Below are 72,089 nucleotides of genomic sequence, written 5' to 3'. Positions count from 1 at the left end.
CCCTAAACATCAATAAGTTCTGGCATTGCAAACAAGTCTGTCTTGTCTCTCAGATTTTGTTTCTTCATTTGGGTTGTCAGTTAAGACAGTGGGTGGATGATGATGCTATTTGAGGGGGCAGTTAAGGAGAAGAAGAAGATCTGAGTGGATAAAGGGGAAGATGCTATGTGCTGTTACTTGTACTGAGTTTGAGATGCTTGTAAAATAACAAGCAAGTCTTCTGAATTTACTGTATTTCTGTCTCTAAGTAACTATCCTGAGGGCCTTCGTGGTGTTATGCAGGTTCCCTTATAAATTTTCCAGCCAATTTCCTTTTCTGTAGTCTCTTCCTATCATTTATTTAAAAATGTTCAACAAATATTTGAGTGCTTACTGTGTCTCAGCTACTGTTCTAGGCTCTGGGGCTCATGGCCCTGTAAGACACTACTCTCAATAGGCTAACATTCAAGTGGAGAAATATCAAGAAGCAAATGCCTGCATAAAGCAATGGAGGAAACATCAGATGGTGTAAGTGCTCTGAAGAAAATTAGAATGATCTGACAGAGGGTGATTTGGGGTTATTTAAAAAAAGAAAAGAAAAATTTTTTAATTTATGTTTTTGTTTTGTTTTTTCCAACTCCACGCCTCTAAATTTATGTTTTTATTTCAGTATAGTTACATTACTTTCAGGTGTACAACATAGTGATTTGATATTTGTAGAGATTATACTCCATTTAAAGTTATTATAAAATATTGGTTCTGTTCCCTGTGCTGTATATTACATCCTTGTGTCTTATTTATTTTACACTTAGTAGTTTGTACCTCTTAACCTCCTTCCCCTATCTTGCCCCTCCCCCATCCCCCCACCCACTCCTCTCTGCACTGGTAAGCACTACTTTGTTGTATGTATCTGTGAGTCTGTTTCTGTTCTGTTATATTCATTTGCCTGTTTTATTTTCTAGATTCCACATATAAGTGAAAACATACAATATTTGTCTTTATCTGACTTACTTCACTAAGCAGGATACCCTCCAGATCCATCTATGTTGATGCAAATGGCAAAATTTCATTCTTTTTGTGGCTGAGTAATATTCCTCTGTGTGTGTGTGTGTGTGTGTGTGTGTGTGTGTGTACACCACATCTTCTTCATCCATTCTTCTGTTAATGGACACTTAGATTGCTTCCTTATCTTACCTATTATAAAAATGCTGCTATGAACATTGGGGTGCATGTATCTTTTCGCATTAGTGTTTTCATTTTCTTCACTTATATACCCATATGAACGATATGGTAGTTCTGTTTTTTTAAAAAAAACTTTTATATTTTATTTTTATTTATTTATTTATTGGCTGCACCGTGGGCCTTATGGGATCTCAGTTTCCCAACCAGGGATTGAACTTGGGCCACGGCAGTGAAAGCCCTGAATCCTAACCACTAAGCCACCAGGGAACTCTCTCTATTTTAATTATTTGAGGAACCTCCATACTGTTTTCCATAATGGTTGTATCAATTTACATTCTACCAACAGCATACAAGAGTTCCCTTTTCTCCACATCCTCGCCAACGTTTGTTCTTTTTGTTCTTTTTGATGATAGCCATTCTGACAGGTGTGAGGTGATATCTCATTATAGTTTTGATTTGCATTTCTCTGATGATTAGTGATGTTTAGCATCTTTCCATGTGCCTATTGGCCATCTGTATGTCTTTGGAAAATGTCTATTCAGGTCTTTTGTCCATTTTTTTTTTTTGTCCATTTTTTAATCAAGTTGTTTGTTTTTTTGATATTGAGTTTTATGGGCTATTTATATATTTTGAATATTAACCCCTTATCGGTCATATCATTTGCAAATATTTTATCCCATTTAGTAGAGTGCTGAAACTTAATTTTATTTTTATTTATTTTATTTTTTTTGCAGTACCCGGGCCTCTCACTGTTGTGGCCTTTCCCGTTGCGGAGCACAGGCTCCGGATGTGCAGGCTCAGCGGCCATGGCCCACGGGCCCAGCCGCTCCGCGGCATGTGGGATCTTCCCGGACCGGGGCATGAACCCGTGTCCCCTGCATCGGCAGGCGGACTCTCAACCACTGCGCCACCAAGGAAGCCCTACTTTTATTTTTAATTAATTATTTTTATTGAGATATGTTTGACATATAACTTTGCATAAATTAAAAAAAAATAAATTTAACTATAGTTGATTTACAATATTGTGTTAGTTTCAGGTGTACAGCTTCAGATTCTTTTCATTATAGGTTATTACAAGATACTGAATATAGTTCCCTGTGCTATACAGTAAATAACATTGTATAAATTTAAGGTATACTGCATGTTGAATTGATACATTTATATGTTGTAAGAGGATTGCCCTTGTAGGGATAATTAGCATCTACACATATTTATTACTTCTTTTTAGTGGTTGGAATAACTAAGATCTAATCTAGAAAGTTTGGTGATTATAATGCAATATCGTCATCTATGTTCCCTATACTGTGCATTAGATCTCTTTTACTACTCATTGCATCCCCCTTAAGCATCTGTCCTATTGCCCTTCACATTCCCTGATAACTACATTTAATACCAGAGATTTATCTTTAGATAGGAGATACTAGAATATGGTTTTATGTCGGTGTAAATAACCCAATAGAGAAAGATTTTTTTTTTAATTATTCCAGTAACCCAATTTTAAAAAAAAATATGTATTTAATTTTTGGCCACACCACGCAGCATGCAGGATCTTAGCTCCCTGACCAGGGATCGAACCCATGCCCCCTGACCCTTAGGAGCACGGAGTCTTAACCACTGGACCCCCAGGGAAGTCCCAAGAAGGATAACTGATAATGCAGAAGAGAAGAGGAAACTGCAAAGTCCTTGAGAAAGTGGGAGCAGTTGGTCTCTGGTAAAAGAGAATGATATAGATGCTTTTAGGCTGGTTACTGTGGTGACTGACAATGACGTAATAATAACCATGGTTGGCATTTACTGAGCACATACTATGAGCCAGGTACTGTTCAAATGCTTAATGCTTATTACTTTATTTAGTTCTCTCAACAAGTATGAGGCAAGCTGAGCGCAGAGAGTGGGGCAGGGAGGATTAGGGGGATAGGGAGAAGGTGCAAAAAGCCGTTTGGGACAATGGGAAGGGAAGAAATCAGGGTAGTTAGGTGGAACAGCTGAGCAGGAGTGAGGGTATATTTGAGATTCATGTCCATGACCTTAAAGTGTGACCCAAAAAAAAAAAAAGTGTGACCAGTTAGCACAGGTGTGTGCTTTTCTCCAGCAACATTCCCTTGCTCAGGGAAACAGAGACACACAGATACACACACACACACACACACACACACACACACACACACACTCACATAGCATAGGTTGGATAGATAGTTGGGCTACTCAAGGTGGGGCCATTGCTGGATCATTAACAAGAGCAGTCAGGAATTTAAGGCTGTTTGTGAGGGAGGGCTTAGAATCATGGAACCTAAGCTGGATCAGGGCAAAAATAGTGACTCAAGGAAAGTGATTGATCGATTCAGGATCAATGGATTCTTTTTTTTTTTTTTTTTTGTGGTACGCGGGCCTCTCACTGTTGTGGCCTCTCCCGTTGCGGAGCATAGGCTCCGGACACGCAGGCTTAGTGGCCATGGCTCACGGGCCCAGCCGCTCTGCGGCATGTGGGATCTTCCCGGACCGGGGCACGAAGCCGTGTCGCCTGCATCGGCAGGCGGACTCTCAACTACTGCGCCACCAGGGAAGCCCGGATCAACGGATTCGAAGTCCTGAATGAGTAAAACACTTGCTGGAGTCTGAGTGTGAGTATTAGGGTTGTGAGTTGGAAAGAGGAGTGGTCATAGATTTGGGTACTTAGTCGAGTTCCAGAGGTCCGCAGGTTATCAGTGACACAGAGGTCAAGGTTGATGCTGGTGGGTGGAGCATTGACTCCTGGGGGCACTGCCTGACTTCCCCTAGCTCCTGACACAGCCGAGTGACTCCTGATGTTCCTCTGCAACCCCTCAAAACCTTCACTCCTGTTCCTACCGCCTACAGGCCGTCTGTCCTATTCCTCATTGTGGAGACCCCACTGACCCACCAGGTCTGGCAAAGAACACAGAAACAGAAAAATGCACTATTTTAAAAAGATACTGTTCTCCACCTGCCTGGCTCGGCTCACATATTATTTCAGTCCTAAGTCCTTCTGGGAGTCTCCCATCCCTACCTGTTGTGACCTTTTCCTTCTGGAAACAAGGAAACCCTCTACTTTAGAATGATTTGCCCATGCCCCCAACCTGAGCACTTGTCTTTCATTAAACTGACTCATCTGGGCAAGTTGCCACTCAGTGATGATAAAGAAAGATGTGTGATTCAAAAGAGTGGCTTTTTTAGAGTAGCATTTCTTAAATTACAACCCTTTGCAACCTCTTTTCACATTTTTGCCCTCTGTGTGTATCCATCTATAATCTCTATTTACTTAATACCTTTATTAAAATGACTACTTTCCTTCCTTCCTTCTTTCCTTTCTTTCTTATTGAAGTATAGTTGATTTACAAAGTTGTGTTAATTTCTTCTGTACAGCAAAATGATTCAGTTATACATATGTATACACTCTCTTTATTATATTCTTTTCCATTACGGTTTATCACAGGATATTGAACATAGTTCCCTGTGCTATACAGTAGGACCTTGTTGTTTATCCATCCTATAAATAGTTTGGATCTGCTAATCCCAAACTCCCATTCCATCCCTCCCCCACCCGCCTCCCCCTTGGCAACCACTAGTCTGTTCTCTATGTCTGTGAGTCTCTCTCTGTTTTGTAGATAGGTTCATTTGTGTCTAAATGACTACTTTTTAAACTTGAAAAAATCTCATTTTTAAAAGAACGTTTGTATAAATAACATAAATAACGTGAATATGTTCATATATAAATATACACATATATGAAGCATCATTAACCTATTACCAAATATAATATTTTAAAAATATATGTATATAATGCTGATAGAACTGTGTTGATACACTAGTTCGATATAATAGGATGCCGAAGGCTCTGGGCCTGAGGTTGGCTCTCTGTCATAAGGACAGATTGACAAGAGCTAGAGAGACATTACAGCACACCAGCACCAACCTGAGACTTTCTCTCTGACGTAAATAGAAAGACTAAAATGGAATTGATCCAACAGAAATGTGTAGGAAAGTTCCCCGAAAGATGTATGCTAGAATGCTCAAAGCCTCTTTCCCCAGTTTCCAAAAACCCTGAAACTACTCAAATGTTCATCAAGAGGAGGATGAGTCAAATGTTGTACCTTCACAGCATAGGATACTACTCAGCCATGAGGATGAGCCACTCCGAGGCTGAAGGCAGCTGTAGGGACGAACCTCACGAACATTCACCTGGGTGTCCCCAGTGCCTAGAATGGGCCTGGCACATGGTAGGCTCTTAGCAGATATTTATTAAATGAATGGTCTCTTTATTCTCACACAACCTGAGATCAGAGGGACAGGTATCAGGATTTCTATTTACAGATGAGGACTCTGAGACGTAGAGAGGCCAAGTGATTTATTCAAGATCACACAGAGCACAGCTGCTGCATCAGGATTCCCTGCTAAGGCAGCCTGCTTGGTAAAATGTGTTAGCTCTCTAAACTTCCTCACTTACACAGCTGTTCCCTTAGTCTTTTAGCACAAATAACATATTTCAACTTCTTTTGCTGTTGTTAAATCATCTTCTGAGGCCTAATTTGGAGATGTTTATTTCCATTATGGGATATTTTGGACTGGGTTTTGAAAGGGAAAGGGACAGAAGACTGTGCTTTCAGAGAAAGGGGTTTAGGATAGGGGGGAAGCTTACTGGAGAGATTTATGTCGAGGAATTACAGCAAACTCTGTCATTCTGTCTGATAAGTGTGGCTAGAAACAGGAAAGGGAGAACAGGATATGGTGGTAGCACACGGGCTTAATGGAACATCAAGTGAACAGATGGGACTGAGCTGTCCTGGCAACTGTCAAAGGAAGAAGCTTGAGGAGCGATCCCTGCACAAAAGCAGGTGAACCAGGGCTGGAGACACGTGCTTCCTGTACGTTCAAAAAGGGCTCTTAGTGCAGTATCAAAAGCCCTCTCTTTAGAATCAATCCATATTTAGCTCAGAAGGAAGTAGGGGTCTGGGGGGCCGAGGGTGGATTAATTTATTGAGACTTGAATTTCACTTAAAGGTTTTTTTTTTTTTTTTTAATTTTAAATGAGCTTATTTATAAAACAGAAACGGACTCACAGACTTAGAAAACAAACTTATGGTTACCAAAGAGGAAAGGTGGAGGCAGGGGAGGGATAAATTAGGAGTTTGGGATTAACATACACACACAATATATAATAGATCAACAAGGACCTACTGTATAGCACAGGGAACTTTACTCAGTATTCTGTAATAACCTATATGGGAAGAGAAGCTGAAAAAGAATAGAAATATGTATATGTATAACTAAATCACTTTGTTGTCTACTTGAAACTAACACAACGTTATAGATCCACTATACTCCAATATAAAATAAAAATGAAAAAAAAGTCTGAAGTGACCAATTATATGTGTTTTAAACTCCAAGAATGCTTACTGGGGAAAGAATCTTTTTGAAGGATCAGAGGACCCCCAAGTGACAGGGATGAAATAAAAAACAATGTTTGAGGGTAAACAGAGACACATGAGCCCAAAATAGGAAAAGGCAAATTCTTGATGAATACTTCTTTAGGGATGAAAAAAATGTTATTTGACTCTTTCAAGTAAGACTTGTTGAAGAGTGACAAATTGTTTTCTGCAAATAAAAACAACTTTGAGCTTTGATGATATACTTATTTTGAAAGAATGACATTTGCAAAAAAAGCATGGGACAGATTCTGCCAGTGATCAGAGGGGGCACATTTATTAAAAGCTAATGGAGAAGCTGATCCTTCCGGAGATAAAAACTGAGTGAATGAGAACACAGATGATTTCTGCAGAGAATGTGAAAAATGTATTTGGAGTTTCCACTTTAGAAAGCATGGCATATTAGGTATTTGTCAAGGCTCCACTGTAGCAAAACAACCAGATGCTAGACTAATTACAAACTTGAATTGCATCCTTAAAGTGCAGTGCTGAGCTTGCTACATTATAAGGGAAATCCACAAGCCAGTTGTTCTTATATTGAAGTTTAAGTATGTGTAGTAGGGTGGAATAGAGTTGAGTAGTCAGAGGTGTGGCTTTGCCAATTATTAAGCTATCGTCTCTTAGCTTCACATCTACCTTCTATATTCCATGTTGTGTTGGCTGGGCTGGGACTCGGCAAACCCCGCTTCTTCTTAGCCAGATGGCTCTCCAGGTTCTTTCTGCCAATTTGGGGCACTAAGCACAGACTAGGAGGCTGAAGTTGGAGAAGGGACTTGCTTCTCCTTGTTTGGTCACTCTTGTTAGCCTCCCCCCAGCAACGGTTCTTCGCTCCAGCAGTGGCAGCTGATTGCAGACACAGTTGGCTCCAATTTCCCATTTTTCCCCCACTCTAGGACAAGCCACCCTGTCTCGCCAACCCGGCCACACGCCTCAGGGGTCTGCTCATCACCACTACTTGGTTTCTTCTTCAGTTTCCTACCAAACTCCATCTTCTCTTTCTGTTCCCCAAGCCAAGCAGTGATGGTGGTTGCTTTCTGAAGTTACTCTGTATCATGTCAGGATTACTCTTTTGGTCTTTAGTCCTCTAATAGCTACTGAAACCAATTGCCAATATTAAATTATTTATTAAAATAACTGATATAGTTTCTAATAGCTGACTGGACCATGATTGACACGGGTCTGAAATGATTTCCTATAACGTAGTAGGAAGAATATGGCTCTCAACAGGCCTTCAATCCAGCACTGAGAGCTGCTCCTGAGAAAGAAATAAGGTGACCTGGAGTTAAAAATTCTTGTAAATTTGCTAATGATTGGACCCTAGGCAAACAACGAATGGTGTTTGCTAGTGGGAGAGTTGATACTTAGGAAGTACTTTCAACAGGACGTACCTGGTCTGTCCAGGATTGCTTACAGCAACAATACAACAAAGAAAAAATCCCTTTGGAATCTATTGATGTATGGGGCTTGGCTCCTGGGAAAACATCACGCAGGCTGTGTAACCTTCTGAGTAGAGATGTTCAATGACTGAAAAGACTTTTTCCTATGTAAGTAGAGTAGCTGCAGGTATTTTTTTAGAGACTTCTTGTATTAATCTGGGCACATGTGCATCCTGATGAGAAAGGGCCAGGGAAGTAAATTGGCTACCCCGGATCTCCATGCTTCATGGCACCAAGCAACTACTTATATCCTTGAAATTATGAGTAAAGATTTGTGCTGGCTATGGTCTCTGATGAGTCTGATTTGACAGTTGGTCCTTTATGGTATTACAGAGGCCACTTCTCATAATGCTACTGGGGCTTCATCAAAATACAGCAGTAAACAAGCAAGAGGAAGATGGGGGATGCAGATCTTAGAGGCTCCCAAAGATGAGAGTGGTGAAGGGCATCCCCAGGATGGTGCGAGGAGACTCAGGATGAGATGGCGGCCAGCCCAGACTGGAGGCGTGTGACTCAAACGACTAATAGGCTGAAACCTGTTTACAGCCAGATCTTTCGGCCATGGAGCATCTTTTAAAATCTAGTGGTAACTTCGAGTTTGGCCTGAATTCTTTTTTTTTTTTTTTGGCCTGAATTCTTTAGTAGACTTGGCTTGCCTGGGTCATGCACTGATACACCTCTTGCTTTCTTCTCTATGCTCTAAATGTGAGAGGCAGCACATCAAAACTTAGAGATATCTGTTTGATCTTGAGTCTTAAGACACAACAAGATCTAATTCCAAAGTTAAATTTATATTCAATTGCATTACAATTAACGAAAAAGTACCATAAAGAAAGTGGAAAGATAAACCATCAATTGTGTGTGTGTGTGTGTGTGTGTGTGTTGTGTGTTTGTTTGGAGGAGTGGTATTTGCAACACATTTACATGAAGGTTTATTATCCAATATATAAAGATATATATATTTATATCTTTATATTAAATATATAAAGAATTCCTACTAGTCAATAAGAAAAACACAAAGAACCAAATGGTAAAATGACATGAACAGGCATATCACAAAAGAAGAAATAAGGATGGAAAATAAACACATGAAAACATATTCAACCTCCTTATAACCAATGCAAATAAAGACCACAATGAGATATTTTACATCCACTAGATAGGCAAAATCAAGAAGTCCTATATTACCAAATGTCCAGTGAGGTAAACACACTGCTGGTAGGAGTACAACATGGTGAAAGCATTTGGGAAGAAATTTGGTTATCTTATGAACCTGAAAATACTCTTACTCTAGGAATTAGCAGTTGTACACTGAAGCAGAAAGCTGAGTGTGTCTTGGCATGGGAAATGGGGATATATATTAATCCCTCAGCCTTTGAAGTGGTTGAGTGGTCCTCTGGTTCACAGGCTAATGGTCGCCTCAGGCAGCAACCAGCCTGCTCCTTCGGCTTCCCTTAATGTGCCTATAAATGTCATCTTCTATATGTATGATGATAAGTTTGGGAGGCTCTGCCCATAAAATATCCATAGAATATTCATAGAAGCATTGTTTCACCTGGAAACAACCTAAAGACCAGTAACAGGCAAATGAACAGCTTAGTATATTGTGATGTATTCTTTTAACGGAATACTATACAGCAGCAAAAATGTACTAACTGGAGGTATGCATGTTACCATAGCAGGTGTGCACATTACCATAGACGAATTTCAAAGCACAGTGTAGAAGAAAAAAGCAAGTCTCAAATGATCCTTAAAATATGATTCTATTTATGTAAAGTTCGAAAGTATTCAAAACTTAAAATATCGTTTAGGGACGTATATACATATACAGTAAAATGATAAACTTGTATTTAGAATGGTGGTAAACCTGGGGGCACGCAGGAAGCTTCCAAGGTGTGAGTATCGTTCTATGTTTCAATGTGTTGGGGGGCCCATAGCTGGTGTATTAAATAAAGAATGTACAGATTATAACCTGCTGAACAAGGAGGCACAAACCACCCTCAAGGGGTTGGCAGGTAGCTCTTCCGGTATCCGATCTCCCACTCTGGGGAAGTGAAGACCCCGGGGTCACTTTGATCAAATGTGCAGTTTCAGTACATTCATACAAAGGAAGTAAAGTCCCAAGATTTGTTGCTTACAGATCACAGATATGGAGGCGGGGTTGAGGGAAGTGCAGTGAGCTGGGGGAAGGGCAGTCCTCTGTCCCAGATCACAAAAGAGCAGGAGATGGAGAGTGGGGTACCAAGCACCTGTTACTTATAAGGTGTTTGGGGCAGAGGTCACTTATTTTTTGAGTACTCAACTCTAAGTGGTTATTTTAAAAGGTTCCCCAGGAAAAGCAAAGCGGGAACTTAGGGCAGGAATCCTCAACTCAGGTTCTTATGTAAATGTCCAGAATCTGGGTGGGAGCAGGGTTGTCAAATAGATGTTAAATTGTTGAGTTTGTGTGTGTGTATGTGGTGTGTGTTACGGGGAGGTGGTAGGGGTTCTAAGGTTTTGACAACCTTGGAAAATTCTGGGTTAAACAAAGTTAGCCAGATTTCTTAGAAATCCATGTGTGCTCGTGTGACTAATGAATTTCCAAGAAGGTCTGCAGTGTGAGGAAGCAGCCTTTGGAGCTATGTATGTGTTTTGTGTGGTTAGAGCTATGTAGATATTATCTGTGTGCTTCTCCTCCTGGAAGTTTCTGGAAGGTTGACTTGGCAGTGAGAATGGGGCCTGTCATTGCCAGCCTGCTCCTCAGCTTTCAAAATGCTCTATTCTTTAGGTCCTAACCTTGCTTCAAGCTCCATTTTATACTTAAACAAAGACTCTCTTGTCCACCAGGAGTTCATCCTTTGGCCGGCTTCTCTCAGGAAGGTAACTTTCTTCCCCGCTGCTGTGTCCTATGGTGCAGTCCCAGGGCAGCACAGCTGTCTGCTGCATGTGTTGTCACCCCTGGGACTGGGGCTCACACTTGTGTCCCTGGTGTTGGGCTAGGAGCTCAACAAATGTGCATCCCAGCGCAGCAGTTTCAGCAGGAAGACACTGGCTATACAACCATTTCCTTCCCCTGAGAAAAGTGTCTCACTCAGTGTATCAGGAAACACTTCCTGTGCTTGATTTAATTACACAAGGATAGCTAAGCAGTAATTTTAGGAAATGTAAGGTGCTCTCGCACTCAGGATGAACAGTAAATAAAAAACAGATGAAAATTAAATCATTGAGCTCGAATCATCCCCCCACCTCATCGCAAATCAGTTAGGTTTTCAGTTGTGGAGATGTTTGGGGATTCCTCCACTATATCATGGTCCTGCCGTGAGTGAGCCTGCTGTTGAGGTAGGAAGATCCATCCTCCCTCTGTTGGGGCTTTGCAGAAAGAACCTGGACCTGGGGTTAGAAGACAGGAGTTCAGTCCCAACTTGGCTCACTGTGAGATCACCAGACGGCCATTCCTAATGGCTGGCCTTGGCAAGCTGGAGTTAGTAGGTTCTAATCTTGAAGAAGTCTAGGTGATGAGGGGGGGAGTCCAGCAGCATCGCCCTGAAGAAAGAGGACTGAAGTAGGCAGGGAAGGACCAGCTTCAGCTGCAGAGGAACTGGCTGCATTACTTTCAGTCAGGGGACAGGCTGCCCCTTTGGGACGTCCCGCTGCATTGGCCCAGCCTTGTGTCAGCTCCACAGATGTGTGACTGTTCAGGTTGCCTACAGAGGAGCAACGAGGCATGGCAGTGGTCACTAAGCTGAGATGAGGGAAATGGAGAGTTTGAGGTGGTGTGAAAGTGTTTCCCAGTGGGATCTCGGGGGGAAGTTCCTGGCATTTTGGGCTGTGGAGTCAGGGGCTGTTCTGTGCATTGTAGGACACTCAGCATTCCCAACCTCCTCCCTTCTACTAAATATGGACCAGTGATGCCAAATCCTTGTAATGACCAAGAACTGCTCCTGTGTAGTTCCAGTGCCCCATGGGGTGGCAGCTCCTCCCTACACGGGTTTCAGAACCGCTGGAGGTTAAGTGACCCAGCTGAGTTCCCCACCAGACGATTCCTTATGCAGCTGCAATGTTTACTTCCAACTTTGTTAAGAGGCTGCATTTCCTCACCACTCAGCTACTCAGTCCCGTAAGGTCGTGCCTACGGAGGGCGTTACTAAACGGAATAAGACTGGTTTCACGTGGAGAATACATTCTCGGGTGAGCACTTCTGGTGAACCAATCTAGAACCATCTAGTGCGAAGATGGTTTGCCAAGGAGTTTGGAGCCTTGGAACCCAGTCTGGCTTCTTACCCTTAACTAACTTTGAGCTTTGGTTAAACTCAACCATATAAATGGAAATAAGGAGTTCTCACATTCCTTGTCTCCCAAACCCCTTCCAGATCTAACATTCAATTCTACCGAGAGAGAGGCCATCACCGACTCAAATTTGAATGTGAAAATGGAACAATATATCTAAGACCAATTATTTAGAGAGATGAAACAGTTTTCACAGGGAGAAATTTTAAAATAGGGGGAAAAAAATTCTTACCACTCAAGTTTTGGGAAACATTTTATAATTTATATATAAAATCTCAGTAAGAAACAATGTAAAATGACAGAAATATCCAACTTACATTAAGAGTTCAAAAAAAAAATCACACACACTGAATGTAAATTTTAATTATAAAACAAGAATATGAACAAAACATTTTAAAACAATAATTATTTGGCAACTCATCACATCATTGCTAGAGGCAAATTTGATCTTAAGAAAAGCTTAATCTTATGAAAAACTTAAGTTGGACAGTTTGCTCATATGAGAGTTAAAACATGTTTAAAAAAGAATCTGGCAATAAAGCCAGTTTCTATCTTGAAATAACTGTGTATAAAACAACATATAATCCTGAAGCTCGATAAACAGGAGTGACTTTAATCTTCAATGCATTTCTCTTCACTGAAAAAGACATTATGGAAAGAACATGGGGCAGCACAGAGAGGAATGGACACCGACACAGGGGTTTATGCTGCAGGTAACAGATGTAATTTTACTTGAACCGGAACCTCCTACGTCAGTGGGGCTGGTAGTAAAGTCAGAGATGCGAGTATAATCTAGAAACAAGTTACATTCTTAAAAAACAGAATCACAACTGTGAACAGAAAAGCAATGGAGACCCCTTCTTGAGCTAAACTACTTTACTCATACATGCGAGAAGAGTCTGTATTTCCTGCCAGATGAAATTCAGATAGTTACAGGGCAGGCAGAGTCCTAAAACATCTCTACTAATGACTGCATAGCATTTAAAATCCTTTTTTTTTATTAAAAAAAATAAAATAAAATAAACAGATATATAGTAAAGTTCACAGATAAGTTTTCTCTGTAAAATAAATAAAGTGTTCATTGATTAGCATCATACATACAGTAAAATACAACCTGTTTTTACATGTTTATATACTGTACACAGATTACCAATTGGCAGCCTGGTGTCTGATGGGCTGGAAGGGTTTGCGTGAGTGATGTGTCACATCGGGAAATCCCAATTTCAAATGTTAAAATATACAACTACTTTGTTTTGAGTTCAGGTACAAAGTAAACTTATTTTCCTTTATCTGAAATAAATGTACATAATACTTCTATGAACAATAGTTTATAAAGCTGTTTAAAACATAACAAGAAAAAGCTTGCACCTAGGAACTTGGAGCACATGCACGGCCTTCCCCTGGTTAAAAACGACAGCCTGTGGCCCTGAGGCTTGTCCCTCTTCTCTCTACCGTGTCCCCTTGTGGACCAGCCAGGGGTGGCCGCAGTCAGATTACCGCTTTGCCTTCTTCACCGGGGTCTCCTCCACCCTCTGCTGGCCTCTGGTGCGTGCCCCGGGAGGGCTGGCTTCTCTCTTGCGTTTGGTAGGAGGGGAGAGCTGTGCCTTTGATCTGCAGTAAACAAAAGTCAAGGCCGTGGTAAGACTTAGAAAGAGCTGCTTCAAATAATTTGGGAGTTCTTCAAAAATTGGAAGATTTTTGACATTGAGAGCCAAGAAGAGAAAACCTGGATAAGGTCCACACAGGACAAGGAGACTCTAGAAGAGCCTATGCTGACTGGTTACTTGCTGACAGCCTCACATCCTAACAGGGCACGGGTGGGGGAGTTTGGAAGCCTGTACTCTGCTTCCGGTTCTGTCCTACTCTGGGTGTGGACCTTGGTCAAGACCACTTTCTTCTCTAGGCCCTAGTTCTTCTATCTATACAATAAAGAAATCAACGGCCAGTCCCATGTTGAAACAACTGGTGAGAACACAGCGGGATGGCAGCCTCCATCTGAGCACGCGCACAACCGTGTCTCACAGGACGTTACCACAGAGGACAGCTGGCAGTGTTAGAAAAGGCATGGGAACCTGAGAAGAGTTTCCTACCCAGTCTCCCTGCCAGCAGCCTAGCCCTGCTCTCCATTCTGCCATTAGACTGATTTGTCGGAAACTTCAGTTAATCATGTCAATATCACCGTCTTATCTCTTCTCTAGGACCTCTGATACTTTCAGCACAAAGTCATCCAGAACGCAATACACAAAGTCCTTTACCATTTGCCCTCAACTGCTGCACCATTCTGGACTATAGTCCTGCCAAAGTAGCCCCATTCCCAAACACAAAGTGTTCTCTGACATGTTCATATTTTGGCATGTGATTTTTTTTGGAACAACGCCACACCTCCTATCTGGCAAACCTCATTTTGAAGCCCCAGTTCAAAAGCAACTCCTTCTGGGAAGCCTTCCTCATCACAGAGCAAGCTGCCCTTCGGAAACCCCACAGCACTTTCCGTTGTTAATTTATCCACTGGAGTTTTTCAAATTGCAGGCTAGAGCCATTATTTTAAAACAACGTATTAATAGAACACAACAGACCATTGATATCACTTCTATTCAGTTTGGCTCATGAAAATTTTGTTTCAGTGACAGCGACAATATTGCAGAATACATTCTTAACATGAGCTGCTTACTGTCAAAAAAGTTTGAAAGTCAGGTACACATACGTCCCTCCATTAGACAAGGTGTTTCTCCAGGGCAGCTGCTGAGGTTATTCCTTTTCCTCTCTCCAGTGCCTAGTACAAAGCCCGACATGTGTGAGCGAGCAGTAAATGTTATATCAGTGAAGACACTTGGAAAATAAAACTGCAGGAGATGGGACTCTACTGATGTGAAGACATGTTTTACTTATTGTTCCTTTGACAGCACAAGTAAATAAGCTCAAATCGAGTCAAATATTGTTGTATATGATGTAGTTTCAGCATGTTATCTATGCACGTGTTGAGAACAGCTAAAAACCAGTGGTTGTCAATATCCCATTTCAAACCATGACCAGGGAAAGCCATCAGCCACTAAGTGCGCAGCTATTTACCTAGGAGTGGGCGTGTGCCAGCACTGTGCTGGATGCCATACCGCAGAGAACAGAAGCTTTGCGCAGGGGCTTCCGTCTAGCTGTGTGAGCTTGGCTAGGTCACCTGACAGACCCTTTCTTTCCACTCAGAGGGTGGCCTATGACCAGCAGCACTGGCAGCACCTGGGAGCTTGTGAGAAATGCAGACCATCAGGTCCTGCCCCAGACCTACAGAATCAGAGTCTGCATCTCAGCAAGAGCCTCTGTGATTGGCCTGCACATTCATGTTTGAGAAATAATGAACCAGACCTTTCTAAGATTCTTCTCATATATAAAATAAGGATAAATACCACATTTTACTTAATGAGGATTAATGGGAGAATATATGTGAAAGGTGCCCGGCACTTCAGTTTGCTTCGCTTTCTATAACACGGGGATAACAATGCATACATACAAGTATGCTAGGAAGATCAAGTGTGATAAGAGACATCAAAACAGCTTTCATACAATGTGAAGTCTTTTATTTTTTGATGCTATAATGTACAGAAGGTAAGGCAAGTCCCTGACCTCAAGGAAGAAGCTTATGGACCAGATAGGAAAACAAAACTAACACACTTAAAGCAATGGTATATGCCACTGTCAACTGCACAGCCCCAATTAGAAGGGCAACAGGAAGGAGGCGAGGATGAGCTGAACAGGCAGGGCGGCATCCTGAAGGGGGTGGGTGTACAGGATGGAAGGACCTGGCTGACTGGGGGCTGGTGGTGAGGGCGCTCCTCAAGAAAGAGCCAGCACAAGCAGAGGCAGGGAGCAGGGGTCGGCACAACCTGTGGGAAGCGGGAAGATGAACCAGGCCAGGCTGAAGGTGTAAGCCAGCTCGTGGCTATGCCTCAAGGGCTCTCCTGTCACCTCATCGCCTCTCCAGTGCTCTGAGCAAAACAGAAATGACCCCGGGCTGTTACCTCCTGGACCCTGCTGCAATGCTTTTAACCAAGCATTCAGGTCTGTGACCACTTGGGGAGAAACAAGCCTTGTCTTTGGTTCTGGGGGGTAGGAGTTGGCAGGTAAGGCTCACACGTGTCAAGGATAAAGCCTGTGCAGGAGGGCCGTGAGGTGGGGCAGACTGGTGAGGCCACCGAGACTCCTTTTGGCAGCCCTTCCTACTCTGTTTGGAGTAGATTTCATTTGGAAAACAAATGATTCCCAAAGACAGTTATTTGGCAAGACAAGAATCTTAAACTTAGGGAGAAAGCATCACTGCACCCACCAAAACCAATCTCAGGGGTTTAAAAGTGACTTGAACGTCAGCAGGGACTTACCTTCCTAGTTGGGGAGATTTACTAACTTTTTCACTGGTAGATAATTCCTCTTTTGCTAATTTTTGGTGATTTCTAAGGGAAATTCTCTGGGCTGCCAAGTTTGGATGTTGCATGTGTAGATGGCTCGCTATGATGTTTTCTGAAACAGATTATAGAAACACTGGGCAAATGGCAGCACTGAACACTCCAGTCCCTGGGACTCCAGAAAGGACGAGGCTCCTCATGGGCAAGTCAGAGAATGGGGACTAAAAGTAGGAAAATGGCTGTTTTTCTGGACCACTGTTGGTAAGCAGGTCTTCATGTCACCTGAGACTAACTCTGCTTATATGACTCTAGCTTTGCTTTCACTGTGTGGGACAGTATATCGTGATTTAGAGAAAGATAAATCTGTGATAAACAGAAAATATATTGGCTGATGATATAAGATCCCAAAGTGCTCACCAGAGTAGAATAAGGGGCCAAGATCGATGAAAGTACAGTTCACAAAGCTGAATGTTAAGGCCCTGGAACCGGGTCCAAGCAGTCACCTGCACAAGCATCAGGTGAGAGAAGAAATGTCCCATGAGGAAAAAGAACGTGCTGAGTTGGTGTGCAGCCCAGGCAGAGGGAGCCCAGTGAATTGGATGCATGTTGAAGCACAGTCTAGAAAATAAGGTGGACCGGCCTCTTCTAGATTCATCAGCGCACACTTGGTGTAAACATTTGCTTCTTAAAAGAGAATACAGATAAACTGAGGAGAACAAACAGGATGATGAGGGGGCTCAAAACAAGAGAAGACCTAGAAGCCACCCTCCAGTGTTTAAGGGAAAGTTGTACAGGCTCCAAAGGTAGAAGCTATGGGGAGGCCAGCATCCATTGAACACAAGAGAATGCCATGAGGAGGTGGCTTTCCTGTCCTGAGGTAACACGCAGAAGCAGAAATACCTTTTCAGAGGAGCTGTGGGCAGCATGATCGAGGTACTGATGGGTTTGCAGTATGGACCCACTGAGACCCCATGTGACCCTGAGAATCTGTGGGATTATAAAGATGCCAGAGCCCTGGAACCAATCAACCAATGCCAAGGAATCTAAAGTCACAAGCTCCTAAAGTGCATTAAGGAGAAGCATTGATAATCTGGGTGATTATAGAACTGTAAGTCAAATATGATTTATTTTTGAAGAATAAATTTTAAAGGGAAAATCTGTTCGCTACTTTTAGACACTCACTTGAAGATGCCTAGAAGGCCTGTGGAACTTTCCGAGTTGGGCTCGACTATACTGGATGATCTTTCCACGAGTGTAAAAGAGGGAGGGGTGTCTGTACCCAAACGCACCCTCTCAATCAGCAGATCTCTTAATTCTGTGATTCCTATTTATCTGAGCTGCCCCACCTAAGAAACAACCATGAGACACCTCACCTTCAGCCCTGTGAGCTCGTAAAGTCTTCTGGCTCTAAAATCTCATTCTTTGAGAAACTAAACCACATCACGAATGCCTAATAATGTACAGGTTTAGAGGAATTAGAAATAGGCTCATTTTAAGTCTTTATGTAAACATAACACATTATTACTATTATACTACAGTGGCAGATGTTAATAAGTGATCCTCTTGAAATAAATATTCCTGAAATCTTGGATAATGAAATTATAGATGATGATACCAAGATTAACAGCTTGTGAATCACATTAAAAATGGAAAATATTCACGCTTCAGAAAAAGTTATAAAACTGTAAGGTGATGCAACACTTCTCAAAATGGGCTGTGGGGAAAGGAATACTGATTGATGTTAAAAGGTATAATAACAGGGGCTGGGGGGCAAAGTATAACTGACAAAGTTAAACAGGTTTCTTTCCTTTAGGACCATGACAAGCCCTTAATATGGTAATGTACACTACAGCTTAAAAAGGAGAGAAAATTCAGAGGCATTCCCCAAACTCACTTGACCATGGTCCTCTTTTCTCCAGAGGCTCTGGCTATACTAGGGTTTGGGAGAACGTACTATGGGAAACATATGAAATTGCCAGTTATGTAAGTGGAAAATGGTGGCCATCCTGGCGATTTCACGTGATGGACCTGTTACACAGCACTGTGAGGTGCATCTTGCAACGGGTATGGGCTCATGATTTCTCTTTCTCACTGCAGCTAAGCACGCTGCACACAGAGACTGTGTTGTATGTATCTGTGTTTCCATCCACGGTGCTTAGCACTGCATCTGAGACATCTACTCATCCTTGATAAATATTTATGAAGGAACTAAATAGGTTGCACCAAACAGGTATCTAAAGCCTGGAAAAGATTCCAAAGTGATCCTCAAAAATGGTTAAGAGGGAAAATAGCCTCTCCCAGAGGAACTGAAATGTCAGAGGGCTGGGAGCATGTGCTCTCTGCTGAGGATAAAACGAAAGGAAAGCGCTCACACTGTGGCACAAGTGAGTCAAAGACAAGAGAATCCCATGAAACCCACAGCTATTTCCTGATGGAGAAGCTGGTGAAGGTTCTGGAAGCTCTCCTTTGTCCCCTGTTACCTCTGAGCCTCTGATCTGGTGCTGGACCTTGTGGTGGCTCCTGTGGGCTCATCCTCTTCCTCTTCTTCCTCTTCCTCATCAGACTCCTGGTCTTTCTTGTCCTCAGTTGCTTCAGAAGCTGATTTCTGGCGTTTTCTTTCTGGCTCTGAGGATTCTGTTCAGACAGAAGGGTAACACCTGGATTGTACAATTCCCAAAGACACTTCCAAAGGACAGATATTAGGGCCTTGGAGGCAGAAGAAGTGGTTTTCCACTTCCTTTTTGTTTCAGCACTTGCAATTTACAACTGTTTAACTTAATCTCTGGGATAGTTTACTTAGGCAGTTCACAGCCAGCATTTGCAAAAAATTCACATCTACTCAGAAAAGCACCTGGGATGTACCATTTCTGACACAGGATTAGAGCCATTTCACACATATTTATGTAGTATTAATACTAGCTGCACCCCCTGGATTTTTCCTCATCCAAAGAAAAACTCTTAAAAGGTGATTCTGAAATGATAAGACTCTGTAATTAAGACTCTGCCAGGAACATACCAGCATCATCTGATAGAGTGAGGGAACGCTTGGGCTTTCTTCCTCTCCGACGCACATTTGCTACAGATTTTTCTTCACTGTCATCCTAGAAGCAATAAAATTAAAGTTGAAATGGTGGTCGCTTGAGCATTTACTAAGTTTATTTCTAAAGGACATGTCTTGATAAGAAAATTAACACTTACATTGCTTCCACTTCGTTCTTGTAGGTTAGGTGTTTCTTTATTGGACTCATCTTTAAGAAAAGGAAGATCTCTGCATTAGTATTTTAATTAGTGTCAAATTAAATTTCAACAGTTTGGCTTGCTGTCTGTGAATGTACCACTGCTAATTAAGGTATTCTTATGCGATTTATCATTGTTTTTGTATCAGCCAAGCAAACGTTGAGGTGGAATACCTAAGCAAAAAAGCACGTCAGAATGAAAGTCAGGATACCAAAGTTTGCATTTCAGATCTGTCATGAATAAGCTATGTGATCTAGGCAAATTACTTAAATTCCCTCAGCCTCAGTTTTCTCATCTGTGAGATGAGGATTTGGGTTAGATTGCCTTCATGGTTTCTCTCTTTCAGCTCAAATGCTCTGAACCTGGAAAGGGAGGAGGAAGGGGACATCTAGGGAGCCCCCAAGAAACAGCAGGAACTGCAGGTCAGGATTCCAGACTTTACTCAAATTGTAATGGAGCTCTATAAATAGTACAGCCCTCATTTGATAGGTAGGAAAATGAGGCTTGAGTAACTTAATTATTTGTTCAGAGTCACATAACTAGCAGGTGGGGGGGGGGCAGTTGGAATTCTTATGACTCCATATACTTATACCATGGTACCTAGAAAAGTACATTTTATAAGCCTATTTTAGGTTGTGAATACCTATTCTTTATGTATTTGCTTTCTGTAGATGTTATCATTTTCTGAGAATGTATCTTGGTAAGAAAAATGAAGTTTAGTTCAATGCACTGTTTGAAGCTAAGATTATGAGGATGCTGATTAGACACTCAACAACCCAAAAGTGGACTTATTAGTGATGAAGACTGCGTAGCTGCCTTTTCTGCAAGTTCACTAAACTAACGTAGGTAGAAGAGTTAAAAGCCAAGAAAAAGGCTCACAAAGAAGAATCCAGTCTTTAACTGGTCATCATTACCCTGATTCAGAAAACTACTGCCCAACGACAATACTAAAACATAATTGCATAGCTTACAATAGAGTCTTTAAAGGGCATTTGAGTTCTAAAGATTTCTTGTTGTATGGATATAAAATATTATAAAATTATGAATAAAAGATGGTTAAAAACAAAACATAAGCAAAACCTCCTTTTGTTAAAAAAAATAAACAAAACTTAATTTTCAAAGAGGCAAGAAAAAGATGATCATAAGATCCCACACATAGTTAAATGTGGAAAAAAATTTTAAATTACACATTTGCTTTTACCTTGCTAATCAAAATATGTACTTTCCTGATATGACCATGCTATTTATTTGGTCCAAAATACTCGTCATATTCTTTTTTTTTTTTTGCCTGTGTCAGCACTTTCAAACCCATCAATGGCTATTTTTTGCTTTTATGTATCAAAAAGTTTAAACCATGAAATTAATACATACACATAGTAAAGATTCTGGAAAATGCAGGCAACAGTAAAAACACGAAATGTTCCTACTATCTCACCAGCCAGAGCTAAATCATTATCAACATTTTGGAATATTTTTTCTCCTTGGAATGAGGACAAAAACACTTCATTGAAACAATTTTATCTCTTGCATCCTAGTTCTGGAAGCTGCACAGGCTCCTTTCAAAATTCTTCTTCTGAAAACAATAGGCTCTTGGGCTGAATTCCTGTCTTCCTGATAAGAGTTCCCAGTCCCAGGTTGATCTATTTCTCCCTAAAACATGTCCATGAAAGTATGGTTTGGACACAGCAGTGCCTTCCCTCTTTTGCTCCGTGTTGCCCTCCCCCTTCTCTCTGAAGACTTCCCAGACTAACAAAATTGAGAATGACTCAGATCACAGGAAAAGCCACTAGCTAGAGTCTCTCATGGCTACAAGGACAGCCGCTTTTACCAAGGAAGCCACCCACTTCATTGGAAAACAATGAAATTCTAAAACCTTCCCCGACAGCCAGGCTTCCCCACCCCTTCCTTAAATCATACAGAGAGCAATGCTTTTAGGTACATACCTGTTTCCATTACTTTCTGTTTGCTGCCAGGTGGAGATTGTTCTACCTAAATTTAAACAAAGAAAAAAACTGAAGTCAGCAGTTTGTTATCATCCCATAGAAAGTCAATCAACAATGTAAAGAAGGTACAGGAGGACCTCTGTTTATTATGTAGGCAGAATATCTGGAACCTACTTCCTGCAGTTGATTAAACATACCAAGCAAATATGGATGCCTATGATTCTGAACACACAGGTCTTTCCACAAGGAGGATTAGGGCTGCCACAAGCCTCTTTCCCAGCCACTGTGCTGCTACGCCGGGGGGGCAAGCAATGGAGGGACACACATGGCCCGCTGTTAATATTCCCCAACCCGGCCCGGCAAACCATCTTATGTGTTGGTAAATGCATTCACACTCTTACATGTGGCTCTTTGGTTCTGTTGTCTTATAAGAATTCTAGTGAGATAATTAATGCAGATATTGTTACACTACTTTATATCCAAGGAAATGGGAGTCTCGAGAGGGTCACATGACTGGTCCAGTATCACAGATCTGGGAGTAAGTGGCAGAGCTGAGGCTTGAATCCCATTTCCTTTTTTTTTTTTTTTTTTTTTTTTTGCGGTACGCGGGCCTCTCACTGTTGTGGCCTCTCCCGTTGCAGAGCACAGGCTCCGGATGCACAGGCTCAGTGGCCATGGCTCACGGGCCCAGCCGCTCCGCGGCATGTGGGATCCTCCCAGACCGGGGCACAAACCCGTGTCCGCTGCATCGGCAGGCGGACTCTCAACCACTGCGCCACCAGGGAAGCCCCCCTGCATTTGCTTTTGTTAGGTCAGTGGACATGTCTGTCCTCTTAATAATGTTATCATTGAAACTCATGCAATGACGTCTTGGTACAATGATTTTGTTGGGTATACACTTCAGGGTCAAAGATAAAGAATATTAAAAAACAAAGTATTACTGCCAATTTTCCTGCATCAAAATTGGTGTACATTCTACTATAAAAGGGCCTCCATAAAAAGTAGTAAGATAGACACTTTGGAGGTTTCCATAAAGAAGCCGTTATCTAAAAATCATATAAAACAGCTATTTTCTATATTTTAATCAAGGATGACAAGAAGATAAGTCCCTATATAATTTATATAACTGAACTGACAGGTGAGGATAGAGTCAGAGTGAATTACAATTAATATAATTATATTTATATGATGCTATTAGTAATCATAATATTATCTGAATGGTTATTTGATGTTTTATTTAAGAGAATCTCTTAAAGCTTTTCAAATACTTTTTAGAAAAGATAGTTGAAAATGCTAATATTGCAGTATACTCTTTCCAGGTCAAGAGCAGATATTTGAAGAATTCTCATCTTTTGCAATTACTTACAGTGACAATGCCAGCATCTGTTTTGCAGTCATCTTCTAAAAAATAAAAATCTCACTTAGAAAATCAGTTTGAAAATTTCTTTTGTGTGAACTGAAAACACACCAAATACCTACTTGTTTTTAATGATGTTTCTACAGGGTGTTTACGAGGTCTTCCTCTTTTCCTTTTAATAATTACTGGCTGATCTTCCTAAGGGGAAAAGGAAAAAAAAGCAATACAAAGTTTTATCCTCTATTATACAAATAGTTTGCTTTCTCAAAATGGGATTTAGAGTTCCCTCCTAAGAGGTCTCAAATCCCAGCTTTGTCTCTTAAAAAATATGTGACCTTAGGCTTAGTGCTTCATTTCTCTCAGTACAGTCCCCTCACTTGACAAACAATGCTGACTGAGTATGAATTCACAGAGTCCTGAGGATTATGAGATAATGAGATAATGGAAGTAAGTGCTCAGTGTCAGCTTTTACTTCTGTAATAAATATGTATGTCCACTTAAATGTGGATTTGGTCCTAGTCACTTGTGACCAAATGGGATCCCTTATAAAAAATAAAGGAGGCCACTGAAAACAAACAGAACTATTAAAAAGCTGTATCAACAAACAATAAATGCTGGAGAGGGTGTGGAGAAAAGGGAACCCTCCTGCACTGTTGGTGGGAATGTAAATTCATTCAGCCACTATGGAGAACAGTATGGAGGTTCCTTAAGAAATTAAAAATAGAACTAGCATACGACCCAGCAATCCCACTACTGGGCATATACCCTGAGAAAACCATAATTCAAAAAGAGTCATGTACCACAATGTTCACTGCAGCACTATTTACAATAGCCAGAACATGGAAGCAACCTAAGTGTCCATCGACAGATGAATGGATAAAGAAGATGTGGCACATATATACAATGGAATACTACTCGGCCATGAAAAGAAATGAAATTGAGTTATTTGTGGTGAGGTGGATGGACCTAGAGTCTGTCATACAGAGTGAAGTAAGTCAGAAAGAGAAAAACAAATACCGTATGCGGACACATATATATGGAATCTAAAAAAAAAAACAAAACGTTCTGATGACCCTAGGGGCAGGACACGAATAAAGACGCAGAGGTAGAGAATGGACTTGAGGACATGGGGAGGGGGAAGGGTAAGCTGGGACGAAGTGAGAGAGTGGCATGGACATATACACTACCAAATGTAAAATAGATAGCTAGTGGGAAGCAGCTGCATAGCACAGGGAGATCAGCTCAGTGCTTTGTGACCACCTAGAGGGATGGGATAGGGAGGGTGGGAGGGAGATGCAAGAGGGAGGGGATATGGGGATATATGTAAACATACAGCTGATTCACTTTATTATACAGCAGAAACTAACACACTATTGTAAAGCAATTATACTCCAATAAAAATGTTAAAAAAAAAGCTGTATCAAGACTGGCAAACTTGGCAATGGTTATGTAGAAGATCTGGCTGGTGTACAAGTTGTTTCCCTTGATTTATGGACCTCCGTCTCAGGTCACTGTGATTCTGTGTCCCCCTGGGCTCTCTGCAAATCCGAAGGGGCCTGGAGTGAGCAGGGATGGAGGTCTGCCTCTCCTGCAGCCTCCCAGGAATCCCTGACCTCACCTTGTCAAACTGGGTCCCATCTGGCACTTGCTGCAGGCCTTCCGCACATCCTGATGCTGCTGCTCCCATTTCGTTCTGCTGGACTCCAGGGCTCAGCAGCTCCCTGTTCTCTGACCTGAGCTGGTGCCTGGCTTGGCCGTGCTAAGCCTCTGGGTCAGGAAGTGACATGGACACTGAGGTACAGATCTGGGCTGATCCCATGTGGCTGACAGAAGTAGGTCTCATACAAATGTTTGGATAAAATTAAGATATAGGGAACAAAATGAATCAAAATGACACTGATGAAGTGCACTGCATGAAATGCTGTCCTAGTGCACTAAAAAAAAAAAGAACTACTTCAAAAGCATTTAAGAAGAACTTTGGGTAAGAGCATTGAATGTATTTTATTTGTTTGTAGTACTTAAATAAATCTGAACAAATAAATATAAAAAATATTTCTCACCTCCTGAGATTTTATGTTGTCATCATCATTCTGCTCTGTCTTTTCGCCAGCGGCTTCACTGCTGCTGTATTCATCTGAAGAAAGAGCAGAGCTCGTTCACTGCTGGGGACTACACTCAGCCTCAGCGCCAGGACACCTACCAAGGTGACCTATGTCGTCCCCGTCACACATGCACACAGACTCCATTCTCAGGTGGACACACCAAAGTTAATAAGCCAGAGTCTGGTTAACCGATAAGAAGCACACTTTGGGTAAAACAGGAGCCAGATTAAAAATGATCCCCAAGCGCTGCTGATACTCAGCGCGACGTACTGTGTTATAACGAGAAGGCAGATCAGCAAACTGCAGTTTCAGTTGGTGAAGCCTGGTGAGAGATATGCTGACTGCTTTGAAGGATTAGTCTCCTCTTAAAACAATTTATCTAAGTAGATGTATTACTCACCTTTTTCTTCCATGGCCCTTGAAGCAGTGTTGTTTGTCTTAGAACTTGTTTTAGGTAACTCTTCCAAATCTCCAGAGTTCTCTTCCTATGGAGAAGTTGAACAAGACAAGAAGCTTCTTTTTCTTACTTACTTCAACAATAATTTCCTAGCAATCTTTTAGATATTTGTGGGAATTTTTCTTAAAAAGTAACAATCTTGCTGCTTGGGAGACTACACAAAAAGATACAAAATCTGAAGGCAGAAAAGCAAGAGATAAGGCTATAAAGCAACAAGGCCATTTTTTTTCCCCCTGCAAAATGGAAATTGCTCTCCTCCCTCACCCTGGACTTTTCAAGAGAAACTCCAAAGAAAGAACTGAAAGGAATTTACAACAGACTTTTTTTTTTTTTCTTTGCTGGTGGAGGCGAGGGGCTGGGGGAAAGGACTAAAGCAGAAGATGCCAAAGAGAACTTCTGGGTATCCAGCTGGGCTGATTTAGAGCAATGATTTCTCAATGGTTAAATTATTTGCCCTTAGTTGCAAAGAAGTTTTGAGCATGAAATACCAAATTGTTTATACTATGATACTAATATAATGTGTAAATAAAAATATACAAGTTAAATTTAAAATCAGAATACTGTTTTATATTGAGAATATTACCTGTATATGTGATTTTTAAATGAAAATAATTAAGTCAGAGTATATTTAAATTTAACATTAAAAACCTTACACAAAGTTGAAGGGAAAATAAAAGGATACCCTTTAATCTGTTTCTTTCCAAATTCAGGAGTACTGTCTCAAGATTTTTGTTCTGGATAGGGCAGGGGGAGTGATGGGCTTTTTAAAACCCAGTATCTTTCCTTGGCCACAACGAACTGAAATTCATGACAGTATGTGACTTTACCTCTTCGGCTGTTAAAATTCTTTTACTACTTTTTATTTAGTTTATCAGTTATTGGGAGGAAAAGAGACTATAAACTGCTTTTAGTGAGCTGGAAGTCAGCTGCATATACTTATAAGGTGACTTAAATACTTTTGGAACAAGTTGGAAAAACAATAGATTAGGGAAAGAGAGAGAACAAGAAGATGGAGGTGGACTGGAATAGACACTGAGAAGTACTGAGTCTCGGAAATGGGAGAAAACCCAAGAAGAGGTTATCTACCAGGAAATGGAGAAATCTGGGCCTAGAACAAAAGACAGGGTAAGAGCAGAAATGAAAATTTGTGAGCCGCTTCCCTGAGTCACAAGGTGAAAATAAGATCATAGGAAAAAAGAGGCAATGAGGGAGGGCCCAACCTTGGACTACCTATATTTTAGGGGCTGGAGTTATGGTAAAGAGAAAGCCAAATATTAAAATTTTTAAACAGTATGTATCACCGTATTTCACTGTTCTCATGTAAGTATATCTGTAATAAAGCCTATTACACTTGGGAATAAAGGACCTGGAAACCTAAGGAAGTCAATAATATGAACAAAAACCTAAGCAATGATTATACCTAAATTGTGATATTAATACAACCTTGCAGTTTAAGATTATAAAGTGCAACATTTGTTTTTTTCCTTTGAGAGAGCCTAAAAAATATACACCTTTTATTTTTAGAGATACATAAAGTAAAAGAGATATTAGAACTATATATATAATATACACACACACACACATATATATAATACAAAATAAGTATACACAGTGATGTAATTAGGTTACCCCTAAAACTTAAAATTAATATGTGGAAAAAGTACCTTTGTATCTTGTGGCTCAGTTTCAGAGCATTGCCTCTGTCCTGTTTCTATTATGGAATCCAGGACATCTGGATTATCATCTGTAAATCAGTTTGCACAGAATCACAAAGGAATAAAAGCCAAATGAAAAAATGAAATGCATAGTTCTATTTTAAAAAATGACAGTTTGAGACCTCTTTCTTAGGCATTTATGATGTCATGTGACTTGAGCACTGAACACTGGCCTTGGCCCTAGCAAAACCAAAAAAATAAAAATAAAAAAAATCTACAAATGCTCAAATGGCACCAACAAAGCAGGAGGTTCTGTGGAGAAGGCTTAGGACATAGCGTTTCCAGAGATTCTTTTATTCTTGGCTGAGCTGTGTGGCTGTGGTTCCCCAACCAGGGATTGAACCCAGGCCACGGCAGTGAAAGTGCCAAGTCCTAACCACTGGACCTCCAGGGAATCTCTGTCCACAGACACTTTTAACTTCCTGAACAGGTTAGCACCTAAGAGGTATGGCTTAGCAATTAAGACCATGCTCTTGGGAATCAGATTTACTTGATGGCACCTGGCTGGGGCCCAGGCCCAGGTTACAGAGGAAGCCTGGGTTTTTGTGATTTCCAGGGGTTGGGTCTTCTGCAGGGAATAATCTAGTTTCTAGATCAAGTCCAGAAAAGACCCTGGAGGTGTCAAGCTGGTCTGGAAACACACTAGAGTTAAGAATTGTAAACAATTACTACCCTCAAGAATTTTCTATGTTACCGGCCCATTATTTTGGATGTGAAAATAATATGATTTTCAAAGATGTCTAAAACAGGAACACATATATTCTAGATACCCAGTTCATCTTCTGAAGAGAGATACTGCTTCTTACTTTTTCTTTTAGGCATGTGCCTTTCTTCCTCTTCAACCTAGAATTAAGAGTGACTATATTAAAGACAGTAGAATTTGGATCCAAATCTACTTAAAGAGGGGCACATTGTATTAGTTTCTAGCCCTTGGAATAAATTTTTTAAAAATCTAGAATATTGCTTCTGGCATCTAGATTTGGATTAGACTCATTTTGTAAGCTTGAGGTTTTTTTTTTTTAAGATTTTAATATAAGTCCAAACAAAATATCCATATCTATTTTTGGTTACATACTGTATTTCAACAATTCTAAAATACGTTAAAAAAAATTCTCATTTTACCATCTCTGAAGTCAAACTATGTCTTACAATTGATGGCATGTCATAAATTAATTGGCAACATTTTTCTCCCGTCTTGGTGGCCTATTAAAGGGCTGATGAATGGCAGTATATGAAAAAACATCCTTGACTGTACCGTAGGGACATGTCCAAATAATCCTGGGACCTGCCAAATTACCTAAACCTTACAAGAACATAAAGAAGTAACAGTGATATGGAGAACTCTTAATACATACATTTAATTTCTTATATACACAAAGAGGTAAAAGCCTTTATGCACAGGAGAAAGCACTATGCATAAAACATGAAATACTTGAGTTTCTTATGAAAACCCACCTCTTTAGGATTTGTTTCAACACTATGGCTTCTTATGGCTTCTGTGTTGTCTTTTCCACTATTGGATGTCTCTGAGTAATAAATACAAAAGAAAAAAGAAAAAAGAAAACCCCACCTTAAGTATTCACTCCAATACTTATTTTAGGGGTGTGTGTGGAAGGGGGAAGGAAAAGAAGAAAGAATACTTTACAAATGACTGTGGTGGGATCCTCACAAAAACTATGTCAGTTAAGTTCAATGATTTCCATTTCTAGACTTGAGTAAATGGAGTTGAAGGAGGGAAGAGAATCACTGGAATTTACATGGTAAATTTCAAAGCCATTTCCCCCCCCCCCCCCGCCCCCCCCCCCCCCCCCCCCCCCCCCCCCCGCTCCTGTTTCACCACAGTATGAACAAGTGTCCAAGGGAAACAATAGATCATGCATGGTAGCTCTCTTTGTAATTGGGACAAGTTGCAAAAAACCTCAATGTCCACTAACAAAAGAAGCAAAATAGTAACTGTGGTATATTCACACCATGGAATACTAAAGAGCAACTGAAGTAAAGTAACTAGAGTTATACATGTCAACATGACAAAAAAGAGATTGGGATTGGGGAGGGGGGTGTAATAATATGGATTCAAATATATCTGTAACATTTTTTTAAAAGTTATGAAGCAAATATACTGCATTTTAAGATACGACAAAACTAGGTAATGGATACATGGGTGTTTATAATTATTGCCACTTTACTTTGGTTTGAAATATGGTATAACTTGTTATAAAAATAACTGTATAGGGGATTAAGACCTCTTTCCCCATTCTTGGAATAGGGAATCAACATCAGTAGGAATCAACAAAATTCTACATTTTGTTTTGAGAAGAGAATTATTCCTCTGGGGTTGACAGTCTCTGCAGGTTGCGTGCAATGAGGTCTGACCCCTGGGCGATGAGCCTCATAAATGTGATGTCCCTGATCTGCTACCAAACTGAGACTGCTTGTCAGAAATCAACAGTTAAGTACTTAGCACAGAGCCTCTCCTATGATACAAACCACTGGGGTCTATACATTTTGTATCCACGTTGGATAAATCTACTGTGAGGTTTCTGGCAAAGTTCTAGTAGCTATTTAAGGCAAGGCACCACTTACAAGCTATGTGGCCTTGAATGAGACACTGGACCACTCCATGCCTCAGTTTCCTCAACTACAGATGTGATGCTGTTAACGCTCATTGTAATGGATCATATAAACTAGATGAGTGAAAATTTGCAAACTAATTATAATTAGCACAGGGCATGTCACACAGAAGGCACTCAACAAATGATAATTATAATATTAAAATTACTACTATGAAATACACTAACTTACCTTCTTTGCTTTGAGATTTGCTATGAATTTCATTTGTTTTTGAGCCTGAATTTTCGACCTAAACACGCAACAGAAAAAGTTACTTATGGATAGTCTCACACAAATCTTGAATATCTAGAAAATAATCTGGCCATTTGTGGGAACGCTTAAAGGAATGGAGTCCGTGTTTTTTTTTTAATAAATTTCACCCACAAGCTCAAGAGCATAGGGCATTTTCCTTTTGAAGAAGTTTCAGTTTAAGAAATTAGCATCCCACTCTGTTTACTCTCCTTGTCTTTAAAATGGTATGGCAAAAGAGTAAGAAATAAGAGAGAAAAAATTTCCGAATTCTATGAATTCTCTTCCCATCCAACAATCCCTGAAGATTTTCTTTACTAAAAAATGTTAAGAGATTCTGTCATTCTGTCATAAGGTTTCCCTCTGGGAAATCTTGTCAACTGTACTTTTTTTTTTTTTTTTAACACAGAGAGGAAGTCTTAGAATATCCTACAACATTCTAAATCCTAGCTACAGAATTTCATATTTGGAAAGGGCAGTTGTGCTTAGATGGGAAAAAGCCAGCTGGGGGATTCGGGGAAACAAGGTAGGATGCTGGGGAGCTCTGGAGGTTTCAGCCACATTTAGAATCCTTTTAACTCCTGGAGGGTAAACCTGAACAAAACCAAGTGGGGCTTTTCTCTTCCTTTTACTCAGTAGACCGTGTGTGAGCTTCTAGATACAGACTGGGATGTCTCAACAGGGTGAGGTAAGCCCTCTGATGCCATAGTTGTCTGGTAGGAAGCAAAGCTCTTCTGAGTCCTCTAGGGGCACTGGAAAAAATGTAGCTGTCTGTGATTTGCAAGCATTTTACAAAATGTTCACTTCCCTATGCACTAAGAAAGAAAAAAAAAAAGCAAACAAAAACCCAACTCTTTCAAGCACAGAAGGGATTATGAGAGCCACAGCTGGGAAAAAATATGTATATATAGCAATTATAGTTTAGTATCTTCACAAAAGGTTTCTAAAGACATAAAGTGAACTTTAGTTTTTAAAATAAAGTCGGTTTGGTCTACAGCACCAGGATAATTTAAGACGTCACAGTCCAATTTGCATCCCATTATAGTAATAAAACAAACAGAAAGCTCCTAGCTCTTTGAAGGATTTCATTAGGATTACCAGGGGAGTTCCCTAGTCTGAGGGATCTGGGCCACCTTCTATTTCCTTAGTGCTGTTTCATGACATTGGCCTAAACAGCCACTAGAACACAGTGCAGCTGAATTGAGTGACTCCTTTTTTCTGAGAAAAACAACTAAATTTCCTGACATCAGTGGATATAATTGAACATGTAACTGAAGGTGTCAGTAAGTTGAACTTGAATGGAGAGCACGTCCTGTCTCCTAAAGAAATGCACAGCCAGCCCCTCCCCTAAATGTAATCGCTCTCAAAACCCCAAATCAAAGCAACCCCAACTGATAACAACAAAACTCTAACCATTACAGTGACTTACATTTAGTGATTCAATCACCAACAAAGGCTCCCTCTGTAGTTCAGCTGTTCAAAAATAAAAATGAGAAATAAGGAAACTGAGTGTTGTTTCTGAACCACAGAGAAACAAATTTAAAGCTTTTTTAGTTAAGTCGGAATATGTCGCTAAGTGGCCTAGCTGCTTTTGTGAAATATACAATCCGTGTTCTGTCAGTACTATCAGAAAAACAATGTTGCCTGCATTTTTACAGTAATGGCAGTGATCCATTAAATCACTATAGTGATGTAGTCATGTCAGTGATCTGAAGCTTAGAAGGACGGTGGAAGGAAGGCCTTTGCTGTAACCGTTAAGCGACAGTGTAACACTGGTTCATTTAAAAATAATGCCATCAAATGAGAAGTTAGATCCTATCCCTTCAAATGGCAATGGTCTATTTACATTCTTTGGAAACTTGAAGTACAAGGTCTACTGTTTCTACTCAACAGTGACAGAACACACATTTTTCTTTTAAAAACAACTTCCTTTTACATAAGTAGATCTCTTATTGAACCATACCTAAACACAGTAAAGTAACCTGAAATATAACTGTGGGAACAAAGGACTTCAGAATCCAAAAATGTTACCTTCTTGACAATTAACAAATGGGATATTAATTATTTGTATTATAACACATACATACAAATTTTAATTAATGCATCTGTCCAAGTTTTGGATAGATTAGTCATCGTTAGGGTTTTAACATGTGAGCATGAATGGCTTACCAGGTCTTGGGGTGGTCTTCCAGGACTGCCTGGTACTTTTGCTTATAAGGCTTCTGAGGTCACATACTTTGAAGGCTGCCCTTTCAGATGGTTGTGCCTTGGAAGGTCCCCACCCTGACTGCCCCAGATAGTTCCCGGTGAGGATTTATACACACTGCCTTTCTCTTTGCCTTGTCCACTGAATATACACCTACTCATCCTTCAATATTTGCCTCCAAAGTAGGGGGAGTATCAAGTGCTTGAAATGAAAATGCAAAACTTACATATTCTTTGACCTCAACTCACTCTTATGAAAACACTTAGGGAAATGCATGGTTACATGCATATGGAAGCTCACTGCAGCTAGTAAAAACTACAAAATCTGGAGACCACTAAAATATCTAATAACAAATGGGAAAATGCATTACAGACCACTATTAAAACAAATGAAGTTGATCTGTATACAATGACAATGAAGGCTGCCCACAATATATGGCTGAGTTAAAAAAAAAAGATAGAACAATATAATTCAGGTACCTAAACTGAATCAGAGTAAGTCTCAGGATTTCAGCCATGAATGACAGCACAAAGATATCTTCCTAAAGACCAAGAATGAGAAAGTGATTACTTCTGCTGGGGGCTAAAGGAGAAGATAAGAAATTGGGCCTTTGCAAGCTGTGTCTTTGCTCCTGGATCATGCTTTACCTGAACTTTGCAGTTTTTTGAATGCTACGGACTGGATGTTTCTGTCCCGCTCACATGGAATATATTGCCACCCACCCCATATACTGAAATCCTAACCCCCAATGTGACGGTATTGGAGTTAGGGTCTTTGGGAGGTAATCAGATTTAGATGAAGTCATTTGTAAAGTGGTCCTGACACCAAAGTGTTTGAGAGCCGCTGTCCTAATCCTGTCTGACACTGAGGCTCTCCCCTAAAAAATACTTAGTGGACACCAAATACTACTGCACAGAGAGACTGAGAAGAGGCTATGCAAGCGGGAAGTAGCTTCAGTAACTGGGCAACTGCCAGAGCCCAAGAGCCATGAGCGTGAGGTTAAAAGAAGTGGGAACAGGGGCCGGAGACTAGACTTTTGGAAGTGAACTGTGATAGCACCTTAAAGGACAGGGAGGGCCACACTGACACATTTGTGAGCTTGAGCAAGGGTTTGCTCCAAAGCAACTTGTTTGGCCACAATTATTTGGAGACATTGGATTTAAATAATTACCTTACATAATATTGATTGACATAATACTGATACTTCATGAGAAAAAGTGTAAGTCAAAAATGAAATAGTAAAGAGTTCCCTCTAACCTATGTTAAAAAGTGAGAGGTAAATCCATATAGCCTGTCGATGTTTTATTACAAGTTAGCTACTAATTTTATGTGGCAATAAAAGATAAAACCACATGCAAAGAAAAAGTAATGTGAACAACCACTAAAAGGAGTTTACCGACTCCACTCAGCTTTCTTCCACTTGGACTTTCTGGTGGTGCTGGAATTTCATGATTTTTCTCTTCCTCTGATGGCACAAATACCTAAAAAGTCCAAAGCACCATAACAAATAAGTTAAATGAGGTTTTTGAAATAAGAAGGTAAGGTTAATTCACCTCAAGTGAATTAAACAAAACACCCAACATCCTGTGACAATATAAAAGTCTACTTTCAAGTTTGTGAAATTTAAAAATGAATACTGTCAACGTTCAGAAACAAAAAAATAAAATAAAATAAAATATGATAAAACTAATTTCATCCATCAATGGCTCTCCTATTGCTTTAAAGTAAAAGAGTACAACACACAAGGCCTTTCCTGATCTGCCCCACTTCCTCAAGAGGCTCAAGTCTCACCACAGCTCACCCTGAACCACTGCAGTGCCTGCTGTGATAAAAAAAACAAAAACAAAAAAACACCCCCCAAACGAGATTTTATTCTAAGTATGATGGGAAGCCACTGGAAATTTCAAGCAGAGCAATGACACGACCTAATTTATGTTTTTCAAGATAGCTCTCAGGGCTGTGTGAAGACTAGAGGAGGGACCGGAGAGGAAGAAAGTCCAATGGGGACACTACTGAAGTAGTGGCTTAGATTACGTGGCAGCTATAGAAACAGAAATAGATGGATTCAAGTTATATTTTGGAAGTGGACTGAATGTGGGGTGACTGAGGGTGACTCTTGGGTTTCTGGTTTGAGTGGATGGAACTGATGATGGCACTATTAACTGAGGTACTGAGGTTCTTAGCTTTTCCCCTATAGGATGTGACAATAACAAAACTTAAATGTCTTAAGTACAATGAGAAGCTATACTCTGCTTGTATAGCTATACAGAATACAGGAACTATATTCTGCTCAAGTGTACATATGTCTATATATGGTGAAAAGGTACTTACACCACTGACAGTTCAGCATAACTGAATTACCAGCCATACCTCAGTTTTCAAGTTGGCTTTCAGTCCCAATCCTCCCAAATCATTCAATGGAGACTCTTCAGTGCCTATTGAAATTCAAAGCACTAAATCAACTTAAGAATTTGCTTGCAAAATACATCCTGAATCAAAAGGTAACAGAATGTTGTTATCTAGTATGCCATGCCCTCTTCCTCTGCTGTCAATAGAAAACAGTAAAAAGGAATATATACGAAAATTCTCAGATGAAAGGCAAGGGGTCATTTACTCATTTTTGGTGGAGGGGGTGTGTGAAAATGTTTTTTTGCTGTTAAGATGGCTGCCCACAAAGAATGATACAATATTATTTGTGAGGACATCTTATTTCCAAGAATTTTTCTATAGTGATCTACATCAAGTTTGTCCCTAAAAGAAAATATTCTAGGCCACTGTGGTATATTCCCAATAAAGAAGGTGATTTGTGAATAGACTCACTGTACTTGCTTCATGCTGACACAGCAAAGTTGAACATAAAGTTAAAAACTGTGAAGTGGATAAAAAGAGAACAGAATTTTCTCTGCTAGAGACTCAAACCTATCCCTGTCTTGGTCGTTTCTTTCCTTCTCTCTTCTGTCCTGTGACTTCCAGTTTCTCTCACCTGCCCACATGTAAGTCTCCAAAGAAAACCCTTCCTTTCTCCAAGAGGCTGCAAGCTTGCCTTTGCTAAAAGCCCTCCTATTTCTGTTCCTTCAGGGAGAAGAAAAGGGGGGAGGCAGGAGGAATAACAGACTGTAGCAATGGTTGAGTCATAAAAAAACTTCCAGAGTGTTCAATTTACCCTAAGCTAAAATCAATGGAAAATTTTAAAGTCACTTATTTCAACCCTTGGGACATTTCTTAATGTCTCCTATCTAAGTCCCTATAATGAACAGGACTAAACCTACTGGCCTCAGCCTCTGGAGGCTGCATTTATATGGTATCTAAGGTCTATTCCAGTTGAAAAGTCCAGGATGCTACAATTTATACAATCAGAGTAGAAAGGAAGACAACATCCCTGATCCCTTCAAGTCCAGCCCATGTGCCCCTCTGAGTTCTCACAGCATTCTGTGGTTAACCCTATTCTAAGCACCTGTCACACTGCAGTGTCATGGCCTATGTACAATACATGGCTAGATTCACAGCTATTTTCCCATTTTGACTATTTATCTTTGAATCCACAGTGGTACCTGGTGTAATGTGTCTGAAGTGGGAGTGTATGAATGACCATGCTTAAAGCTTACACCTTTGAAAGTTACCAACTGTTTCTAACAAGACCAGCACTCTGAAATCTACCAGGAAGGAATGCTTTTCCTTTTCAAACAATTCTAAACCAGAAACTAACTCATTTATATGAACAATAAACTCCATTAAAAATAATAATGTGCTCCCTCGATTAGCAGTAGCCAGCTAGACTGAACTGACACATAGTTCAAGTCTGTAAGTCAGAGAAGGGTTAGAATGATGCTTGTTTTTGTACTATTATCTCCTTTTTATACAACAGAAAACTGAGGCTCTGAAGTAATTTTTTTTTTCTAAGAGGCACCTGAGTACTATGCAAGTTATTTAAACTCTCTGAATCTTTTTCCTCATTTGTAAAATAAGGGTGATAAAAAATACACTAATTTCATACGTTGTTGTAAGGGATCTTCATTTTGATTGATAAGAAACCTGAAGGTCCAAGAGGTTTAGTAACTTGCAACAGTCCTGCAGACAACACTTGGCCAGCTGATGACCTGGCTCTCAGGCTCTGGCCTCTGGCCTCATCGCACATGAGAAGCAGGCCTAAGGCTTTAAGCTTTTAAACACAATTTTAGAGAAGCTTGACCTTCAAGTTGGATGAGAGCTATTTTGTAACGTTCTAGAATCCAAACCATCTTTTGGAAGATTGTCTTAAATGTCCTCTACACACAATTATCTTTGTAAAATGCAACAATGTGCACTTAGGAGATTCTCACCTATGTTACGCAAATTCTCTTCAGAAGAAACAGTGACTTCAAGGCCTCCTTCTTCCTGGAAGGACACGGTCATGCTGCTACCATCTCCTGTTTTCTCAGCAGGCACTGGAGCGCTCCACTTGCCACTGCGATCACTCCTGATAGCCAAGTCCTGCTTGCACTTAGGAGCCGAGAGAGCTACAGCATAGGCAGCAGGAAGAACTGTCATGTGAGAAGGAGCAACTTCTGATTCTTGGCCATTAATACACTCAGTGGTGGTTTTCAAGTTGCCCTCAGGCCCCTGCTGATCATCAGATTTTTTAGCACCAGTATTTACAGCTGTCAAACAGAGCACCCTGATGGAGGAGTCGTTGGCTGCCTGCTCTGCTCCTCGAGGGTCGAGAGGCAAGTCCACACTAACCCCTGCCGGACACCTGCCTGGAGTGCTGTCCCCCGACGTCCCTGCCTCAGGGCTTTCATCTTCTCTCTGATCTTTGCCCGCACAGTCCTTGCCAGACTTCAGTGTCTCTGGTGCACACCCAGCACCTGCAGAGAGCACGCTGACCGACACTCTGTTGTGCCCTTCCCTGGTGCCCACTGCCACCATGGGGCCCTCTTCTTTTTCTCCTGTGGATGGCCCAGGATACTGACAGTTGTCCTCAGCAATTAGGCTGGGCAGAGGGGCCTCAGCCTTGCTCATCTTCGAGGCTGACAGGTCATCTTTTCCTTCAGGGTTGCCTGCAGTCAGCTGATTCTCTTCGTGCCTGTCTAGGCCAGTGGCGGCCAGCACACATTCGGCTGTGCTGGTGGAGATGATGGCAGCATCGCTCAAGTCCTCTGTTCCCACAATGGCGAGCTGATCTTCATCCTGTGGGACGGCACCCACCATGACTGCTTCACGTCCTTCTGAGGTGCTGGTGGAAATCATGGCGGTGTCACTCGTCTCCTCCGCTGGTGTGACCAAGGGATGGACGTCCTCCTGAGGGGCAGCACTGGACACTGGGCCCTCGCAGTCTTCTACCGAGCTTGTTGATATGATGGCACTCCCATCTTTCTCCTCCATGCCCAGGATGGATCGCTCATGTTCCCTTCCCACAGCCACACCACAAATGGAGGCCTCGCACTCTTCTGCGATGCTGGTGGAAATGAGGGCACACTCATCTTTCTCCTCCTTGCTGGTTGAAGCGAGGGGGCTCTCGACTTCCGCAGGTGCGCTGGGCATGGGCACATCGAAGTCATCAGCGCTCACCAAGACTGGCCCTTTAGCTCGTTCTTCAACTGCTACAACTGGCTGCTGACTCTCGGCACCTTGGATGGTTGTTGCACTGGAAATGGGCACTTCAAACTCCTCCCCTATGCTTGTGGAAATCATGGCACACTCGTCTTTCTCCTCGTTTCTAGCAGCCGGGAGTTGGCTCTCATCGCTTGACACCGCGCTGGGCATGGGGACCTCAAATTCTTCCACGTTCACTCTGGGGCCCTCCACACTTTCTTCAGTTCTCAGGGCACTTGAACGACCTTCTTCCATACCTACCATCGTGTTTAGCTGCAGGGTGAAATCATTTGTTGTACTGGTAGAAATCATCAAGCCTTTGCCTTGACTTTTACCGCTGGCTAAACAAGCTGGGTTCATAATACTGACACTGGCTTTAGCAGCCACAAGGCCATCACAGTCTTCATTTTCCACAGAAGTGATGATACCTTCATCTGCTTTTTCATCTGGTGACGTGTGATGAGCCTTGTATTCTGGGACTGCACCGGATACAAGAGCCTCATAACTGCCCCCCACCAGGCCAGTGGAAATAGTGGTATCGTTGACGTTTTCTTTTCTGGTGAGCTGACTGTCACTGTGATCTGAAGCTGCATTAGTCATGGGACCCTCGCAACCTTCACGAACCGGAGCCGCTTCGCCCTTTCCTGCAGCTGCGCTGGTCACGCTGCTTTCCACAATCCCTTTGGCACTGGAGCAGATCTCTGCATCTTTAATGTCCTTCTCGGCACCACTCATGCTATCAACATTACTCTCATTTGCATTTGGGATGGCAGCCCCGGCCTCGGCTTCCACATGCCCCACTGCAGTGCCAATCCGACCATCCCCTTCTTCTGCACTTTCACAAATGGACACCCCTTCACCTTCTTCTTCAATCCCTGTGCATGTTGATGCGTGCCCGATCTCATTTCCTCTTCCAGTACTGGTCACGACACCCTCCCCTTCGTCATCTTCCTCCTTCGCGCCTGTGCTGGTCACGATGTCTTCGTCATCGCATGGACCAGCAGCGACTAATGGTATGTTGGTGACGTCTTTGGCAACTGTGCTGTCCATTGCACTCTCTCCATTTTCTTCTGATTCGGAACTTAGAGCAAAGCCTTCGCTGCTCTCTTCTGAACCTGTGCAACTTGCTGGCCCCTCCCCATCTTCCTCTGTTATCCCCGTGCTGGTGACCGCGCTTTCACCTTCTGGGCCGTCATTCACAGACCCGCCTCCCTCCTGGGTGGGACTGGTTCCCGCTGGCGTGTCATTATCTACTGGGACCTCAGGGGCCCCCGTAACCCTCCGCTCCTCCTGTGGCCCTGCACCAGCTACTGAGCACATGACGAAGCTATCACTTCTCTGTTCTGCTCCTGTACACGTCACAGTCCCCTCAGTTTCCTTCTTGGGGCCCATTCTCATCATATTTCTCTGGAATCCATCCACCTCTTCACTGCTTAGGGACCCCTCTCTGATTTCTGTGCCAGCACTTGTTACCGCTCCATCACTTTCAACCTCGCTAATAAAAGTAACAGCTCCCTCCACGAGTCCTGAGTCCCCACTTGAAGAACCATCACACTTCCCCTCGGAGCCTGCACTGGTCACAGCGTCATCCTTCTCTTCGGGTGCTGCGCTATTGATGTCGCCTTTGGTGGTCCCCATGGGAGCCGTCACTGGGTCAGCCACTCTTTCTTCTGGCTCGGCCACAGCGCACTCCCCACTTTCTCCTTCCTTGGTGCTTGTGAGGAAAGTTTCACTTTCAGCAAATCCTTCTGTGACAATGCCCCCACCCTCCTCTGCTGCAGCAAAGATGGTGCCTTCCCTGGCTTCCAGCCCAACGTGAAGACAGTGCTTTCTGGAGTGCACACCCATTGTGAGGCCTTCATCTGCCTCGATGCTTGTGCAAGGCAGGGCCACCCTGCCCTCTGCTGTCTCTGCAGACGTGGTTGTGGCATCCCCCGCCTTCACTGGGTTTAGGGGAACACCTCTGTCCTTCCCTTCAGTACTGGTGGCAATGGAAGTCTTTTCTGCTCTACCAGACCTGGCTGTTGCAGTCTCAGCTTTCCGGCTCCTCTGGTATAAAACAGAGGATGCAGTGTTGCTTTCAGCACTGGTGTCCACCTCACTGTTTTCATTCCTTCTGTCAGCATCAGTTGGCAAGTTTTCTATTTCACCTGGGCCTCTACTATGCTTAAGTCCAACAGTTTCAGCATCTTTTTCTGTACTCACACCTACCACCTGATTAACAGCAATGCCATCCTTTTGGCCATTTTCTACAGAAGCCTTAATTGTCTGCTTTGAACTCAAGTTACTTCCTTTCCCAGCCACGTCCATTGAACCACCTTCTTTGATAACATTCTCATTTTCCATAGTCATGTCTGTTAACTCACTACCAAGAGGCATGTTTACTTTTCCTTGCTTGCTGTGGAGTACAGTGGCCTGGGAACCTTCTGGAATGTGTCTTTTGTTATCCATGCTTGCTTTTGCTGGTTTATCTACTGTGGAAACTGCATCACCTTCTTTGCTGTCACTTGTCCTAGGGACTTCTGATTCCCTAACGGTCAAGCTTTGGTTAGGGATTTCAGAGTGGTCCACAAGCAAGGTGCTGGCTGTGCCACCTTCTGAAACAGTTCTTTTGTCAACTGAAGGAGTTACACCTGAATCATGAGATTGTTTCTGAGGCACAGCAGTCACAGAACTTAATGACAGGGAGGAGTCTACATTTGTGGAATGTTCAAGAGCAGTATCTCCTTGAGCAACACGTTCCTCAGTGGGCCTGGTGGTGTTTTTCAAATTCTTTTGCGCCCTGTCGCTTTCTGACAGAGCACGAGGTAACAATCGATGACTTGTTTCAGAGTCTACATTCATTTCATGAGTTCCTTGTTGAGTAGGCTCTTTCTCCCCAGGATTCGGTTTGGACACAGCACCTTGGAGATGCACTTTCTTGGTCAGGGTGCTTTTATGGTCAGCGTGCTTTTCAGAATTACCAACAGTTCCTGTTCCACGTCCTGATTTACAGGCTGGAGCTGCTGTTTTTGAATCTACTATGGAAGTTCGTAACTCATCCTTTAGAACTGTAGTGGTTTTTTGTTTTGTAATATTTTCTGAGTCAATGTCTTGCTGAGAACTACTGCTTCTGATGTTTTGGGTTTTTGGTACTTCCAATGCATTTTCCATGGCTGGCTCCAGATCAATTTCCATTGGCTCTTGTTCAGGCATCAAGGCAGGATCACTGCTTTTTTTGGGTCTCTGAAGGGAGGAACTACTGGGAGTGCCCAAAGGGTTTGCTGCTGGCTTTTCTTCTCCTTTGGTCATTTCTTGGGATAAGCTTCCTCTTCGATTTTCACACAACCGTCTGCTTAATTTCTTTTCCACGACTGAACTGTTTCCTCTGGGCTTTTCATGACTGCTGTCAACTTCCTTACCATCCTTATCCTCTGACTTATTTTCTTCCTTCTTTTTCACGTCCTTACTACTATGCTTTAAGCTCCTGCTTTTGTGCCCATCTGATAACTTTCTCTCAAGTCTGGCAGAGCTTGACTCTTTATCACCCTTGTGCTTCTCCTTTGCTAGTGGTAACTTCGCTCTGTGACTGGACTCTCTCTGTGCACCGTGTGTTGAAGAGGCAGTGCTCTCTGATGCAGGTTCCATACCACTTTCCTCAGAAGGTCTGTCTTCAACTCTAGACTTCCGCAGCCTATCTGGGTCACTTTCTTCTGTGTTCTTCTCCTTATCTGGTTTTGAAGTGGTCACCTGTTTCGTGACATTTTCTTGTGATTCTGTTTCAACTGCTTTTAACTGTTTGCCTTGGCTTTTGGATTTAGACTTTAACACAAGTTTCTCTTCTAACAAGCTCTTGGTTCTTCGCTTCTCCTTGTGAACAACGTCTTCTGCTTTTGAATTACTATCTACATTAGTCGAGTCCGTATCACATTTATCCTCTGAGTAACTTTCACTTCTTCTCTGTAATGTGCTTCCATGTTGCTTGGAACTCAGAGAATCTTTCTGAATTTTAGAATCACTTGATCTTCTTGATTTGTGCTCTGCCTTAGTTTTGTCGGCTGAACCGTGCCTCTCTTTTCTGTTGTTTTCTTTACGAACATTCTCATCAGTTTTTATAATATATTCAGAAACTGGTTTACCATCTTTGCCCAAAATTGATAATTTCCTTTCATTCCTATGTTTACTTTTTCGTTCAGCTTTATCATCTGAAGAAAGCCTTGTTTGTTGACTTGGCTTCTGAATATTTTCATCAACTTTCAAGCCTTTCTCAGAAGAGTGAAGCTCAGTCTCATCACCTGTTTTATGTGTACTGTCACCTTTATACTTGTGTTTTGTAGACAGTTTGTCTTCTGACAAAGTTTTCTCTTTTTCAGGCTTGTCCTTGGAGGATTTTGTCTCTTTCTTAGGCAGGCTTCTCAAGTATGGTGTTTCAGACTCATCCCTCTTTAGATGCTTTTCATTTTTAAGTGTGCATTTCTGTTTCTGGGGTTCTTCTGTGCCACTTTCTGACCGTTCCACTGGCCTCTTCCCATCTCTCATGTCAGTCTCTTCCTGCACTCCTTCCACCACAACAGGGGTTGAGGTCCGTCTTTTATGTTCCCTTTCTATTTTGGATTCATTTTTGTTTTCATCAGCTGAATGCAAAGACTCTGAAAGTCTCCGAGCAGGTTTACTTGGTTCACTCTTTGCATGAATGTGCTTCAAATCCTTTGAAGAAGATACTTTTTCCTTTTCACAATGCTGTAAGAAAATAAAAGTTAAAATGTAAGAAATACTAACATTAACTTTTATATTCACATCTAACATTTGGGTGCATATAGTACGTTGAGTGCTGTCACATGTTACACCTTACTCATTTAACCTTTGCCAGCAGCCAGTAGATATTGTTAACTTCATTCTATGCATCAGGAACCTGAAACTCAGCATGATTCAATAACTTGACACCTAGCAATGAGTTCAGATGATTTCATTCTGAGTCTAGTACCCTTCCCACTACATTGCAGCATCTTTTTAGAGAGTAGTTCTTTCTCCTGAGATAGGTCCATGCATTTAGGAGGCCTTCTTAAACTCTAAGTTGCCAAAGCCCACTAATGCCCAGTGGTCATTAATAAATATAAGCTGAAAGAATGACAAAGCAATGTTCTTTTTAGTCCAAAAGCTGAAAACCTAATGAAGCCAATTTAAAAATTTTGCAATGAAATAAAAGTTTCTTATATTTTAATTTAGAAACCCAAATTATTTATAGGAACTCCATGAATTTAGGTTACCTGTAAGACAAGCTACTTAGGAAGCTTCAAATGCACACAATAACTCATGGTAATAATAATGTTATATATAATGTATGTATACATTGATGTATCCAAGGGAAGATACTAATTAACCAAAACATCCAAACTTTCCTCCCTATCCCACAGTACAGCTCTGAGGGGATTAATGTTAATGACTAAGCACACTCTAATAAAGACTCATGGACTAGCTATAATTATTCTTATTCAAATAATGGGCTGAAGTACTCAGAAAGCCCTCTGTGTCTCTGGGTCAATTTATCACTGCATCTTTTTACATTTTAGCAACTACTAATATTGGGATCAACATCTTAAAAAAATACTTTAAAATTAAACTCCTCAAAGAAAGAACAGGGATTTCATCAACCTAATTTTACAGTAAGTTCTAACCAATTAATGTGAATAAAATTTTATGAGATTTTTCACAGAAATTTCTCATAAAATAAAGTTAAATATTTTAAAGATATGCCATTAGAATATCAGGATATACTTACAAATATGCCTCTAATTTCTGGATAAAGACATCAAGAACATTTACTGGCTATGAATAAATAATTACTAAACCATTGTTTCCCTTACAAGTGTTAAGATAGTTCAGCTACAGAGTTATAAATATGGCAGTATACATAAACATTTAAACCCAGTGAAAACAAAAGTTTATCTCAAGAAAATAAGGCAAAAAGGAGAAGAAATGTACTTATTGAACATTTTGGGGGTAGTTTTATGTACATATTTTTACTATTTAAAATGATCACATCTTAGAAACAATCTAAGTGCTCAACTAAGAGGAAATGCTTAAATTATGGTATTCAATATAATATTATACAATCAAATATTATAATTAGGAAGTCACAGCATACAATGAGCAAAGAGGGAACATTAAAAACACTTTGCAGGGCTTCCCTGGCGGCGCAGTGGTTGAGAGTCCGCCTGCCGATGCAGGGGACATGGGTTCATGTCCCAGTCCAGGAGGATCCCACATGCCACGGAGCGGCTGGGCCCATGAGCCATGGCCGCTAGGCCTGCGCGTCCAGAGCCTGTGCTCCGCAGTGGGAGAGGCTGCAACAGTGACAGACCCACGTACCACAAAAAAAAACCCCAAAAAACAAAAACACTTTGCAAGATTACATCTATCTACAAAATTATGAACATACGTTGATGAGAATGGAAGAGAATAGAACAGACAATCTATTTGTAGAGGGATTTTAGCTTTTTTCCCTTTTCTTTTTCATTATTATTCCTGGCAATTTTATTATTGCCAATATAGGAAATAAGAAGTGGGGAAGTTGGGGGAAGGGAAGGGAGTAGAAAAGTAGCTATTATCCAGATAAAAGATCATAAGAATCAACTTGCCAAAATGAGGACTTCACGCCATAATACGATGGGGGTGTTAGAATGCTGAATGTGATGGATTTTTTATTCAACTTGGAAAAAATCAGATTGTATTCTAAATTTTACTACAAAGGACTGAATGGCGTATATCTAACAAAAGAACAGTTAAAATGGGGTTTTATTAATTAAGACACACCTCACTTGTTTTGAGGGTTTCTTTGGAATCTTCTTCAGATTGCTGTTTCTTTTTAGAATTCTCGTCAACATTCCTAGGTGGGGGAAAAAATGAAATATGAAAGATGGAAGAGATATGGGAACATATGTATATGTGTAACTGATTGACTTTGTTATAAAGCAGAAACTAACACACCATTGTAAAGCAATTATACTCCAATAAAGATGTTAAAAAAAAAGTGAAATTGTAAAGCAATTATACTCCAATAAAGATGTTAAAAAAAAAAAAAAGTGAAATATGAACTCTGAATCAAATATCAGAATTTCTCAGCAAGATTAAAAAAAAAACCTTAGCTTTTCTTTACTATAAACATTTAATTTGTACATAGAGACTTGTGAATTTCAATTTAAATCCTATTCTTGGTCTACAGTGAAGAACTCAATCCCAAATGTGACATGGAACACTCTTGGCCCTATAGGAAAGTATTCTTGAAACAAAATTTCCTGAATGTTGCTTGAAGATGAATATGATATGGGCTACAATTTCATTTTGAAAGTCTTATCTTTTGAATAAACAGGGTAGTTTTATTTATTCAGATCGACAGGAATGAGGTCTATAAGAAAAATGAGAGGTAACTCCTCCCACTGAGTTCTGCAAATGATTGATTCAGCTATCTTCAAGTTTAAGATAAATTTATATAACTGCATCACAATGGAACAGCAAAGTTATAGCCCATGGCTAGACAGCCACTCTCAATCTCTTCAGCTTTGTAATTCTTATAGAATTAACCATGATAATGCAGTGCTAAAAAAAATTTTGGCTTGGACCTCTGGTTTATGGGGAGAAGCATGAGATTCTGGTGAAGTGAACTGCCTGGAAAGTCTGGAGAATGGAAGCAGTCACTGTCAGTAAGAGGTAACTGAAGGCTTCCCTGGTGGCACAGTGGTTGAGAGTCCGCCTGCCAATGCAGGGGACACGGGTTCATGCCCCGGTCCAGAAAGATCCCACATGCTGCGGAGCGGCTGGGCCCATGAGCCATGGCCGCTGAGCCTGCACGTCCGGAGCCTGTGCTCCGCAACGGGAGAGGCCACAACAGTGAGAGGCCCGTGTACCACAAAAAAAAAAAAAAAAAAGAGGTAACTGAATGTCCAGAACAGGGATACTTCCTGAGTACTTCTAGAGCGTCTATAAAACTCTCTGAAATTCTAGAGCAACTGTGTGCTTATGCATTTGCATTTTTCTGGGCAAAGAGCCCATAGCTTCCGTCAGATTATCTAAAAAGTCTGCCCCCTCAAAAGATTAGTATACACTACTTTGAAACATTATAGATATTAATACAATGAATTATGATACTGAAAAGGAAACCCTAAGGTCTTTCATAAACATGAAATAACATACACATTAAAGGTCTCACTCTTTACTGTCATTTTCAAAGCCTCTCTTCTGAAAGCATGACGAGAGAATGTTACAGTGGGAATGTGGCCAGATAAAATGTGTACCTGGAATCCTTTTTTCTCTTTTTGCTTAAGGCTACCTTTTTCTCTAAAACTTTCCGTTCTTTAAGGACTTCTTTACTTCGGGGGGCTTTGGGTTCCAAACTCTTTGTTGATGATTCTTCTAAGTCCACACTACTTTTGCCTGGGAAAGAAGCAATCAATAAACTGTATCTCACAACAGAGTTTTAAAAACAGTGTAATATTTATTTTTCATTAAGGTTTTCTAATCACTGTAAAAATGCAAAATGGCTTTAATATCTCTAAGCTGTGTTAGAATAAAAATAATTTTTTAGATGGAGAAGTCGTATTTTTTATTTCAAATGTTCATATATGTATATCTGTGTATTTTATATCACACAAGATCAGTGTCCAGAGGAAGTTCAATTTTATTCAATGAAATATTCCAGATAAATGTTTGACATTTTGGTTAACATAAAGTGTAGATGAATTCCATTATTATCACTGCAAGGCTTGAGGACTCACAGGTTAACAATAAATTTTCCAGTGATAATTCATTCCACCATCACTGGAGAATAAATTGCTAACATGTGAGGTGTATTATCTGGTATGTGATAGAATGTTTACTTTAGATACAGAAATATAATTTAAAAAGTGATGAAACACATTAGATTAAAAAGGAAATCTTCCATACTTTAAAATACATAATTTAAAAAAGTGAAGTTTTTTTGAGATATGATTATAAAATAAAATGATCGAAATTATATCTCATAAGTTATATTAATAGCTACAAAATAATGGAATATATAAGGTAGTTTAAAATATTAAAAGTTAACATCTCCCATACCTTGATTCTTAGCTTTTGAAGACTTTGTCTTTTCTGCTTTCTGTTTTCGTTTTTCCTCAAGTTTCTCTCTATTAATTTGCCTTCTTAAAAGCCTCTCTTCTTTTTCTTTAGCCTAAAACCACAAAATATTCATAATTATCCTGACAGATTATCAGGCAAAAGCAAAAACACTTTGGGGAAAAAAGCACACTTGCCCTTCAGATGTTCTTACAAATTAATGGGCTCTGCAAAAGTGCATATTTACTACTATATACATATGTGCGTATGTGCATGTGCATGTGTTTCAATCTGGACGTTACCAGAGGAATAAAAGAGAGAAAAGTTAAACTTTTCCATTACTCTTAAAGAATACCGTCAATTTAAAGGTATCATTTTGGGAAGTGGTGGCTTAATAAACTGCTATTTCAGTTAAAAGGATAGCTGTAAAAATATCTATGAGCATCAAGTGTAGAGGTAGGTCTCCATAATTTTTTGATTTTCTCAAAAAAGAAAGTTGAAATACAGATTCAAGTGACAGGCTAGTCCTACAACAAATGTGACCTTCTGGTCATAATCTCAGGACCCAGGTTTTAGACATGGGACTTTCTGCAGTCATATTTTAAAGCCAGGGAAAATCCAGTCATTGTGTGTTACTCCACCATCTCTTTCCCACCCAGAACTCAAAGCCTCAAAGTACCAAACATCCTAAGCATAAGCGTAACTCCTTATCAACTAATCTCAAGAGATAAGCCACTATTAACATTTTGGTGCACTTCCTTCAAGTAATTTTTCATGTAGTAATATTTCCTCAATCTATGATGCACAATTTTTCATATTTTAATGTTTCTGATATCATAAGCCATCTTAAAATTGATGTACATATACAAGGTAGCAATTTTTTTCTCTAAAAACCTGTTAATAATAGCACATCTTAGAAGTTTTTTCAAATGCAGGAAATATGTGGATGGACTGCGCTTCCTTCTTAATATTATGTTAATGGCTGATGTCATCTCTCTTTATGGCTGGATCCATATTTGAGTCAAACATTTCGACACTGTGAAACACCTAGGTTGTTACCAGTTTTTCACTACCACGAATCATGATATGAACACCTCCATCATATGTTTATGTCTATTCTGCCTAGTTAAATGACAAGGTTCCTGAAAGTAGAACCTATATGTCACTGTTTCAAATGCTCACCAGTACCTTGTAAACAGACTAGTCAAGTTTGCCAACCTGACTTAACATGTTAAAATAATAAGAGATCAAATCTGACTTACTATAGATTGCCGCCGTTGTTCTACAGTAAGCTCGTCATCAGAATCACTATAATACTTTGAATAAAGATATGGTTTGTGAACATAAGCATGCCGTATACTTTTTGCTTTTCCGTCACTGGGATCATTGGTTTGAGTTTTTGTTTTGTTCTGCTTGTTCTTTTCTTCGTCTGGAAGAAAGTCAATAGAAAGATCAGTGCTTCTGTCAATCAGCAATAAGATCAACATTATGCTTGATCAGCAGGAGGAGGCAAAAGTAGTATCAATGTAGTTTGAGTGTATTTGTAGGTCTGACAGGAGAAATATCACTATCTGAACATCCAGATATTGACATTTTTAAAGGCTATAATCCATTTATTTATTTATTTATTTAGGCTGCACCACATGTCATGTGGAACTGCCCCAACCAGTGATTGAATCTGTGCCCCCTGCACTGGAAATGCGGAATCTTAACCACTGGACCACCAGATAAGTCCTCTTGACTTATTAATTTTTTCCTTTCTTTCAGCTTCTCACATATCAAAAAGGCAAAGAAAAATTAGGCCTTATAGTTATTTATGTTTCTTTGACAAATAGTTAATCCTCATTTGTATGAAAACAGACTTGGTATGAATGCTTTACCAGTATTTAATTGAAAAAATTCACCTGAAGCAACACTTTAAAGTAAACTTGAGATGTTAATGATAACCTGTGATCTTTCTTTTATGGAAGAGGGAAGAATCAATAATTGGCCCTACACCAAGTATATACTAAAACCCCTCTACCTGAGGAAGGAGGATAAGTTCCCCATGGCACAGCAAGAAGTAAAGAAGTGGTACTAAGTACTCCTTAGTACTCTCAAAAGAGCCATTTTCTTACTTTTTGGATCTCATATATAGAAAATCTAGTTCTGTCCAGGAAAAACCTTGAAAAGACCCAATAAAGGATCTAGAATTAAAATTTCCATTTGGCTAGAGAAAGTGGAGTTTTAACAGGAAGACAGCATTCTTCCTACATTGGTACTCAAATGACCTCATGACGATAATTATGAAGAGTGGAGATTGCTGCTAATTCAGTTTTTTAATGGATACTAAGAAAAGAATGAAAAATGGGAGATACAGAAAAATACATCTGTGGCATTAAAACCTTCTACTTTTTCTCCCCTATGGTTTTCTCTCTAGGTATTCTATCCAAGAGCCAGCAACAAAGTTACAAGATGCTACCTACAGGCAATTGCAAATCATATTCAATATTTTTGACTTTTCAAAAGGCCATAAATATTTAATCATGTGGTAAAGAGCAGCATAAGGTATTGATTATAAGCCCAGACACAGGTTTGAAATGGCGCTGTGCTCACTAGTTATAACACCCTGGACGAGACACCCTGTCTTGGCAACTCTGTTTCCTCACCTGCACCTATACAATAGTGTAATAACTGAGCCCAGTGCCTGGAACACACTAAGTACTTAATAAGGGTTGGCTGAAAAACAAACTATATAATAAAAGAGAGGTCTGGTCTTTCTTCTCCATTCTGGGAGGTAATCTCTAAGCCTTTGGAATGCCATGCCTGATAGGAGTGTTTTTATTTACCTAGGGTCATGGGTCAAGCCAAATTGCCCTAATAGTGTGATTTAGGGTGGAAGCATTGGGTCATGGGGTACCAGTTTGACCTCCAGAGGGGCTGGAGGCTGAGGCCAGACACATGGGCAGTCAACTAGGTGTATATGATGAAGCCCCAATAAAAACTTCAGATGTAAAGACTCCAGTGAGTTTCCCCGCTTGGCAATAATCTGTATACTGTCAGATATCAATGCCAGGAAGGGCACCGTGTCCACAACACCACAAGGAAAGGACAATTGGGAGACAGCAGAAGCAAGAAGTACAATCCTGCAGCCTGCAGAACAAAATCCACAATCACAGAAAATTATATGAAATGAAATGGTAAAGGTATACATGTCCCAGGTAAAGGAAGAAGATAAAACCCCAGGAAAACAACTAAGTAAAGTGGAGATAGGCAACCTTCCGGAAAAATAATTCAGGATAATGATAGTGAAGATGATCCAGGATCTTGGAAAAAGAGTGGAGGCAAGGATTGAGAAGATGCAAGAAATGTTTAATAAAGACCTAGAAGAACTAAAGAAAAAACAAACAGATGAACAATATAATAACTGAAATGAAAAAGACCCCAGAAGGAATTAATCGCAGAATAAGTGAGGCAGAAGAACAGATAAGTGATCTCGAAGACAGAATGGTGGAAATCACTGCTGCAGAACAAAATAAAGAAAAAAGAATGAAAAGAAATGAAGACAGTCTAAGAGACCTCTGGGATAACATTAAATGCACCAACATTCGCATTATAGGGGTCCCAGAGGAAGAAGAGAGAGAGAAAGGACCTGAGAAAATATTTGAAGAGATAAATCCTAAAAAATTCCCTAACATGGGAAAGGAAACAGTCACCCAAGTTCAGGAAGCACAGAGTCCCAGTTAGGATAAACCCAAGGAGGAACATGCTGAGACACACAGTAATCAAACTGACAAAATTAAAGGCAAAGAAAAAATATTAAAAGCAACAAGGGAAAAATGACAAACAACATACAAGGGAATCCCCATGAAGTTATCAGTTGATTTTTTAGCAGAAACTCTGCAGGCCAGAAGGGAGTGGCATGATACATTTAAAGCAATGAAAGGGAAGAACCTACAACTAAGAATACCCTACCCAGCAAGGTTCTCACTCAGATTTGACAGAGAAATCAAAAGCTTCACAGACAAGCAAAAGCTAAGAGAGTTCAGCACCACCAGACCAGCTTTGCAACAAATGCTAAAGGAACTTCTCTAGGCAGGGAAGACATCAGCAGCTTAAAACAATCTTGTACATACATAGACTGCTATATCAAAACTGCATGGGAACAGCAAACCCAAAAACTACTATACACACACACACACACACACACACACACTCTCTCTCTCTCTCTCTCTCTCTCACACACACACACACACACACACACACACACACACACACACACAAACACAGAAAAAGCAACCTGAACACAACACTAAGGATGGTCATCAAACCACAGAAGAGAACCAGAGAGGAAGGGAAGAAAAAAGACCTACAAAAACAAACCCCAAACAATTAAGAAAACAGCAATAGGAACTTATACATTGATAATTACCTTAAATGTAAATGGATTAAATGCTCCAACCGAAAAACACAGACTGGCTGAATAAATACAAAAAGAAGACCCATATATATGCTGTCTATAACAGACCCACTTCAGACCTAGGGACACATACAGACTGAAAGTGAGGGGATGGAGAAAGGTATTCCACACAAAGAGAGATCAAAAGAATGCTGAAGTAGCAATACTCATATCAGACAAAATGGACTTTAAAATAAAGACTGTTATAAGAGACAAAGAAGGACACTACATAATGATCAAGGGATCAATCCAATTATAAATATATATGCACTCAACATAGGAGCACATAAATATATAAGGCAAATACTAACAGCCATAAAGGGAGAAATCAACAGTAACACAATAAGAGTTGGGGACTTTTAACACTCCATTCTCAGCAATGCACAGATCACCCAGACAGAAAATTAATAAGGAAACACAGGCCTTAAATGATACATTAGACCAGATGGACTTAATTGATATTTATAGAGCATTCCATCTAAAATCAGCAGAATTCACATTCTTCTCATGCACACATGGAACATTCTCCAGGATTGACCACATGCTGGGCCTTAAAGCGAATCTTGGTAAATTTAAGAAAACTGAAATCATATCAAGCATCTTTTCCAACCACAATGTTATGAGATTAGAAATAAACTAAAAGAAAAAAAAATTGTAAAAAAGCACAAACATATGGAGGCCACAAAACATGCGACTAAACAACCAATGGATCACTGAAGAAATCAAAGAGGAAATCAAAAAATACCTAGAGAAAATGAAAATGAAAGCAAAGATCCAAAACCTATGGGATGCAGCAAAGGTAGTTCTAAGAGGGAAGTTTATAGCAATACAGTATTACCTCAGGAAAAAAGAAAAATCTCAAATAAACAACCTAACCTTACATCTAAAGCAACTAGAGAAAGAAGAACAAGCAAAACCTAAAGTCAGTAGAAGGAAAGAAAATATAAAGACCAGAGCAGAAATAAATGAAATAGAGATGAAGAAAACAATAGCAAAGATCAATGAAACTGAAAGCCAGCTCTTTGAGAAGATAAACAAAATTGATAAACCATTAGCCAGACTCATCAAGAAAAAGAGGAAGAGGACTCAAATCAATAAAATTAGAAATGAAAAAGAAGTTACAACAGACACTGCAGAAATACAAAGCATCCTAAGAGACTACTACAAGCAACTGTATGCCAATAAAATGGACAATCTGGAAGAAATGGACAAATTCCTAGAAAGGTACAATCTTCCGAGACTGACCAGGAAGAAATAGGAAACATGAACAGACTGACCACAAGTACTCAAATTGAAACTGTGATTAAAAAAAACTCCCAACAAACAAAAGTCCAAGACCAGATAGCTTCACAGGTGAATTCTTTGAAACATTTAGAAAAGAGCTAACACCTATCTTTCTGAAATTGTTCCAAAAAATTGCAGATGGAGGAAATGCCCAAACTCATTGTATGAGGCCACCATCACCCTGATACCAAAACCAGACAAAGATATCACAAAAAAAGAAAATTACAGGCCAATATCACTGATGAACATAATAAAAATCCTCAAAATACTAGCAATCTGAATCTAACAGTACATTAAAAGGATCACACACCATGATCAAGTAGGATTCCTTCCAGGGATACAAGGAGTTTTTAATATCCGTAAATCAATCAATGTGATACAAAAACAAATTGAAGAGTAAAAACCGTATGATCATCTTAATAGATGCAGAAAAAGCTTTTGACAAAATTCAACACCGATTTATGATAAAAAACTCTCCAGAAAGTGGGCACAGACGGAACATACTTCAACATAATAAAAGCCATATACATAAACCTAACATCATACTCAGCGGTAAAAAGTGGGATTGCAGGATCCCACTTTAGCTTTTAGCGGTAAAAAGTGGGATTGCAGGATCCCACTTTAGCTTTTAGCGGTAAAAAGCTAAAAGCATTTCCTCTAAGATCAGGAACAAGACAAGGATGTCCGCTTTCGCCACTTTTATTCAACAGTTTCGGAAATCCTAGCTATGGCAATCAGAAAATAAATAAATAAATAAAAGGAACCCAAATTGGAAAAGAAGAAGTTAAACTGTCACTGTCTGCAGATGATATGATACTATATGTATAAAATCCTAAAGACGCTACCAGAAATCTACTAGAGCTCATCAATGAATTTGGTAAAGTCGCAGGCTACAAAATTAATACACAGAAATCTCTTGCATTTCTATACACTAACAACAAAAGGTCAGAAAGAGAAATTCAAGAAACAATCCCACTTAACATCACATCAAAAAGAATAATATATGTAGAAATAAACCTACTTAAGGAGACAAAAGACCTGTACTCCGAAAACTGTAAGATGCTGATGAAAGAAATCAAAGATGACACAAACAGACGGAAAGATATACCACATTCTTGGATCGGGAGAATCATTATTGTCAAAATGACTATACTACCCAAGGCAATCTACAGATTCAATGCAATCCCTATCAAATTACCAATAGCATTTTTCATAGAACTAAAACAAACAATCTTAAAATATGTATGGAGACACAAGAGACCCCGAACAGCCAAAGCAATCTTGAGAAAGAAAATCGGAACTGGAAGAATCAGGCACCCTGACTTCAGACTATACTACAAAGCTCTAGTCATCGGAACAGTATGGTACTGACACAAAAATAGAACTATAGATCAATGGAACAGGATAGAAAGCCCAGAGATAAACCCATGCACCTATGGTCAATTAATCTATAATAAAAGAGGTAAGACTATACAATGGAGGAAAGACAGTCTCTTCAATAAGTGATGCTGGGAAAACTGGACAGCTACATGTAAAAAAAATGAAATTATAACAGTCTTTTAACACCATACACAAAAATAAACTCAGAATGGATTAAAGACCTAAATGTGAGACTGGACACTGCAAAACTCTTAGAGGAAAACACAGGCAGAACACTCTCTGACATAAATCACAGCAATATCTTTTTCAATCCATCTCCCAGAGTAATGGAAATAAAAACAAAAATAAATAAATGGGACCTAATTAAACTTAAGAGCTTTTGCACAGCAAAGGAAACCACAAACAAAATGAAAAGACAATCAGAGATTTCAAGAAAATATTTGCAAATGATGTGACTGACAAGGGATCTGCCTCCAAAATTTACAATCAGCTCATGCAGCTTAATATCATCAAAACAAACAACCCAATCGACAAATGGGCAGAAGACCTAAATAGATATTTCTCCAAAGAAGACATACAGATGGCCAAGAGGCACATGAAAAGATATTCAACAGCACTAATTATTAGAGAAATGCAAATCAAAACTACAATGAGATATTACCTCACATAACCAGGCCATCATCAAAAAATCCACAAACAATAAATGTTGAAGAGGGTGTGGAGAGAAGGAAACCCTCCCACACTGTTGGTGGGAATATAAACTGATGCAGCCACTCTGGAGAACAGTATGGAGGTTCCCTAAGAAACTAAAAACAGAGCTAGCATATGATCCTGCAATCCCACTCCTGGGCATATACCTGTACAAAAACATGGTCTGGAAGGATACATGCACCCCCAACGTTCATTGCAGCGCTGTTTACAATAGCCGAGACATGGAAGCAAATTAAATGTCCATTAACAGAAGAATGGATAAAGAAGATGTGGTACATATATACAATGGATTATTACTCAGCCATTAAATAGAATGAAATAATGCCATTTGCAGCAACATGGATGGACCTAGAGATTGTCATACTGAGCGAAGTAAGTCAGACAGAGAAAGAGAAATATAGTATGATATTGCTTATATGCAGAATCTAAAAAAAAAAAAATGATACAAATGAACTTATTTACAAAACAGAAACAGACTTGCAGACTTAGAGAAGGAACTTATGCTTACCAAGGGGGGAAGAATGGGGAAGGAGGAATACTTAGGGAGTTTGGGATTTCCAGGTACACACTGCTATATTTAAAATGGATAACCAACAAGGACCTACTGTATAGCACAGGGAACTCTGTTCAATATTCTGTAACAACCTAATTGGGAAAAGAATTCAAAACAGAATAGATACATGTATAACTGAATCACTTTGTTGTATACCTGAAACTAACACAGCATTGTTAATCAACTATACTCCAATATAAAATAAAATGTTAAAAAAATATATCCTGTGGTAAACCATAATGGAAAGGAATATGAAAAAGAATGTATATGTATGTATAACTGAATCACTTTGCTGTGTAGTAGAAATTAACACAACATTGTAAATCAACTATACTTCAATAAAATAAAATAAAAAAATAAAGGACAAGTGGAAGCTCTGTGTTTGAACTTTGCCAGACTCTATAGGCTATGTGCCTCTTCCCTTGGCTGATTTTAATGTGTCTCTTAGCTGTAATAAACCATAACTATGAATTTAACAACTTTCAATGAGTTCTGTGAGTCCTTCTAGTGAATTACCAAAACTAAAGGTGGTCTTGGGGACTCCGAATTTGCAATTGGTGTCAAACATGAGGGCAGTCTTGTGGACTGTGCCACTGACACATGGCAAATTCATACAAGATCACATCTTTTATAATAATCCTAGGGAATGGAGTTAAGAGATAGAAAACCTAGGCTTGTTGAGGTTTAATAACTTACCAAGCTTGCTCAGACAGACAACCTCGGAGCTGGGACTCAGGAACAAATCTTCCACCTATAAAGTCCCGTGCTCTTGCCGCTGTACCACACTGCCTTTCATGATACAGCCATCTGAATATACAAATACTGCTCAATGCGAAGCTTCACAAAGGCATTATTAAGTAAAATGCTTTACCATCTGATGTAATCTCTCCTTCTTCCATGCTATCAGACATTACAACTTCCTCCTCAGTGTCTTCTTCAAAAGATGAAAGGTCACTGGTGTGGACAGAGCTAACTGTGATGTCTGTAAGTCCATCCACATCAGAATCTATCAAAGAGAAATCTTCAAGAAGGAAATATAACAGAAAATAAATCATCTTGTTATATAAGAATACACACAGCACCCAATTCCTAAATTACATTTAAATTTTTCTGGTTTAAATACTGTCAAAGAACTTCAACTTCAGAAATAATCCCTCACCATTAGTAACCAATATCAAATAAGGTACAGTTGTTTGCAGAAAATACAAAGGCAAATTATCCTGTAAAATTAATGAAACTCGTAATTCATGGTCTGAATGATATAAACAAAGGAAATTTTAAGTAAGGAACTGAAATATTTACTATGTAATATTTTAAAGACTATGAATTAAGTTGCTTGGAATAATGTATATGAATAAATTATGAGTTACAAAATAAGGTTTAGAACTTCTCTGTTCATTTACTTTGCGAATTGGTAAATTAGTATAGGAAAGAAATATACAAATGTTTATTGCTCATCTTTTAGCAAAGAGGGTATGAGTTTTCAGGCTTTTAAAACACACATATCAAATACATTTTATTAAAATTTGAAAGCAAATCTGATGTGCCCCCAATGGACACTCATTGTTCCTTAAACTGTTGTTGATTTTTCCAAATTTTTACCTTCTTTGGTCCCTTCGCTGGTTTTAGCTTTATTATTGTTTTTTTCTGAGGGAAGTTTTGAACACTCTACTTCTTTATCCTTTGCTTGTTTTTCATCTTTTACTTTTTGGACATCTTCACTCCTCTTTGAGTGATCAAATTTCTTTTCAGTCTTTTCCTTCTTTTCTTTCTTTCTTTCTCCCTTTTCATTGCTATCTGGCTTCTTTTCACCTTTGTCTGTTGATTTATTTTTTTGGTCACTGCTTTCTTGTTGAACATCCTTATTTAGCAGAACTGAACTATTACTTTCTTTTATGTGATTTTTAATTTCTTCAACTGGACAAGGGAGATCACTAAATTCTTCAGACTTAGGGACTGTTTCCTGTCCTTCCCCTGCAGAGTCAGGTGTAGATTTTTCTTTATCAGCCGTGTCCTCTGAAGTTCTCTCTTTCTCAACAGTAGTCTCAGTGCTTGGCTGAGATGGGAGTTTTTTGGATATTCTCTCACTGGTCTTTGCATTTGACATTTCTGTCGAAGCCCTGGCAGCACTAGCTTCTTGGTTAAGAGAAGTGATGGTTTCCAAGATTGACATGGCATCACTGGCCACATTCGCACTGGCGCCAGGGGCAGGGACACCTTCGAGGTAAAGACATGTTTTAGAATAAATTTATGCAGAAGGTAAACCCCTCTGCTGAATCAAGGCCACTTGCCACTGTCATCTTCACATGACACATCACCTTTAGACTTTCAGGTACTGGTGCTAGTACTTAACACCTTCTAAATTCTCTACCTCTGTAATACAGTATATTAGGAAAGGCACCAGCAAATGTGATACTAGTCTAGTTCTCAGAAAAAGGATGTGTTTTCTAATTATTTTAATTATCCCCTCTATTGAAACACACACACACACACACACACACACACACACACACACACAGTACATTACTAAAATGCTCATCATTAAAAAAAAAATGTTATGCCAGTTGAAGAATCTGGGTAATAATTAAAATAAATATAATTTCACTAGAGTAGCCAAATAGATAAATGTTTTAAAGAACTAAATACCCCTAACTTGATACTCAGTTCAAGAATGAAAGCAATGGAACTGACCAAGAGTAAAAGCAAAGCACCTTGTGTAACGATGGAAGAGTCTGGTTTCTCATCATCGGGGGCTGTGCTGCCACCTGTTTCCTCTTTGTGATTTAGCGTGGCCAAAAACTCATGCACAGCTTTCTCCACTTGAGGTCTGAATGTGTGGTTAATCTTTGGATCCACAACCTGAGAAATAATTCTGTCAATACCAGACTCCAACATTCCTGATCTGAAACACAGGGTAATTTACAGAAAGGTGAAAAAGATAATACTACATTATTTGCATTAATTACTTTTAAGTAAAGCCATATCTATTACATATATGTTCAACCTTAAATTGCCTCCAATCCATTCACTTGGAATATACAGAAAGAATACACAAAAGAAAATACGTTTCACAATACAGTGGCATTTAATACATCATACTGCAAAAAAATATGTAAACTCCCCACCACTGTGTCACCAGTGGCAATACTAAGGCAGACAGAACAAAAACAAAACAAAATACCCTTAGAACTAGACACAGCACATTACCTAAAGACCAGGCTTGTAGGTGATGCTTATCTTACCTCAATCATGCCCATGGCTTATCTCACTAAATGACCTTAGTGATCATTTAGTGATAGGAATAAATGGTCATTAAAGCTGAGCTCTGGGTATAAAATAAATCTATGGATTCTGCAACCTCTTTTTTTTTTTTTACCAGAAAAATGTATGCCTCTTGTAAGTATTAGAGCCTCCAGGAAAACTGAAGAATATAAACAAAGTATAATTTTACCAAACTTACAAAAAAGGAAAATAAAAAGAAAAAAAACTTTAAAAGAACAAAAATAAAACTTAAGATTTCTGGCCTTCTTTTTATTATCTTCTTGCTATAAAAACTAAATGATGTATTCATTCAACAATTATGTTACGAGTGGCATCTACACAACAGGCACCATGCTAGCCACTGGGCCACTACAAATCAGATCTGGTCCCTGTTCTGGTGGGAGAGAGAGACACAAACAAAATACAACATGATAGGCACTAGAACACACCATACACTGTAGGAAAAAAGTAGGATATTATTATTATTAGCTATGTCTGAGATTATTTGCGAAAGCTTTCCTAAGGAAAGCTTGATTTCCAGAGAAGAGAAGGGGAAGAAAGTGCACAAAGAAATATCATACATAAGAGACAGAAGGGCAAAAGGCACAGTAAAGTCTGAAACGTGCAGAAAATCACAAAGGTGTCTGAGCAAAATAAGATGACATGAATTTATCTGAAGAAACACACTTCCACCTTGTCCCTTTGTAACAAAGAACTTGAGGAGTCACAGTTCCCTGGATAGAGTTGGGAGAGTGGGGTGCTGGTCTTCTGCAGCTCCGAGGCCTCAGGCTCTCCCTGCATAGTGGGTGAGGTGTCTCTCCTTATACTTTGCAATGCTATTTCTGAGTGCAGCGCTGTCTGGAGTGCAGGATGGCTGTGATTTTCATTTCCTGAGGCACCTCGCAGGCCTGGGATACTATAATTCCACTTATGTGGGCCATAGAGAAAAATGAGTCAACACTGCCCAAAGTAGGTAACCTGCTTTCTAAAGTTCTAAGATATAATACAAAAAACAAAAAAAAAGCAAATCCTGAAAACATTGTCGTTACATCTTAGAGGTGTCTTTAAAATGTAGCAGGTGGAAAAGAAGCAATGACAAGCAATCTGAAAAATGTTTTGATTTAAGGCACAAGCACAAAGGCACAAAATAAAAAATAAAACCCACCCACCTCCAAATTACTGCTTCAGTCTCTTTCCCTGATGCCTATGTTCTGGTCCCTGGTGTACTTTAGTCTACTCTCACTCAGAGGTCAGCTCTGATCTTAAAAATGTGTATGCATAGCTGATTCACTTTGTTATACAGCAGAAACTAACACAGCATTGTAAAGCAATTATACTCCAATGAAGATGTTAAAGGAAAAACAAAAACGGAAGCCAGTGCTAGCAACCACATTGCTCTTCGTGGGCTCACTTCACTGAGGTGTGGCCAGAGCTGCCTCACCAGAGGAAGAAGAAGTCACACTTCTAGGTTCAAGGGCAAAGCCAAAATGCCAGCAGCTGGCACTGTCTTGGTTAAAGCTACTTCCTTGTCTTCCTTTTAAACACTGTACAGTTAAGGTCATTATTTCTGAGCTCCCTAGTATTTTTAGGTTTTGTTGTATAAACGAATGCATAAATATAATAAAATAAAACTTTTTTCTGCCTATTGAGTTGGCAGACTGGCTATTAAACTGAACCATCCAAAACTGCTGATATTAGACTATTTTGTCCTACAAAAATGGCAATTGTAGACGGTTCAATCTAAGAGTCAACTGAGTATTTCTCAAAGTATATGTAAAAAAACTGTCTGACATTGTATTTATAGGTGATAGTCCATCCCTTATACCATTAGTTAGATACAACTAGTCTTTTAAGAAACTTTAACATGTTATTTAAGAGACATAAATTTACTAATGGAATTTAAATAAGAGAACAGTTCTATTAAAAATAAATAACAGAGCTAGAAGAAAATATACAGATATCCCAGTAAGAGCAATGCCTATATTACCCAAGAGACAGCTATTTCCCCTGTTCTAAAACGTCTCTAGAGGAGAGTCCTCATCACCCATAGGTGGACTGCTCTAGTGTTAATTGCTGACAGTCACAAGAACCCTCTACTGATGTGTCCAGCAATCCCTCACCAAACAAGATTCTGTGAAAACAATGCCTTATATTGGTACAACAACAATTTTAAGTGCTTGATTTTACATGGGCACGATTGAGTTTAGTTCCCTTTGAAGAACAAAATAAATGACTGCTTCTCTACTTTATAGGTTCTGTATGCTAAGGAGTAAATTCCAGGAAATTTGCCTTCCATTTAGTCTCTCAATATATGGAAAAAAAAAAAAAGGATCCAAGACTCTACCCTTGCGCTTTTAAAGCAATGTTTTCCTTTGAGAGAGGGAAGCAGATATGCAAATTGTTGCCTGACAGTGCTCGGCAAGTGTGGACAGTGTCAGTAAGCTTCCCTCCCCCATCCCACCCTTAGCCTCCCATCCCCCTACTATTTTGGTTATTGTTCTCCTGAAGGTCTGGAAGTGAGTAGCCACCCCCACCCCAGGCCTGCCACCCAACAGGAAAGGCTTTGACTTTTTCCCAAAAGGTATTATTATGCAGCCCTCTAATGGCATCTTTCATCTTACCTGGATTCTTTTATAGGTTCCTGAACATCCTTTAAAATGCAGACAACAAAGCTATTGTCAAATTTCCCTCTTCTCTTATTTACTAGGACACAGAGTCTGAGCCCCCAGGCTCCTAGTATCTAGTATTACCTGTGGCTAAATGGGTCTTTGAGTCAGAGTGTAAAGTTTTATTTGTGGGGCTTCCTGTGGGTGGAACTATCAATGGAGTAGCACACTAGGTAGGTGTGCAAGGTTCCTGAGGGACAAGAGGGAATTAAGAGGTAACAGCTATAGGGACTTCCCTGGTGGAGCAGTGGTTAAGAGTCCACCTGCCAATGCAGGGGACATGGATTTGATCCCTGGTCTGGGAGGATCTCACAAGCTGTGGAGCAGCTGAGCACGTGTGCCACAACTACTGAAGTCCGTGCACCTAAAGCCCGTGCTCTGAAACAAGAGAAGCCATCGCAATGAGAAGCCCGCACGTCGCAAGGAAGAGTAACCCCCGCTCGCCGCAACTAGATAAAGTCCACGCGCAGCAACGAAGACCCAACACAGCCAAAAATAAATTAAATAAATAAATAAATAAATAAATAAATAAAAGATGTAACAGCTGTAAAAACATTTGTCTAACTGTTTAAAAGCCACATTTCGTAAATATTTGTCAAGGCAGGGAGACTAAGGCAGTTTTTAAACAATGTAGTCACGTTTTTGGGGTGTGAAGCAGGGAGAGAGGGTCCAAGTCTTCTTGTCTTGGCAAATACTTATATTCAAGAACAAGATAATATTGTTAATCTGCTTTTGGGGGTATAAATATGATTTTTTTAGGTCCCTCTAACCATTCCAGCTTTTCACTCTCTTTATGTTTACCAAAAAATGACTCCGACATGTCTAAATGCACTTCTCCCACCTTTTTTGGATATGTCATCATTAAAAAGCACAGGTAAAATCACAGTAAAATGCAAGTAAAAAGACAAAAGAAAAGGAGAGGGGCAATATTAGAACACAGAGGACACAGCCTCAAATCAGGGGAAAATGTTTTAATCTCAGTGACCTTTAACGTCTTTATTTGTAAATCAGGCATAATAAACCCTGCTCTTTTAGGGCCAAGAGAATAACTGTGAATGTAACTGTATAGGATATATTTACCTATCTGGCATTAACCATCTATTCATATCATATCTAGAGGGGTTTTTTTTTTTTTGAAGTCACGCTGTCATTCCCTTCCCTCAATATTTCCAAAGGTCTACAGGAGAAATCAGACTGTTAAATTTATGGGGGAAATGTGAAGTGATTAGCACCTACTCTAAAATCACACTGTATCATAATATAAAGTAGCCACACCAAACTTGACAAAATTATCACCAGGTGAACAAACTTCTGCACAATGTCTCTGCTTTCAGGTAAAGTATATGGTGACATTCTCAAGCCCTTGTAGAAACTCTGCAATTCTGAGGCTTACTTGAGCACTTGCTGTCGAATATTGTTTCTTAGCTGGTTCTTATTGAGGTGCGGACTCCACGTATGAGTTGCTAAGTGGTTTGCAACAAAGTTGTCAACACGTTGTCTCAGATTCTGATAGGCAGGCTAGAAAGAAAGAAGAAAAAAGACATAAATGTTAAAAATCTCCATTGTTATACAATATCGATAGTCTCAGGAATTTGAGTATCTTTAACAGTGTTAAACATTTCTTAGATTACAGTGTCAATGTGGCAACAAAGTTTCACAGCTTATGACAATCCTGCTTTAGGATAATTTCAGAGTCATTCAAATACCATTTATTTTGTCTAAGACAATATGTTTGGAGATGAGGAATACAAAGAAGACAGACATACCTTCTATTTACAGACAAGGGACTAGAAAATAAGATACCAGTAAGTGTTACTGTTAGATGATTTGGAGCAAAGAAAGGGAGAAGAGCAGAGAAAGTAAGCCTTCATTGAGAATGTGGCACCTGAGTTTCACAACGCAGCTGGGACCAGGAAAGGCAGGCCTTGCAGGTACACCCAACAATATAAGAGCAAGTAGGTGAGAAAATGTGGGGTCAGGAGCATTAGGGAGCCCCCCACATTGTTAAATCCAATTTGGATGGAGAAGAGACTATAAAAAAAAAAAAAAAGCAGAGAAATGTAGTTGGAGACAGAGCTTGGGGCCAGGGCCTAGAAGGATCTGGGGACCTGTATACGAAGTCTGGAATTATGGGATAGAGAACGGGAACCCACAACACATATAAGCAGAGTGATATGTGATAGCTGAGCTTTCTGATGAAAACTTTCTGATAAATTAAAAGCTTTCTGATAAAGCTTTTAATCTTCCTACGGTGAAAGAGTAAACAGACACAAAATATACTCAGGAAAGGATGCAATGACTACAATAATAAAGGTCTGAACTGGGGTGGCAAAAACAGGCTGAAAGACATGGATTCAAGAGAAATTATGAAGTGGCAACCACTGGAGCTAGGCATTAAGTTTGATGTAGGTCACCAGTTTGTAACTGGAAGCAATTGTTGCCCCCCTCCCTCCCGGGGTGGGGGGGGACATCAGGCAACGTCTGGAGACATTTTTGATTCTCACAGCTAAGGGGAGTTGCTTCTGGCATCCAGAGTGTCGAGGGCAGGGATGCTGCTGAATATCCTACAGTGCACAGGACAGACCCCCACACAAAGAACTATCCAGCCCAAAATGTCAGCTGTGCTAGAGCTGAGCACTCCTGACATAAGGGAAGCAGGAGAGAGGACACATACTATGTCATCTCATCCTAAAAGGATGCTGCCTAGAAGGAATGTTTGACCACTCAGTCAGGACTGCATGCTTCGTTCCTCCAAGCTGTCCCCCACATGTCATGCTGTTTATATCTTTCTTTTATGTGGCTCTTAACGTAGATGAGTTTGAGTGTTCCGAATGATTTTAAGCAAAACTGTACAGCCTCGTCTTCTGCTATTTGCTCCCTTACCCTTCAAAGCTAATTCTCTAGTGATAAGTTCTCTTGCCTTCAATCTTGTACACCTACCATTCTTTCTCCCTGTCCATTTGGCAAATTTCTCACTTTTGGAGTTCACCCAAGTCTGTGAAGTCATCCTGACACCCAAGGTAGGCTTCCGTGGCCCTTCTCCCACGTACCAACTATCTCCTATACATACTGTCATTCAAGTAATTCTTGTGTTGTACTATATTTTGAGGAGAGGGGGAATATTTATCTCCCTACTGAAATGTAAGCCTGTTCCTTCCACTCTTTCAATCTTTGTTTCCACACACCTTTCCAACTGCTAGGCAGATAAGCAACTGAAAAGTCATTGTCAGGTGAGATGACTGGGTAACTATCTAGGTAGCACAGATGATAAAGATTTTATCCCTCTGTGACACCCCTTCATCTCTTCCAATTTCCAGACTTTTGCTAATACCTATGTTCAATCCTACCAAAAATGGTCTCACGAATATTTTTCATGTTCTTCTCCATTTATCCAAAACCAATGTGAATGAAAATTAATTTTCTCCCCAATGATTCTAAAACATAATTCTTCTTTGCAGTATTCCCAAATCTCAGAAAGTTAGGATCAAATATCACAACAAATTTAGCACTCTAGTTGCCCCACAAAACAAGCTTCAATCTGAACTACAACAGGTAATTCTCCTGGTTGCTAAGTTCTACTTTAGGTTAAAAGCCTAGTGACTAGAGAAATATTTTAGATTCCATTACTCTTCTGGGAATAGCTATCTATCTCTTCTTCCTTCTCTAGTGCTCCGGGTCAAAAGCCTTGATGTCCTCCTTGCTTCCTTCCTCCCTTTCTCTTCCACCCCTCTTCCAAAACCATCAGCAAATCCTGTCAGCATTAGCATCAAAAAACAGCCAGAACCTGACCACTTCCCTCCTGCTTCACTGCTACCACTCTGGTCCAGAGCATTCTCATCTCCTTTCTAGATTATTGTGGCTGACCTCCCTGAGCTACCTTGTTTATCTGAAGTCTGTTTTCCACAGTGCAGCTAGTGCCAATCTTCTAAAATTAGGGTAACCATATTAATTTATTGTCCAAACCAGATCATGACTGGGTGCAAAGGGGACACTGTTAATAATTATACGAGGTCAAGCTATCTAAAATGAAAGTCAGATCATGTCCTTCTTCTGCTCAACTCCTGCCAGTGGCTTCTCAGCTCCAGTAAGCGCCAAACTCTTACAAAGGCTTCCAAGGCCAGACAGATCTGTGAAGAGAGGGAGGGAGGGAGGGGCAATTCTACCTCTCCTCCTGTCACTTTCTCCCTCAGTAGGTTCTGCTTTAGGCCTTCCACACTTGCTGTGGTCTCCACCTGGAACCCTCAGCCCTGATAGCTGGACAGCTCCTTCAGTTATGGCTCAAATGTCATCTCATTGAAATCTTCCCTGAACAACTTACTCAAAACACATCAGCAATCCTTTCCACCCTCATCCTGCTTTCTTTCTTCCAAAGAACCTCTCACATATTATTTATTGTCTGTTTCTCTCTGCTGGGATTCAAGCTCCATATAAGCAGACACTTTGTGTTCACTGCTATATCCCTGGCACCTAAAACAATGCCTGGTACATAATAAGTATTTGTTGGGTGAATAAACTTATATACTTCTGTCTTCTATTTTCCTTTTGAATCTAAAAAGAAATAGACAATAATCATAAGTGACCAGGAGCCATTTATAACTGAGAAAGTATCCAAAAATTGGCCTTTACCACCTGGGGTGAAAGGTGCCATATTTACTTGGTCAGTGAGCTCCCTGCCTGGGACAGAAAGATGGGCCTCTCTTGATTTTCCCTCCTCATACTCTACTCAGTGCAAAGGGGTCAGAACGGCTTTGTAACCTCTCAGCTTGCTCCAGGGGTCTGGGAACTGGTAGTCTACAGCAGAGGAGCCTCACCATTAGCTGGATCTTATGGCTGCATGTTAATGTGAACATATGCATTTTCCCTAGTTTTCATTAGACTGTCAAAGCCCTGAGCTTCCCTCCTTCCCGCCCAAGAAATGTTTTAAGACTCCACTTTGAGAGGATCTGGCAGGGATATTACAGATACAGCAATAACACTCAGTGGGGATGGGGATGAAGAAAAAGTTGAGCCTTAGACATTGCAGCCCCCTCGCCCCCACCACCAGCATATTAAATTTTCAATCTGCATACACAATAACACACAGATTTGTAGGTTTCTGAGAACAGCAAAGTGAAATTTCTACTTGCTGGATACAAATAACCAGCTTTATTTAGTTGGGTAACATTTACTTGGCCATGTCCTTTGAAAGGAAGGAAGGGAAGAAGGGAGGGAGGAAGGAAGGAAGGGGCAATAGGCATTATTTTCAAAAAGGTGGTTGTGCATATTCTCTAAAAGCGAGAAAACTACATATCGATACTTCCTACATAGATAAATATCCCCAAGTAAACTGAATTTTCTGTGGTGCTGAAACTCTGACAACTCAAAAAAGGCACATTCCATTTCTGGTCTACAAGGTGGGCCAGAGTTTTTAAAAGGGAAGATGTTCCCACATGTCAGGAAGGTTTTCCCAGAGAAGATAAAGGAATTGTGCGCAGTTCACCACAAAGCATTTTTCTCAAAGAAACGAGGTTCTTTAGAACAGCTGAACACACTATGAGAAAACCCTCACCCCATCAAAACTCTAAAAGCAGTGAACCAAACCAGACCTAAGGAAAAAAAAAAAAGAAAACAATTGTTTCCAACAGAAGCTTCCTGCTTCACTTGCTTCCAGACCCTACTGGGTTTCCATTCACCTCACTGAGTGCTCCTTCCTGGTGTCCTCTACTCATCCCTTGCAGAACCAGCTAAGTTCACCTGTTCCTGCTAATGCTCCTTTCACTTTGACATTTGGTATAAAATCCCTTCCCCTTCCTAGCCCCTAACTCTTTTTGTACAGGGAACCACCGTGCTGACCTTTCCCTTCTACCACTTACTCTTCGGAACTCACTATTTTGTCCAGTCCTTCTTCCACTTCACTATCTGCTGCCCCCTCTCCTCCATCCTTTCCTCAGTTTTCTCTGCTCCTCACCCCTCACCCCACCTCCCTTCTCACTTTAGAGAAGTGACTTGGCCTAAGCTACCTAAATCAGTCATCGGTAGAAACAAAAGTCCTGATCTCCCCAGCTCTGCCTCTTCACCCCTGCACCCCTCACAAAGTCCAGCAATGCACACTGCAAATAACTTGATTCATTACCACTTAGTAATTTCTGCAAAGGACAAAGATATGATCCTTGCCAGAAATCTTCGAGAGAAGGCAAAAATAACTTGGATACAAAGTAAACGTGGCGGGGGGGGGGGGGGGAATCAGAGATGAAAGCACAGTTAACGTTAATGTTTCCAAAAGAGTCTCCGAAAGAACAGTGACTCCGTCTTGCTCACCTCTACATTCCCAGCACCTAAGCAGTGCCTGGCACGTTGGAGGTGCTTAACGCTAGTCTGTTAAACGAATGAAAGGCTAAGCGAATGAATGAACACAGCGTGCCCTGCACAGTGCCGGGCACAAAGCAGCAGCTCAGAGAGGAAGCGGCTGCACAGGGAGCTCGGCGGGAGATGCGCCTCAGAGGGGCCTCGGCAGGGGAAGCCAAGGCGCCGCCGGCCCATCGACGGATGTGGAAGACTGCCCATCAAGGCGGCCCGCGGGTCCTCCCCTGTCCCCGCACGCCCGCAGCACCTCGCGCCCCGAACCTTGGTGTCCACGTCGGCCAGGCAGTCCCTGCGGAACTGATCGAAGAGCCCTTGACTTTTGAGGTGGTTCACGATCATGGCAACGAGCTGCGGGTCCCCGACGCCGGCCCCCGCGCCGCCCGCCCCGCCCGTGCCCGGGCCAGCCCCGGGGCCGGGCGGCGGCGGCGGCGGCTGCGGCTGCGGCGGGGGAGGCGGCGGCGCGGGAGGAGGCGGCTGAGGCTGCGGGTTGGTGGCCATGGCGGTCTGGACTGGGGAGGGCGCGGGCCCGGGCGGCCGGCGCTCCTGGCAGGCGGCGGCTGCACAGGTCCCGCCGCCTGAGGTAAGCCAACGGGATGTTGTTACGGAACCAGCGGATCCAGGGCAACCCCGGAAGTGAAAGGGAACCGGGGGAAGGGAGGAAAAGGCGGTGACAATAGCAACGAAGGTCCGGCTACGGGGGCCGCGAGGGGCCAGTTACAGCAGCCTCCGACTGCGGGCGCCCTCGCAAGGCTGGGCTGTGTGGGAAGCGGCGGCGGGCGGCGGGCGGCGGGCGGCGGGCGGCGGGCGGCGGGCGGCGGGCGGCGGGCGGCGGGCGGCGGGCTCTGCGCGCGGGTCTTAGGTCTGGAATCCAGGGCAGTCGGGCGTTTGACTCACGCGCCCCCCAGGACCTGAGGGCCGACTGGGCGCCGGCTAGCACCTGGCCGGGGCGGGGGAGCGAAACGTTGACCGTTGGTTGGTTACAACCGCGGTGGCGTTTAGGCCTGACGCTGTTGCTCCTGATTCACGGAGCAGTCGAGATCCATAGACGTTCGCATCCGTAGACATGCGACCCGTTGGTAGAACTGCTTAGTCCAAACTCTCCCAGCCCTCTTCTTTCTCAGTCTGTGATCCTGCCCATTTTTCTTCCAGGCAGGTAGCTCCAGGGGCCTCCTGTCTCTCCTCCCCGTCCCATCCCGTTTTCTCTTGAGCGTCCCGTTGCTCTCCGAGTGTGCCTGTGATCTACAACCCGATCCCTCCAGCACCTCCTTCCTATCCGTGAAGACAAACCGCCAGGCTTTTAGTTTTTAGGGTGTTGCTGTTGATTAGTTTGATCAATAAGTAATGCTTGCTTATATAGCACGCACTAGGAGCCAGGCGTGGCGTTTAGAGCTTTCTATGTGCATTAATTCACCCAGTCTTTGGAACAGCGCTAAACTGGGTCTTATTATCACTAATTTGCAAATCAGGAAACTGAGATGCGAGGAGATTAATTGTCCAAGGTTACACAGAGAGCAAACCGCCTGATTCTTGACTGAGTTATCTTTAAAATTATTCTTAGTACACGATCAAAGCAAAATAAATATTACAAATTTTCATAATTATTCAATAGAATGTAAAAGTTATGGGAAAATACATCTCAGTGAAATGGATTTTGTTGCTTTTTAAAATTCATAGATCTGTGGATGAATATGTCTTATTGCTAGAACGGAAAAGATTGAGCAACAATTCTATTCGTATTTCTAGTTTTTATAGCTGTATGACCTGAGAAATTGTGTTCATATAAACAAGTACTCTACCTGGGAACGGAGTTTTATTGTAGCAATATTCAATTCTTGATCTCAAAAAATTAGATTTGATGATCTTTGAGCTGGCTGTTCAATTAGTCCTCCTTCAATTTTCTTGAAAGCAAAGAATTGAAAACCACCCGACTTGCCAAAGGATTTGTTTACCTAGTCCTTATTCTTCCACTTTTTCGGTTACTAGAAAATATACCAGATAGGATTTATCAAGACATCAAATGATAAGAGTAGGGTGTTAAAAAAGAAAAAAAAAAAGACATCAAGTGACTATGAATTAGACTTTTTTAAAAATGAGATGTACCTTGTTTAACCCAATATACTCAAAGTTTGGGAAAAAACATTGTTCATTTGCATAAATAGTTTTGGATAAAATGCATTTTTTTTTTTTTTTTTGGTTACAGGTGGTTCAGTTTTGTTTTGTCAAAACTTTGCAGCTAATGAAATAGCTGATTAAAGTTAAAACTGTCAAATATAGGAAATATTTGTCATATAACCTAATTAACAGCCATTTTCATTGTCAGACTAGCCAGATCAGCCTGATTGGGTTTACTTTCTATCAGAAACAGTTTGACTTCATTGTTTCAATTCAAATAAAGTGTCCTGCATTTTTTTTTTTTTTTTTTTTTTTTTTTTTTTTTTTGCGTTATGCGGGCCTCTCACTATCGTGGCCTCTCCCGTTGCGGAGCACAGGCTCCGGACGCGCAGGCTTAGCGGCCATGGCTCACGGACCCAGCCGCTCCACAGCATGTGGGATCTTCCCGGACCGGGGCACGGACCCGTGTCCCTTGCATAAGCAGGCGGACTCTCAACCACTGCGCCACCAGGGAAGCCCAAGTGTCCTGCATTTTGAGGAGTATAATGAAGACTGCAGAGAGCAGAAGTCGTGCAATAAAAGCTTTATCACTAAAAGCAAATCAAGATCAAAATGGTATAAGATATAATTGTTTTATCTATTTTCAAAATTAGTTATGAAAACAAGATGAGAATATGACGTTGCCCTTTAGTTAATTACCAACAATGCAATACAATATATTGTTAAATGTATATAGTACTTATTGTGTGTAGTAGGGTAAAAGGCATGGTATTTCTTTGGTGTATATAGATGTGTGTATCAAATTTACTCAACTATTTGGGAATAACTAAAGAGTCATCCATAAGAATTCAGCAAAATTCCATAAATTTAATTAGGCAAATGATCAAACTTAAGAAAATAATGAAACAATAAGATATTTGCTGCTAAAAATGAATTGGTTCAGTGGCTAGTAAATAATTTTATGTTTTGTAAACAACATATAGAAAATCCTAAATATTTTTAAAACATCATAGGGTGAGAATTAACTATATTCTGTTTTTACTTTTTTATTGATATTATTAATTTTATTTATTTTGATTCATTGGTTACTCAGTATTCCAATTTTTTTTTTTTTTTTTTTTTTTGGCTGCGTTGGGTGTTCGTTGCAGGCTCTAGAGCAGAGGCTCAGTAGTTATGGTGCACAGGCTTAGTTGCTCTGGGCATGTGGGATCTTCCCGGACCAGGGCTTGAACCCGTCCCCTGCATTGGCAGGTAGATTCTTAACCACTGCGCCACCAGGGAAGTCCCCAGTACTCCATATTTTTAGAGACATTTAAAAGTACATATTTTTGTGATTGTAAGGTTAATACTTGTAGAAAATTTGAGAACTATAAAATACAAAAGAGAAAAGAAAAACAGTCTCTTTTTCAGATAACCACTATTAACGTGTTAGTATGAATCCTTCTGGATATTATATTGATATATATGTATATACAATTATTCAATTTTTTTTAAAAAACTAGGTAATACATTCAAATGGAACACAGTGGAATATTAAGTCTCTCCCCTGTGCCCCAGTTTCCCTACCCAGAAGCAACCTCTATTACCAATGTCTGGTATAATCTTCCAGAGATGTTACACACACACACACACACACACACACACACACACACTCACACACACGTGTTTTAAATTCCTCTTTATAGTATTAATTGGTGAAAATTATAAATCATGGTTGGTTTAAGATGATGGGTCCCTTTTCTGGTCCAATATGGTTTCTTTTTCTTTTAGTTTGTCCCACTTCTGTTAATCCTATTCTTTGCCTATTATTTTGCAGAATTATCAGTCTCTGTGTATGTTCCAAATTCACTTGAAGTATTGAGTTTTTATAAACGGTATTCCTAAGAAAATGTACTTCTACAATATGCTCTATAAAATGTCTCTAGTAGTTACACAAAGAAAAGTTTTAACTTTCATGGTTCCCTTAAACTTGCTCTGAGTGCTCTAATTTAGACCTCTATAGGGATTGGACAAGGCAATTTAAATTCTGTTCCTTTTGGCAAAAAAAGTAGAAAATTATAATTTAAATAGATAATTCACAATTGATTTTATAAAATGTATGTTAACTGTCTTATTGAATAACACAGTTAAT

General features: G+C 40.4%; 1 protein-coding gene across 2 annotated transcripts; it reads right to left on the bottom strand.

The window, feature by feature from the left end:
• Nucleotides 1–12,550: 12,550 nt before the first annotated feature.
• BOD1L1 (biorientation of chromosomes in cell division 1 like 1) lies at nt 12,551–68,461 on the bottom strand. 2 transcript variants are annotated; one of them, XM_060012802.1, is made up of 26 exons: nt 68,108–68,461; nt 62,898–63,022; nt 58,289–58,479; nt 57,180–57,794; nt 56,449–56,598; nt 48,474–48,640; nt 47,215–47,326; nt 46,413–46,551; nt 44,935–45,007; nt 36,891–42,861; nt 34,942–35,006; nt 33,968–34,052; nt 31,795–31,838; nt 30,309–30,366; nt 28,962–29,032; nt 28,277–28,349; nt 27,456–27,535; nt 25,735–25,819; nt 25,293–25,366; nt 23,355–23,430; nt 23,242–23,276; nt 21,876–21,921; nt 19,894–19,943; nt 19,712–19,796; nt 19,176–19,329; nt 12,551–13,915 (listed from the first exon to the last, which is right to left on the bottom strand). In XM_060012802.1, the coding sequence occupies exons 1-26, from the start codon at nt 68,342–68,344 to the stop codon at nt 13,798–13,800; spliced, it is 8,979 nt and encodes a 2,992-aa protein (XP_059868785.1). In that variant the 5' UTR covers nt 68,345–68,461; the 3' UTR covers nt 12,551–13,797. The 2 variants fall into 2 exon arrangements, with proteins under 2 accessions (XP_059868785.1, XP_059868786.1); XM_060012803.1 differs by having other exon boundaries at nt 28,313–28,349.
• Between the last annotated feature and the right edge of the window lie 3,628 nt (nt 68,462–72,089).

The sequence above is a fragment of the Delphinus delphis genome, chromosome 5 (genome assembly GCF_949987515.2).
Source record: "Delphinus delphis chromosome 5, mDelDel1.2, whole genome shotgun sequence".
NCBI classification, from domain to species: domain Eukaryota; kingdom Metazoa; phylum Chordata; class Mammalia; order Artiodactyla; family Delphinidae; genus Delphinus; species Delphinus delphis.
Note: the sequence above shows the minus strand (reverse complement) of the source record. Positions and strands in the feature narration are given on the sequence as shown.

What these genes read in the sequence shown, in the direction of transcription:
- BOD1L1 (XM_060012802.1), bottom strand. Translation starts at nt 68,344, where the DNA reads ATGGCCACCAACCCGCAGCCTCAGCCGCCTCCTCCCGCGCCGCCGCCT. An exon ending in TTGAAACAAATCCTAAAGAG is followed by an intron (nt 28,350 to 28,961) that starts GTGGGTTTTCAT and finishes TCTTAATTCTAG; the next exon opens with GTTGAAGAGGAAGAAAGGCA. An exon ending in ACAGAAAGTAATGGAAACAG is followed by an intron (nt 19,944 to 21,875) that starts GTATGTACCTAA and finishes CTTTTCTTAAAG; the next exon opens with ATGAGTCCAATAAAGAAACA.